The 72089-nt window shown below is 41.3% G+C and overlaps 1 protein-coding gene across 1 annotated transcript; it reads left to right on the top strand.

The window, feature by feature from the left end:
• Nucleotides 1-19012: 19012 nt before the first annotated feature.
• LOC117753426 (NACHT, LRR and PYD domains-containing protein 3-like) lies at nucleotides 19013-71658 on the top strand. Its single transcript, XM_034571503.1, has 15 exons — nucleotides 19013-19132; nucleotides 22911-23048; nucleotides 23149-23268; nucleotides 23457-23690; nucleotides 23867-25669; nucleotides 26602-26775; nucleotides 27872-28045; nucleotides 28426-28599; nucleotides 28979-29152; nucleotides 30643-30816; nucleotides 31197-31370; nucleotides 31677-31809; nucleotides 70693-71087; nucleotides 71359-71484; nucleotides 71520-71658. The coding sequence occupies exons 2-15, from the start codon at nucleotides 22918-22920 to the stop codon at nucleotides 71656-71658; spliced, it is 4125 nt and encodes a 1374-aa protein (XP_034427394.1). The 5' UTR covers nucleotides 19013-19132; nucleotides 22911-22917.
• The last annotated feature ends 431 nt before the right edge of the window (nucleotides 71659-72089 follow it).

Raw genomic sequence — 72089 nt, 5'->3', positions numbered from 1 at the left:
ATTATATTCAGAAAGCTAGGAAGACGACAACTGCAAGAGGGCACCAAGTTTCTTGTAGACAAATAGAGAAGACACAACAATAGTTTATATATATTTGTCAGGTAGAGTAGCTCCACATGATACTCTCTCTCTATATATATATAGATATAACCCTTTTTACAAGGATAGCTTAGATTTCTGTAAAGCTCATCAGCTGGTCTCCCTGATGCATCCAGTATTGAGAATATATACAATAAAACTGAATTCCTTCAACCTGCAAGATTCCCCAGACACCAAGTAGGCTAACTACAAGTGGGATTGTTTTCACAAAACTGTTATGGTAACACAAGAGAGGATAGTGGGGTTGTAACTAAGATAACAAGTAGAGTAAATTCACAATTGCTATGAGGGATAAAATAACATTTTACCAGTGCAATTATTCACCCACTGAAATATTAGGTCCTGATAAAGCAGCAAATTAGCTGATGGATGAAAACAATGTTTATCAATGAGACCCTGCTCACTTTGCATGTTACCACAACACTGAATATGTCCAACATTATCCCATCATCCAGAGTCCAACCACTTCTCCACACTTATGATAAACCCTATTACTATGCCAGACTGTCAATACTTTCAACAGACCAGTAGGTGGCGACTCCACTACATGAACTTAGGTTCAAGACATCAGATTTCATTCCAACCCCCAACCAGGGAGTACTGTCGGTTTCTCAATTTGTACAGCTCTATAAAGAGAAAATGATTAAAGTTTAATATAAACATGTGTCCTTCCATGTGACATGTTTCGAAATAACTAAAAGTTCTTCCTCAAGAATGAAAACAATGACCGAAAATGATTTTCTCTTTTGTATTGTAGGTGAAGATATTAACATTGGGGCAAAGCAGGTTGTGTCTGTGTCACTGTTAAAAGATGCTTTTATAGGTGTTGACATAAATCTTCCTGTGTAGTTAAATAAAAAAAATGCTGCTGGAGAATTACTGGATTACGTAACATCCAATAGTCTTTTAGGGAAAGTGTTTTACTTTAATGAAAGCTGGGATGGTTCTGCTATCTCAGACAGGGAATGAGGTGCAATATAGCTGCCAGCCTCCTTGGAAAGAGATGTATCATATTTATGACACTCATATTACATTTGTACACACAATAGATAGATTTATTTCATATTCCGGCACAACATTAACAGCATTCTGAACTACACTCATATGATTTTTTTGTTGTTTTCATATGAAGGCCTCCAATTTTAATTCTTGTGGGAAAAGACCTGACACCATTGGCCTGTCACTAAACCCATGAGAATGGAAAATACAACATTGTGACAACTATTTTGGAATTTTCCAATGTCAAATTCTTTTTGGTATTTTATTTTGTACAGTTGTTCAATATGTACTATGACCTGCACATATTGTGTGACCTTTGATTTGGTTAGGTGGTATCTAACCCCCTCCCCTGTCACATATTGTACAAAACCCACAGATGATAGCGTCATTCAAAACTGCATTCCTCAACAACTCCACCTTTCAGGCTTTAGCTTAATATTTCCAAAACAGTAGGTATTTCTTTCACAAAAAGAGCGACTTCAACACCAGATCCAGACATCACAGTTTCTGGACAAAAGATACAGACAGTGTCTCAGTCCAAATATCTTGGCATCACTGTTGACTCGAATCTTTCTTTCACTTCTAATGTAAAAACAGTGGTAAGAAGGTCAAAGTCAATCTGGCAAATTTCAAATACATAAGGAACTGCATGTCCACTGATGCAGCCAAAATGTTCATGAATCCAATGATCCTCCCACACATCACATACTGTGTGACAAGGTAGGGGCACATCAGTGAAACTTCACTGAAGCCAATAGAATCCAAACAAACAAACAAACAAACAAACAAACAATACAACTCTAGACAAGAAACGGCAAGCATACCATCACTGCAATATTCTAAAAAGACACAATTTACGAAGCTGGAAAAACATGATCAAATTCAGTAGATTGTGTTTTTTTTTTAAAGTATTAAAGAATATGGTTCCTCCACCACTACGTACCTTTGTAACATTAAAAACAAGCCAAACTACTAGAGCAACAACTAGAGGTGATTGTCTTAAACCTAGAAGACAAAGTAGTTTTGGCCAATCTGCTTTATCTCTCAGAGCGTTACAGTTCAGTTAGCTGACGTCTTTATTCAAAGCGACTTACAATAAGTGCATTCAACCATGAGGGTACAAACCCAGAACAGCAAGAATTAAGTAAGTACAATTAGTCTTCAAAAAGCCAAACTACAAGTGCTACATATAAGTGCAATATATAAGTGGAACTAAACAATATATATTTTTTTTTTATGTAAACACTGGAGTTGACAATGGTTATTAGACATCATCTTCTCAACCAAGGTGTAGTCGGAAGAGATGTTTCTTTAGTCTGCGGCGGAAGATGTGTAGACGTTCTGCTGTCCTGCTGTCAATGGGGAGCTTGTTCCACCATTAAGGAGCCAGGAGAGCAAAGACTGGTGATTTTGTTGAGTGGTTAGCTCGCAGTGAGGGAGCAGCAAGCCGATTGGCAGATGTAGAGCGGAGTGAACGGGCTGGAGTGTAAGGTTTGTAGACTTATGTAGACTGGACCCGATCTGTTCACAGCACGGTACGCAAGGTACTAGTGTCTTGAAACGGATGCAGGCAGCCGCTGGTAACCAGTGAAGGGAGCGGAGTAGTGTGAGTGAATTTAGGTTGGTTAAAGACCAGTCGAGCTGCTGCATTCTGGATGAGCTGCAGAGGTCGGAAGGCACTAGCAGGTAGACCTGCCAGGAGGGAGTTGCAGTAGTCTAGGCGTGAGATGACCAGAGCCTGGACCAGAACCTGCACCGCCTTCTGAGTAAGAAGGGGGCGTATTCTCCTGATGTTGTGCAGCATGTATCTACAGGAGCGGGTTGTTGCAGTAATGTTGGCAGTGAGGGAGAGTTGACTGTCGAGTGTCACACCCAGGTTCCTTGTGCTCTGGGTGGGGGCTAACACGGAGTTGTCGATGGTGATAGTAAGGTCATGGGTGGGAGAGCCTTTCCCTGAAAGGAAAAGTAGCTGGGTCTTCCGGCTGCTACCTGTGTTTCAGATTGGGGAAAAGAGGGAATTAGTTATGTGTCATCTGCGTAGCTGTGGTAGGAAAAGCCATGTGAGTGACTGACAGAGCCGAGAGAGTTGGAATTGGAACAATTTACCGCAACACATAAGAAACTGTGCCAACTACCAATCCTTCTCCCCCACATTAAGGGCCTGGTTTCTTATAAATCAGAACTGTGAACATTAAAATGTTTTTTGTATTTGTGTTATCTGTTGTCTTAGATGTCATTCTTATGCTCAGGTGAGCAGCTGCTCTCTTGTAAATGTATCTGTGCAAAGTGTTCACACCTCACTAGGCAATATATATATATACTGTATATTGATATTGTGATGTCTTGCTATTTTTTTTATTATTGTCATATTGTTTCTTTTGTGTATTTTGCTTTAATGTAAGGCAGGCCCTATTTGTGTCTCTATAGTTTTCACTGCTTTTATGTTGTCTGTATTTTCATTGCTTTAATTCTTAACGTATGCACTTTTATTGCCTGCCCAGGGACTACAGATGAAAATTGGCCTCTCTAGCTAACTCAGGCATATTTTCATAAATGTTATTAGTATGCACTGACCCTGTTAAATAAAGTATTAAAGTAAAGTCAGGTAAAGATGATTTTGGTGATTTTTATATTTCTGTTCTGTGGCACAGAGCATTTTGTCACATTTTGTAACAATGAGATGGTCGCCGGTTTGATCCCCAGCTCCTCAGTCCACATGTTTAAGTGTCCTTTGGCAAAATGCTCAACCCCAGTCCTTGGCTGTGCCGTCAGTGTGTGAATGTGTATGTGTAATAGAGAAAAGCTATATGAAGTGCTACATAAATGCATCACATTCACCTTCCATTTTATCTGTAAAAGCTTTGCTTCAATAACTGCAGCATTACAGTAACAGTTATTTAAAATAAATCATAATAGCCTTGCAACATGACAAATCACCAGTCATTATCTCAACAGCATAATGACTGGTTCAGGGGATAGAGAGGGTCGTCCACTAACCAGAATTTCGATAGTTCGATCCACAGCTCCTCTAATCTACAGTAGAAAAGTGTTCTTGCACAAGATACTGAACCACAAACTGTCCCTGATGGCTGTGCTGATGGTGGATGGTGTGTGGTAGAAAAAGCGCAGTGTATAGAAGTGCTGCATGAATGTGTGTGAATGGGTGAATGTGACTTGTACTGTAAAGCTCTTTGATTGGTTGATAAGACTGGAAATATGCTACATAAATACAGTCAATACCATTTACAGTACAGAAGTAATCAAAATACGCTGATTGCTGTTGTCACTAATGACATTGGTGGGGGGGATTTGTAATTCTCACAAATCTGTCTGATGCCTCAGTGAAGAATGACCTCAGGCCAAGCAGTCGGTGTCGCCTCTGTAGCGTATCAGCTGTTATAATCACTTAAACACTAATTGAAAATTGTCTTAGGTAGCAGTGTGGGCCTTCTTTGTGGGTTTGTGTATTTACAAGAATGAATGAATGATAGAATTAATGAACGTTTATTCAGGCATTTTAGAAAAAGAAAAAAACAACTCATAATAACAATTGAAGTCCACATTTTAAGTCCGGAAGGAGTAGGTATGAAGTGTGAATTTATCGAGTCCCACCACTTGAGTGGGTGTTCAGTGAACGTTCCACATCCGAGGTTCTAATTACAACTCGAGTAAGATGAATAACCAGAGAGAGTGCCAACCATCTGTAACAACCTGCTACCAGTGTAATATCTCTGTGTTTTATTGTCGACACATATGCTGCAAGCTCTTCTTCTGCTTTGTAAGCCATGAGCAGTTTAATTACCTGCAATTAACATACAGTTTGTTAGATGAGGAGCAGGGGCGTGGGGGGGACTCACCAGCTGCTGATAGTTGCGTTTTTACCCTATGGCTTAGATGTGCATGTGTTTATATTATTTAGTTCCTAAATATAAGTTACACCTATTCAAAGATGTTGCTTTATTATTAGAATGGAAAACGTTGTATTTTTACGTGGCTATAAACATGGGGTTTAGTTTGCTGAGTGGGCAGGAGGCGTAAGAGAAGGTGTGTGTGTGTGTGTGTGTAGATGTATATGGTGTGTATGTGTTTGCAGCACTATTGCCTTAGTCTGTGCTGTGGTGACAGTGATGTATGGGTAATTTAAAAAGTTGTTCTTTTCCACAGAGCGGTCTGCAGTCACACCAGCCAACCGCAGCCCATTCCCCAACAGCATTGACAAAACTCATCTACATCCACTCCAGCACACAGAGAGGGAGAGGGAGAGAGGGGGGGGGGGGGGGGGGGGGGGGGGGGGGAGAGAGAGAGAGAGAGAGAGAGAGAGAGAGAGAGAGTCAAGTAAATGGCATGTTGTGAAGTGCAACATGGATATGCCAGTTCCCTCTCTCTCTCTCTCTCTCTCTCTCTCTCTCTCTCTCTCTCTCTCTGACTAAAACTGGCTCCGGATCTGACACCACTCAACGATTATTATTATTATCATTATTAAGGGGGATCGATAATACCTGCAGCCAGCAAATTTACAATGTATTTCATGGACTCATGCTCAGGAGGCTTCCTGAGGTAAAAGGTGCACTTGGTAACAAATCAATAGCTATTATATGGACAGGATGGAGGCAGAGAGAGAGAGCGTGGTCTTTACTAATTACTTCACCCAGGTCAGGATACTCTGCTTGTGTGGTTCTGGGACTGGAAGAGATCTAACAACAGTGCCCTCTATTGGGGGTAGAGGAGACTGATACTTGACTCAACACATTAGTTTACCACTTGGAACTGGATGTGTACAATATGTGTGTACACTTGGCATGTTACACAGGGTCTGTTTTTTAAACCATTTCCTCAGCATGAATGTGTTCTCTCTTACTACCTGGTAAATCCACCCTTATAACAATCAGCAGCTGGCTTATTAAGGGAATGGGAGATAGCAGTCTTAATTATTTTATTACATGTTTTGCCCCAAACACACCCATGATTGATTAAGAGACTTGTGGGTGTATCCCTGGCTCCTCCAGTTTGCATACTGAAGTGTCCTCGGGCAAGATGGCTGTTCTGTCAGTGTGTAAATGGTGCGTGAATAAGTGCAGTGCACCATTTAAGTACTGCCAGTATGTAATTTGAAATTTGTAGACTTCCTACAAATTGATAGGGGATACCATTACATTTAAAACCAAAGTGACCTCTCACCCATTCTGCATCCCCGAGTGTCAGATAGAGATTTTGTGTGTGTAATGAACTTTTGAAAAAGGTCTGAAAGACTGTTTTGGTTCTGGTTATGGACTCATTAGTTTATAATGATGGTTTCCTTGTGTTTCGATTCCTGTTCTGTTTGGTCGTTGTTTCTGAGTTCTCTGGTTCCTGTTTCATTTTGAAATGATGCTCCATTATGCTAACTTAACTTCCTGTCTTTGTCCTGTTTACCGCCATTGTGATTGTCTGTACCTGTTCCTGATGTGTTTTACCTGTGTTCAGTTATCCCTTCTTCCCTTGTGTATATACGTCTTCACTTTATCGTGTCGCCGCCGTTCATCTTGTCACCTTGTCTTCTTGTCGTGTTTCTCTGGTCATCTAATCATCTTGTTCCTAGTGTTCCTATTGTTTCTCCTCTCTAGTATTTTCGTTCTTTGAACCTAATTTTTTGGACAATGCTTTGTTTTTGTTAATTTAAATGGATTTTTAGTTAAATTAAAGGACACATTTTGTTATTCTCCTGGCTCTTGCGTTTGGGTCCTCGTGCTCACCTCAACCTTGAAAGAACAAACCGACCAAGAATGCACCCAGTGGAGCTTAACTTTTTTTCGCCTAAATTATCAGCATACTAGCCTTCTGCCTGCCAACCCGGATTCAACTATAACCATCAACCCGTTCTTTGGCACCCGTCTGGCTTTTGGTGGACCCCGCAGCCTCAACCTAGGTTCAGGTCCTCCTGGCAGGTGACGGGAAGTGCCCTTGGGCCACTTTGCCACCATGGCTGTTCAATCAAGGGGTTTTCCAGCCAATTTGAACCAGTCAGCTTCTTGGCCTGCTCGCACTCGGCTTGCAAGTAGCTGATCAGCTACACCTGCCACGGCCATCTCCAGTCCCGGAAGACACCTCTCCTGTTCCAGTGTTGGGGGTCCCTGCAGACACCTCAATTCTTTGAATCTAGCTTTTTGGACCATGCTTTGCTTTTGTTCATTTATATGGATTTTTGGTTACATTAAAGGACATTTTTTGTTATTCTCCTGACCTGGTGAGCAACCTATATTTATTGCTGCTAACTAAATCTCAGGAGTCCATTCATTTTTTTAAGATGGAATCATAACCACCGAGCAACATTCTGGCAATGGTGTTAATGGGAATCTCCGTATGTTTATACTGATCTTGCACACACACACGCATGCAAGCACGCAAACACACACACACACACACACACACACACACACACACACACACACACACACACACACACACACACACACACACTCTATTGTCTCTGGACAATGACAATAAATCTGACAGTTTTTGGAGAATTGGAACAAACAATGCATCTCTTTGTCCTGATAGTTAATAATTCGATAGAACGATGTTTTCAGTTATAAAAGAGTTAAAAAATTTAGAAATATTTAAATAAAAAAATCACACATTTGTTATTACAACAACACATAGAGCTTTACAAATGCTTTCCTGTATCCACTGGTCTTCTGTTGTGCTCTTTTTAGAAGCTGGTGATTTACCAAAGATATCCGAAATTCGTTTCTGTGCCATTGCGAGATACTTTAAATGATGCAGCACTGCTGGTCAGGTACAGTACGTGACTTCCGTTGACCATGATGCATTGCATTGTTTTAATAATTATTCAGTATTGAATTCTTTCACAAAAATTTCCCAGGCAGTACTTTCTAAAGTAAATAAGATCCGGAAATTATTTTAAAAAGTTTAAATACTATTATCTTTTATACATCTTCTGTGATGTCTGCCTTTTACAACAGCACCCCTACTTCCCACCGTACTGCCTGTGAAGAATACAGCAGCCCACCCACCCTGGTAACTGGCACAATAATTAAAACTCTAGCAATATAATTTCCCGATAGAGATGTTTAAACTGTTAAGTAGTTTATATAGTGTAATGCATAGTGAAGTGTAGATTGTACATCTTTTTGGTACTTGTTCAAAAAATTTAAACATAAATATATTAATAACTTTTCATCACGTCACCTGCAGTGGAGAATATACACAGATACACAGGCAGTGTTGTGCCAGTTCACACTTAAAATGAGCTAGTTCAAAGTTCAGTTCATACAGATGAAAATTAACTAGTTCATGTTCATAGTTAATTTTATTTTTATAAATAGGCTGCTATTCTTTTTTAATAGAACCTCCTTCTACCCATCCATCACCAGCCCCAAATCATTGCCACTTCAAAACAAAACAAATTATTTTATACTACTGAAGAATAACATAAATGTTATATTTTAAAACTAAAAACATTGTTGAGATTGAAAATATATTTTAACACTTAAACAATGTGTCATATTATGCTGAAAGTGAAAAAGGAGGGGCAGTTATGGTATACTGAATATAGAAACTTTATTTTGAAAAAATTAACATTTTGCAGCAGTTCAAAAACACAAAATTGATTCATTCTGATTAATGAAAAAAAAAAAAACAGGCTCTGCATGTAAAAAAACCCCCTCCAGAATATGCTGTATAGTTACTGTGACAAAACATGATAGTATTATATAATGTAAACAAAGGTTGTACGTAGCCTGGTCAAAATGCAATATTCAGCCAACATATCTTAACCTCCTCAAAAGAAAGTAAATATTGAGTAAACAAGTAAATAAGTCGTTCTTATTTGATTTCTTCATTACTTGATGTGTGTCCAGCGAAAAAATACACCTCTGAAATCACACATCACTAGAATTTAACAAACATACATAGCTTTCACATGTTCATTTGAGAAACTGGGCTCCCCTGTATAGAGGGGAGTCAGAGGTAGAGTCCCATTTACACCAGGTATTAAAATGTGATCTGTATCTGGACACAGTATCCAGATAAGGAAAGACGCATATTAAAGCAAGGTGTAAACACTTTGTAATCAGAATGTGATCAGACTCTACCTCTCGGGTTAGAGGTAGAGTCAGAGGCTTCACAGTGCAATATTCAGCAAACATATTTAAACATCCTCTAAAAAGAAGAACATAACTATAAAATAAACATCGTAAAAAAACATAAAAGTTGACTCCTTCTCTGTTGTTCTCATGCAGCTAAAGTTTTTTTTAGACACAAACTTGTGTATGAAGCTGATTTCCGCTGGAGAAAACCGACGAAAGTCCAACTCATCACAGACAGTGTGCAGGAGAAGGTGGTCATACACAGGGTCAGCAGTGTCAGCAGCCTCATTGGTATCTGCCTTGGGAGTTAATGTCACTATGTGAGACAGTCACTGCATAGCGAGATATAGAGAGTTCCATCGTGTATCGTTTGGAAACACAAAGCTGATCCCAAGCGTTTCCTCAACAAAATCCGATGCTTTAGGGCTTCGTTCAACCCTGTTCCACAAAGCAGATGCCTTTGCAAAAACAGCCATGGTCAACAACTGGATCTGGATCATCATCATCACTAGTGGCAAAATCTTCTCCAAAACAGTTGGATGCTTTAACAAAATTTGCAGCATTGTCTGTTACTGTGCATACAACCTTGTTTTGGATTTTGAACTCTTTATGCACCTCTGACTATGCTTTTGCCAGCACATCATGTGTGTGTGCTTCTCTGATTCGCCGGCATACATGTACTGCAGAGCTTCTCTGAGACACATCATTTTTGTTGAGCCAGTGAACCGTGATGCCTATAAACGCCTTGTTCACAGCAGACCAGCGATCTGCGGTTGTGCACACAGTATCGACTTCAGGGAGTTTAGCCTTTAAGTAAGTAACATTCTCCTTGAATTCAATGTTTAACATTTTCTGTACCTGCTTTATTGAGGGCACACGTCTGGATGTCTGCAAACCAGTCACCAGTTTGATGAAAATGTAGTCCAGTACAAGGTTTAGCGTCACTTGTGTGGATGAATTTTGTGGTTGTTGCCTCATAGTCTTACCCTTCAATTTCTTGTGCTCATTAAGTGTAGGTATTGCCCAAGACTGCTCCGGTGCTTCAACTCAATGTGAAGTTTTAAACTTGATGTCGATGTGGCTGACGTCCGTACTTGTAAACCCAATGGGCACAATTCTTCACTGGTTTGTTCATAAAAGTGCTTCAAACTCTCAAACAAACTGGCTTCAGCTAACACCATCCATGATGCTCCGTGTCCATGGAGACGTCATACGGCATGCCCTAAAACAGTGTCGTTCAATAAGCGCAAGAGTGAACGCAGCTGAAGTTCACGTTCATCATTTGTAAACTCTCGTACAGTTCACCGTTCCCAAAAAATATGAGGGTTCATGCACAACACTGTACACAGGTGTCTCTTTGACAGTCTGGAGAGGAGAGGAACATTGACCGTGTGGTCTCTTCATTTCCTACTCAGCCCTGGCATAGGCGGTCTTGGGTTGTACTTCACCTTCAGTGAAAGCATGTCCTTGCAAACTCATGAACAGCAATGAAGACTTTCTTTAGGGAGCAGAGGGGCATGTAAGCTTATCTTTGTGAGGAACGGCAGCCCTTTAAAACAGGGTTCCAGGGCAGAGGCTGTATAAGGGATTCTCCAATCGTGTCTGTCATGTTCTGGAGAAGTTGTGGATTTAGTGGAGCAATGAGACAAACAGTTTGATTGTTCTTATCTGACATCAATGTAGTGGCATCCTTCATGGGCTTTAATGCCTTTACAGCCTCCTCAGCAATTTGATATGTTTCATTGAGAGTGCAGATGTCTGACACTCATCTCCTCACTTCAGTAGACAGCAATGTGGCACAAATTGCAGGTTGTTATTCTAAGAACCTCTCCATCATGTCAAATGCGCTGTTCTACCTTGTGGCACATCAGTTTTCAGTTTGTGACTAGGCAGGCTAAGGAGTTATTAGCAGTGCCAAGAGACTTTACAGGGACAAGGTGGAGTCTCACTACAAGGGCTCCAACACAAGGAACATGTGGGCTGGACTCAAAACCATCTCTGACTACAAAGCAAAGACCAGCAGTGCGGATGTAGTGTCTGCATCTCTCCCAGAGGATCTGAACACCTTTTATGCACGCTTTGAGAGCAACTCCCCTTCTGTGGAGATCCAAGAGGCCCAGGAGGACCACTGCCCCCCAGTAATATCCAGGGCAGATGTGTGGAGATCACTTAACCGGATCAACACACGCAAGGCACCTGGACCTGATGGCATTCCTGGCCAAGCTCTCAAGGTGTGTGCAGATCAGCTGGCAGATGTTTTCACAGACATTTTCAACCTGTCACTGCTCCAGTCTGTAGTCCCCGCATGTTTCAAGGAGACCATCATTGTCCCTGTTCCCAAAAAAACAAAAATCCTCTGCCTGAACGACTACCGCCCAGTAGCACTCACTTCCACCATCATGAAGTGTTTTGAGCGGCTAGTCAAACCCTTCATCACCTCCTCCCTCCCTGACTCTCTGGACCCTCTTCAGTTTGCCTACAGGCCAAATAGGTCGACTAGAGATGCCATCTCCTCTCCCACCTGGACCAGAGGGACACATATGTGAGAATGCTGTTCATTGACTACAGTTCAGCATTCAATACCATCGTGCCCCTGAAGCTCGTCACCAAGCTCAGAGACCTTGGGCTCAACATCGCCCTCCGTGACTGGATTCTGAACTTCCTGACGGGCAGACCACAGGCGGTGCGGATAGGCAGCACCACATCCTCCACCCTGACTCTAAACACCGGTGCCCCCCAGGGCTGTGTGCTCAGTCCTCTCCTGTACTCCCTGTTCACGCATGACTGCGTGGCCACCCACAGCTCCAACACCATCATTAAGTTTGCTGATGACACGACCGTCATAGGCCTGATCACCGGCGACGATGAGAAGGCCTACAGAGAGGAGGTCAGAGCCCTGACATCTTGGTGCCAGGACAACAACCTCCATCTCAACGTCAGCAAAACAAAGGAGCTGATCGTGGACTACAGGAAGAGACAAGGAGTAGAACACGCCCCCCTCTCCATCAACGGGACTACGGTGGAGCGAGTCAGCAGCTTCAGGTTCCTCGGGGTCCACATCAGTGATGACCTGACCTGGACCAACCACACAGACTCCATCAGGAAGACGGCCAGACAGCGGCTCTTCTTCCTCCGCAGGCTGCGGAGGCTCAACATGGATGCCAGGATTCTCTGCAATTTCTACAGGTGCACCATAGAGAGAATCCTGACTGGCTGCATCACCGCCTGGTATGGCAGCTGCACCGCCCTGAACCGTAAGGCTTTACAGAGGGTGGTGAAGTCTGCACAGCACATCACCAGGACGGAGCTACCATCCATGGAGGACCTCTACACCCAGCGGTGTAGGAAGAAGGCCAACAGGATTATCACAGACCCCTATCACCCCAGCCATAAACTGTTCTGCCTGCTGCCGTCTGGCTGACGGTACCGCAGCATCCGGGCCCGCACCACCAGGCTCAGAGACAGTTTCATCCCCCAGGGAGGCTTTTAAACTCCTCCAATCTTTCATAACTCTGCACCTTAGCATATTTGCACTATTGCATATTTGCACTATTGCACACACTTGCACTATTGTTTTTCTTTTTTTCTTTAGGTGTATATATATATTTTAGATATGTATATTTTATTTTAAATTTTGATTGAGCATTGTTATAAGAGAGCCTGTGACCCAAGCATTTCATTGCAAGCGACTGCTTAATGTTATCGTTGTGCATATGACAATAAACTCTTGAATCTTGAATCTTGAATCTTGTCGTTTTATTTTCAGTTGTTGGTTCACAGTATTGCTGTGGTGGAAAAATGTTGATATCTGTCTTGGGACCCTGGAGACCGTGGGTAGTTTAAGCGCCCGCTGTGATACGAGGTTCAATGTGTGGGCGAAGCATTTAATGTGAGCAAATTTTCCCACCTGAGCTGCTACTATCATGTTGGATGCTTTCTTTGTCACCAGCACTACATTTTTGTCTGTTAGCTTCCATTCTTCCACAACATTTAGCGGTAGTTCTGCCAGATGAGAACCTGTGTGACGATGATAAACTGCTCTCGTTTGCAGCACATGTGACAGAACTCTATCGGAGTTGGATGGTAAAGTTAACTGCGCCTCCACAATTTGCGGCTGATTAGCCGGGCTTTCCATTTTCTTCATGGATGCACTTGCAGACATTACCTCAGTGTGAAAATGGCTAATGTATTAGAGTAAGAGATTTTTGCATGGAACATTTTACACACAGTGTGCGTCTTGTCCAGTTTGTTTTTCCCAGCAAGTTCATAAAATCCTGAAGGTTCCTAAATGTCTGCTTTTAAAATACTGAGTGGGTATTTTATCACTCGATTTGGATTTTCGTCTCCCTCTGCCATGTCTGACAGCGTTAAGCTAACGATAGCTGTACGCGAGTGACGTATGACGTTGCTGCGTAAATACATGAGCGACGTATGTGCACCTTTACGACTTTCTTATTGCTCTAACGCTTTACATTGACCTGAATTACAGAGTGTTTATTTTAAAAAGTTGGGAACTTGGGTCTGAAGTTTGAGTCTTGCTCAACAGACCATTGAGTAAGGCTAAAATCCATGGGTGCCAGCACCAATTGCACTGTCAGGCTTCTAAAGGCTTCTAAAAAATGGCCCGCAGACAAACTATCTTGCTGACCCCATCGTAAATTGTTGATCAATTATGTTCTGTCACTACATCCATGCAGAGTTGTCGACCTCTGCATCGCTATGTATCTTAGAATTGAAAAATTCCCAAATCTCTACAAGACAGTAAAGGAGATAAAGGCCCTCCGGTACAATGAGCAGCCCATACAGACACATAGATAATTTTAATTTACCAATAAACAATTAAATACATTAATTCAGGCCATAGTAGAGGAGCAACAGGAGAAATTTACCAATAGCCAAAAGGAATGCGACTGCATGGGTCCTTTGAATAAAAGAAAATAACCACCACCAAAATACAAATCATACTCCAACAATGAAAATTTGCAGTGGAATGCTTTCAATCAATCAATCAATCAATCAATCAATCAATCAAATTTTATTTGTATAGCCCATATTCACAAATCACAATTTGTCTCATAGAGCTTTAACAAGGTGTGACATCCTCTGCCCTTAACCCTCAACATGAGTAAGGAAAAACTACAAAAAAAAACTTTAACAGGGTAAAAAGAAGGTAGAGACCTCAGAGAGAGCCACATGTGAGGGATCCCTCTCCCAGGACGGACAGAAGTGCAATAGATGTCCCGTTACATTATTTAATTCAAACAATAACAGAGGGAGAATTCCACACAAGTTGCTGCTATTTTTAACTCCAGTCTATCAATTAATCCTAAACCTAAACTAAGCTACAACTCATTTGAATGTCTTGTTCTTAGTCTTCCACGCCAATCCAAGAAACACCAACAGCCAATCATATTTGCTGTAGTTTACCGTGCCCCTGGGGCTTATACTGAATTTTTAACAGAATTCCCTGAGTTTTTATCAAACCTAGTCCTAAAGACCGATAAAATTATTATTGTTGGTGACTTTAATATTCATGTTGACAATAATATAGATAGCCTTAGCGTAGCATTTATTTCGATATTAGACTCAATTGGTTTCAGTCAGTGTGTACACCAACCTACTCATTGTTGTAACCACACACTTGACCTTATATTATCATACGGTGTCAAAATTGAACATCTAACGGTACTTCCGCGCAATCCAATTCTATTAGACCATAATTTAATAACCTTCGATTTTTCACTATCAGAATATATGCCACTAATAATAAACTCATTTTCTAGATGTTTACCTGATAGTGCTGTCGCTAAATTTAAGGAAATAATTCCGATTACATTTAAACCCGTATTATCCGTCGATATAAACAACAAATTCATTAAAAACCCTAGCTCCACTGAGATTGACCATCTCGTCGATAGCTCTGTAGACTCATTACGATTAACATTAGACTCAATAGCGCCTCTAAAAAAGAAACATATAAAACATAGTAAATTAGCTCCGTGGTATAATTCCAAGACACATGAGTTAAAACAAGTATCAAGAAAACTAGAAAGGAAGTGGCACTCCAGCAACCGTGTTGAATATCTCCTAGACTGGAAGAGTAGTGTTAAAGCATATAAGAAGGCCCTCCACAAAGCAAGAGCTGCCTACTATTTGAAACTAATAGAAGAGAATAAAAACAACCCCAGGTTTCCCTTCAGCACTGTAGCCAGGCTGACAGAGAGTCACACCTCCACCGGACCCAGTATTCCTCAATCCCTAAATAGCAATATCTTTATGAATTTCTTTAATGATAAAATTCTAACTATTAGAAATCAAATCAAACATCTCCTGCCCTCAATTGGCACTAATACCCCATCAAGAACAGAAATCTCAGAAATGGCCAAGAATCCTACCGATTATTTAGACAGCTTCTCTCTGATCACCCTTGATCAGCTGACCAAATTAATCTCATGTTCTAAACCAACAACTTGTATCTTAGACCCCATTCCTACAAAATTACTTAAAGAAATTCTGCCCCTAATTGATAGTTCATTACTGAACACAATAAATCTGTCATTATCATCAGGATATGTACCACAGTCTTTTAAAATAGCTGTAATCAAACCCCTTCTCAAAAAACCCACCCTAGACCCAGAGGTTTTAGCCAATTACAGACCAATATCTAACCTCCCCTTCCTGTCTAAAATCCTAGAAAAAGTTGTAGCCAATCAGCTGTGTGAGTTTCTCCAGGAAAATAATATATATGAAGACTTTCAGTCGGGGTTTAGAGCGAATCATAGCACAGAGACAGCCTTGGCAAAAGTCACTAATGACCTTCTAAAAGCTTCAGATCAGGGGTTTGTGTCTGTCCTCGTTCTGTTAGATCTTAGTGCAGCATTTGACACAATTGACCATAACATTTTATTACAGAAACTAAAACAGTTAATTAGCATTAAAGGAACCGCCCTAAACTGGTTTAAATCCTATTTTTCTGATCGCTTCCAATTCGTGCAAATTAATGATGAGTCATCTGTGCGCACCAAAGTTAACCATGGTGTTCCACAGGGCTCTGTGCTCGGCCCAATTTTATTCTCATTATATATGCTTCCACTAGGAAACATTATCAGGACACACTCGGTAAATTTCCACTGCTATGCGGATGACACCCAGTTATACTTGTCAATAAAACCTGAACAAAGTAATCAAATAACTAAACTCCAAGCATGTCTCAAGGACATAAAAACCTGGATGACCCGCAATTTTCTCTTATTAAACTCAAATAAAACAGAGGTTCTAAAACTTGGCCCTAAACACCTTAGAGATACATTATCTAATGATATAGCTGCACTAGACGAAATTGACCTTGCTTCCAATGAAACAGTCAGGAACTTTGGCGAAGAAGCCAAAGCTTCGCAAATATGACAAGAGCTATTTGCAGTTTGGTTTCACGTTCACTGGCACGACTGAGCAACGTCCTCAGTGTGTTTTGTGTGCCGAGGTGCTGGCAAATGACAGCATGAAGCCATGCAAATTAAAAAGGCACCTCGACACCAAACACCCTGACTTGAAAGAGAAGCCTGTGGACTTCTTTAAACGTAAACGTGATGGCCTCCAGCAACAACAAACCACCATCTCCAAGCATAGCACTGTCTCCAAGCAGTGTCTGAAGGCATCGTATGTAGTTGCTCATAGAATTGCTAAGCTTGGCAAACCCCATACAATTGCCGAAACACTGATTTTGCCGGCCGCGCAAGACATGTGTAGAATAATGATAGGAGAGAGTGCAGCTGCTAAACTCAGCGCAATACCTATGTCAAATGACACTGTGTCACGCAGAATATCAGAAATGTCTAGTGATATCAAAGAGCAACTAATACACTACATTCAAATCAGTCCTTACTATGCACTGTAGCTGGACGAATCCACTGACATCGCTGGACAGGTCCAGCTTCTCACTTACGTCAGGTATGTGCGGGAAAAGGAAATTGAGGAGGACATCCTGTTTTGCCGGCCTCTTCAGACCCGTACAACAGGGGAGGCAATCTTTAATGTCCTTGACTCGTTCATCCAAGACAGTGGTTTGGGCTGGGGAAAGTGTATTGGCCTCTGCACAGATGGAGCGCGGTCGATGACAGGGCGTGAGCGTGGCCTTGTAGCTCGCGTCCAGCAAGTTGCTCCACTTGTGCAATGGACACACTGCATGGTCCATCGCGAGGCACTTGCTGCCAAGAAAATGCCACCGCTCTTCGAGTCAGTGCTTCACCAGGCCGTGAAAATAATTAACCATATTAAAGCTTGTCCACTTAACTCCCGTTTGTTTGGGGTCCTCTGCCAGGAGATGGGGTCAGGGCATGAACAGCTGTTGCTGCACACTGAAGTTCGCTGGCTCTCCAGGGGGCGGGTGTTACAACGGCTGTATGAGCTGCGAGAGGAGGTAAAGTTGTTTTTGACTGAAAGTCAAACAGATCTGGCGAAGCACCTGGATGATGCCATGTGGCTTGCCTCTCTCTCCTATTTGGTGGATATTTTTGACCGGCTGAATGGCCTTAACCTTTGCAAGTCTTTGCAAGGCCGCGAATCTAACGTTCTGCTCCTCGCTGATAGAGTGAATGCCTTCACGCAAAAAATTGCTCTCTGGCATGGTCGCATCAGTTCTGGAAACTGCGACATGTTTCCCAGCCTTGCAGACTTCATTGCCGATGCACGTGGCACTGATTTCTCCTCTCTCCTCCAATCAGCTGCTGATCACCTTTCAGCGCTGAAGAATCAGTCCTATTTCAAAGAGGACTACCGTTCATTCGCCTGGGTTCGGGATCCATTTCTCTGCTCAGCAGACGAGCTGTCAATAGACATGCAAGAGCAGCTTATTGAGCTGAAGAGTGACAGTAGACTAAAGCATCTGTTTACCACCTCCCCTCTTTCGTCATTCTGGGTAGCAATGATGCCGGAATACCCTCAGCTTTGTGATATAGCCTTAAAAATGATCCTCCTTTTCGCGTCAACTTATTTGTGCGAGGCAGGCTTTTCAAGACTGACTGCGCTCAAAACTAAATATCGCAAGCGCGCACAGATCGAGGATGACCTGAGGATATGTTTGTCAAACATTGCCCCAAGATTTGAGGACCTTTGCAAGGCAAAGCAGGCTCATGTCTCACATTGACAGACCTGCAAGATTTTTTTTTAAAGATCACAAGAGGCCCATAATAATAACAGTATCCTAATGATAGCAATAATAACACTTATTATTATTATGATAATAATAATAATATAATAATAATTGGTCGATTATCATTAATTATAATAATAATAATATAATGATGGTGATAATAATGATGATTATTATAATAAGAAAGCATGCAGGCTCACATAGCCCCTAACCCGCGGGCGGCGGGGGGATTCTGGGTTTGATTCCTCTTTCTGTAACAGTGATGCCAGACAGCAGACGTTTCCTGTCTGCTTTATGTTTTGTTTCCCGTTTATCACATTGTATAAAAACCCTCCTTTTTAACTTTCTCGTGGTTGCACTCTGAGCCATGTTGCTGACTGTGTAACCCTCTGCAGAGCTAATAATTAAACCTCTAAGACAACTCCGGTCTGAGAAACCCATTATTTCAAATCTCATGATAAATTTCCACGACAACATCATGAAAAATGACCAGTCAACATTTAACGGCTCAGTCACAGGAGACGCTCATAGTCAGGACTCAGTGTTAAAGTAAAGATATGGATTCATGATCCGACACCGTCGATTATTAACTAAATACATGATCGTAAGTTTGTAATCTACATCATAACCATCCCAAAAAAACATAAACTGTGAACGTGAACCAGTTCATTTTTATGTGTATGAACTGGACTAGTTGTTTTCAAGAGTGAACTGGTTCAACACGGAGGAGGAGCATGAGAACAGGGAAGTGTCAGACTCCATTTTCACTTGGATGAGCAGAAGGAAGAAAAGTGAGCAGGTGAGTGTGAACACAACTTTCTGAAGGTTTTACTGTCACACTCTCACACCTGCTGTTAACATCCGTCTGCTGAACACACGACTCTAAGTTTGTCAGTTTACACCTGGTGACAGACGTAGTTTCCATGTGATCGGATCCCCAGAGGCAGATGTGAACAGCAGGTCTGGAACAAAGTGCCTTCAAAGGACTAATTAACAGAGTTAACTCACAGTTTCACGTTTTATCTTCATCACATCTGTTCATCAAGTGTTTAATAACAGAACGTGTTTTCAGAATCAAACGTTACAGTAGTGGTCACCAACCTGTCGAGAGTCTTCACTGTCGATCCCCGTAAAGCTCTGGACTCAATGGCTGAGGAGTGAGAAACATCGACCTGCAGAGCCAGGTACACACACACACACACACACACACACACATATATATATATAGCTTCAGCTACAGCTTCATCTCTACATGATATGAACATTATATATACAGTTTTCTTTTTCACTATATACTGATTTTGTGTGAGTTTTAAAGGAAATATAAATTTGAAGAGCTTGTGTTTGACCTTCATTTGGGCACAAAGCCATAGAACTGAGTGGAGATACAGAGTGCTGCTTAAAGCTGCTGACTGATATGCTATCAGTGTGTTTGTCTATAAAGTTTACTTTACTTACTTTATGACGTTAACACGAATGCCATATGTTGAGTTTCCTTCTCTTTGTGGCAGGGTGTTGAAGGACACATGAACTTCATGAGCTTGTTTTGATTCAGTTTAATGTAGTTTATTGGTTTGAGTGTAGGTTCGGAAATGCTTGAGTTGCAAAAGTATTTTATGGCTATGCAGGTATATTGGTGGATTTACAAATGACATAAACCAGTATTATGAAAGGGCACTTTATTATTGTACTTGTTACAATTTAATTTCTACGTACTTAATTAAAATGGCTGCAACTGGCTGAACAAATCGAGGGGTTGACTGAAATTTGCATCCAAAAATAATTGAGGCCTCCTGAGGTCACCTGTCTCACTCCTACAAACAAATAGTTCAGTCCTTGCCACACACAATGGAAGTGAGTGACTGACAGCTGGAGAACTAATGTTCAATATGTACTTATGTTGTGCAATTGATACATTAAATCTGGCACCATTAAATGGTGTGCCTTTCGGCATTCAATAAATTTGGTTATCAGAACAAATATTTAATATTAATATAAAAAATATTAATATTAAATAATAACTTCAATTGATTAAAGTTACCTCGGGGCACCACCCTTCAAAGGAAGGGAAAAGATAGTCAATTTATTGATTAAGTCTCATGAAAGTACTAACTACAAATTTGGACCTCTGATTAACAATTAAATTAATAACTATAACCAAAATTACCATATAGATAGTTAGCTAAGTTGAAGGATATAGAATTCTTGACAGTGTAGAGGTTGGCAAAATTCACACTTATGCAACATTCATTAAAAAAACATTTGTGAAATAAAAACATTTATTATGAAGATAATAAAGTATAAAAACACAAATTACTAAAGGTGTACTAACTATATAAATATGTGTGTGTGTGTGTGTGTGTGTGTGTGTGTGTGTGTGTGTGTGTGTGTGTGTGCTTTCAAAATGGCAGCTGGCCACTACAAATAATTTTTTTTTAGCTCATTTTTTTGGGGATATTTTATCATTTGTTTATACTATCTATTTTGGCTAAGCAAGATTCAAATTAGACAAATAATTCAGATTACAATGACAGTACAATATGAATAACCTGTGCTCTTTACTAGGTAAGTGAGAAAAAAGGAAAAATTAGACATTGTAAATTGTTAGGTTAGATGCAGAGAGAGTGGCACATATAAGGATAAGGTCATTTTTGGAATGTCCAAGAGTTTTGTGTTCACTCATTGGATCCTACTCAATGTAGTAACAATTTTAACCTTCAGGCAGGTGTCATAATTTAAGTCTCAAATCCAAATGACTGTATCATTGTTTCTGTAATAATATGCTAATGTCCTAACATGTGTTGTATGGACTACTACAGTGTTATGGAATGAAAAGTAGTTGGTCCAAACATATTTACAAAGTTACGGTGGTATCTAAGTTAAACCAGAATTTAGGTTTTGGAGTTTGCTGCTGTTGCTAACAAAACAGTTTGCCTATTAACTGCAAGAAACTTAATACCTACTGTCAGTACAGGAGTTAACTGTGTTGGTTATGGCCGTGAGGAGCGAGCTCTGGATCGCCTGTGTCGTGGCTCAGGGCCGTAACGCTCTGGGGAGCCAGAGTCCAGGAGGACTTCAGAGGCGCTGTCACTGTGTGCTCGGTTATAACCAGGTTTTGAACTGTACTCAGAGACGCTGTCGTCATCTTCTGAGTAGTGGTAATTTGTCTGGGCCAGAATGTCAGAGTATGGCTTCCTACAGCTTCTACTGTGGGAATGCCTATCTCTGGGAAGTGGGTGGACCTGGCGGGTACGCTCTGTGTCCCTACGCTGCCTTTTGTCAACCCCCTTTGTTTTATTGTGAGGGTGAAGTTTTGAGATCTAGTTCCCTAAAGTAATTATCAATATTGTTATCACAGTTGTCTGGATCAAATTGTTCAATATCTTTAGCTAGAAACTCAAGCAAATCAAAGCGAGGACACGGTTAAGTCCGGGCACGTGCATCACCTGCTCCAGGTCTCTCTGGTTGAGGGGGAGCTGCTAAACCATCCTGGAATGTGTTAGTCCCCCTTTGGAGAGTTGTGCACTGAAAAATGTGTCATGCATCAGTGGATGTGAAGTATATGAGGCACAATGTGTTCTTGAGGATAAACTACATACATGTATGTCATCAATGTCAGTGTCAGAGAGGTGGGAAGTTAGGAAGCTGTTACCTCTTCCTGTCAGTGGAGGCTCAGGAGGTGACTTAATTCCCAAAGACTTCGGGTCAGATGGGATTCTGTCCCATCTTGGGAGTGAAGGGGGAGTTAACCATACACTATTGGAGGAGTGTGAATCTGAATAACCAGAATCACATTGGCTGAAAAACTGATGTGAGGCAGGGCCTTCTAATCTAAGTTTTAACAATTCCTCCTTCTGTGAAATGAGATCTGAGATTCTAAATAGTGCAGGGCTTTCTTATTAGCCGTTTGAACCCCCTGGAGGAGAAGAGCATTTTGTGCTCTTAGGGCTTTTAACCTCCTGTTCCACGGCTGCTTTGCTCTGTGGACAGAGCAAAGCAGCCGTCCCCGGTCAGTTTTCACACCTCTGTGTGACGTTGAAGCACCCTGGGAGACTGAGTTCTGGAGGCTCTGGTTTGTCTCCAGAACAAAGAACATGTGGTCAGAACTATAGTGAACTGTAGTTCACAAATACCCGGTCCCAACACTTAAATACAAGGTAATATTCATATTTATTACCATATTCAGGTCAAAACCTTTGTAAAAAACATTGTGCTGCAGTAGCAGAACTCTGCAGAACGTTGTTGAACTGAGAAGATAAATATTGAACAGATACTGTAAATATGAATTAATATTAATGTGAATATTGTGCATTGAACAGGTAAAGTTGCATAACTGCATTTCTTTATGAATATTTATGCTCGTGCATTCAGCCTTTACAAAATAAATAAATATGACCCTCCTAAGTGGGTTTTTGGAAGATATCAGGGTGGTAGATCTCTGCTTATGTTTGGATTTAAAAAGTGACCTTAGCTGCCGTGTGTGTGTGTGTGTGTGTGTGTGTGTGTGTGTGTGTGTGTGTGTGTGTGTGTGTGTGTTTCTTGAACATACTTGTTAGTCCTGTTTTTTTTCCTCTCAGACTGAAGATGAGTGGTTATGAGGAGGAAGAGGAGGGCAGAGCAGAGTCTCCAGTGTTAAGCTGTGTGTCTCTGAAGAGTGACTGGTCCAAAGATGAGCCTCCACTCTTCAGTAATGAACCTGGACCCTCACACACAAAGTAAGAGACCTGCTACAAACATGTGAAGCTCCAAACTGAATCCTCAGAGAATGAACCAGTGACTGATGTGTTCAGAATAAAAACATGTTTGTGTTTTCAGAGGTCAGGACCACAGACTGAGAGCAGAGTCTCCAGGGTCCAGCTGTGTGTCTCTGAAGAGTGACCAGTCCATGGAACCTCCTATATGCTTCAGTAATGAACCTGGACCATCACACACAGAGTAAGAGACTGTTTCTACTGGGAACTGATCTGAAGAGGATTTAGTTTCCTCTAGTGTGGCCCCTGTCATTTTTTATAATCCCACCAACGAACCAACCAACACACAAACATACAGGGTGAAAACAAAACCTCCTTGAGAGAAGTAATGACAACCTGTGACATTTGAGTTATCAGGAAATGTCTTCACAGAGAGAGGAAGAGGAGTCATGTTTCTGAGGAGGAGCAGTCGTCCTTCTGTGCTTCGTGTCAGGAGGTCCTGAATGATCCAGTCTCCACCAGCTGTGGACACTGGTTCTGCAGACAGTGCATCACCTCATACTGGGACCAATCTGATTCTTCAGGAGACTCCTCCTGTCCCCAGTGTGGAAAAAGATCCAGAACAGGAGATGGAGCTCAGACAGCCGGTCAGAGCAGCACTGTACATGTGTCTGCAGATGTCTTCACTTCTAACAACAGCACATGTTGTTTTATTTTGTTCCTTTATACAGCATCAACATTTAACATCATTATAAAAGCACAAAGCTTTTATTTTCTGTATCTGATGAAAACGATTAGCAGATTCTCAGATTCTCTGTCTCTGACATTGTTTCTTGTCTTTCAGCAGATCGTGGTCTGCAGGAGGTTTTAGGTGAACATAAGCTCAGTCTGAGGAGGAGATGTGAACATGTGACTGAAGGAACTGATGAAACAAGAAGTAGAACCCTCCTCAACAGGATCTACACTGAGCTCTACATCACAGAGGGTCAGAGTGAAGAGGTTAATACTCAACATGAGGTGAGGCAGCTTGAGACGGCTTCCAAGATGAAGAGCCTCCACGACACTCCCATCAAGTGCCACGACATCTTTAAAGCCTTAACTGACCAGCAGAGCAGCATCAGAGTCGTCCTGACCAACGGCGTCGCTGGCGTTGGAAAAACCTTCTCGGTGCAGAAGTTCACTCTGGACTGGGCAGAGGGTTTAGAAAACCAAGATGTGGGTCTGCTGACTGTGCTTTCGTTCAGGGAGCTGAACCTGGTGAAAGACGAGCAGCACAGTCTCCTCACGCTGCTCCGTGTTTTCCATCCAATGTTACTGAAGCTCACGGCAGAGACGCTCGCTGTCTGTAAACCTTTGTTCATCTTCGACGGCCTGGATGAAAGCAGACTTTCTCTGGACTTCAACCACAGGAAGGTTGTGTCTGATGTCACACAGAGGTCATCAGTCAACGTGCTGCTGACAAACCTCATCGAGGGGAATCTGCTTCCCTCGGCTCTCGTCTGGATAACCTCCAGACCTGCGGCGGCCAATCAGATCCCTCCTACATTTGTTGACAGGGTCACAGAAGTACGAGGCTTCACTGACGCCCAGAAGGAGGAGTACTTCAGGAAGAGATTCAGTGATGAAGAGCTGTGCAGCAACATCATCTCACACATCAAGACGTCCAGGAGCCTCCACATCATGTGTCAAATCCCAGTCTTCTGCTGGATCAGTGCTACAGTTCTGGAGCACATGTTGACCACAGACCAGAGAGGAGAGCTGCCCAAGACCCTGACTGATCTGTACTCACACTTCCTGCTGGTTCAGACAAAGAGGAAGAACAACAAATACGGTGAGGGACATCAGGCGACTCCACAGCAAGTGAAGGAGGCTTACAGGGACGTTCTACTGAAGCTGGGGAGGCTGGCGTTTAAACATCTGAGGGAAGGAAACATCATGTTCTACCAAGAAGACCTAGAGCGGTGTGGTCTTAATGTCACAGAGGCCTCGTTGTACTCAGGAGTTTGTACTGAGATCTTCAGAAGAGAGTGTGTGATCTTCCAGAAATCAGTCTACTGCTTTGTTCATCTGAGCGTTCAGGAGTTTCTGGCTGCAGTCTACATGTTCCACTGTTACACCAAGAGGAACACAGAAGAACTCAACAACTTCTTGGGAACATATGGGGACACACACAGTACCTTCTCCCTGGATGACCTCCTGAAGAGAACCATGGAGAAATCCCTCACCAGTACAAATGGTCATCTGGACCTGTTTGTTCGCTTCCTTCACGGCCTCAATCTGGAGTCCAACCAGAGAGTCTTAGGAGGCTTGCTGGGTCAGACAGGGAACAATCCAAAGATCATGCAGAGAGTCATCAACAACCTGAAGAAGATGGAGAGTGATGACATTTCTCCTGACAGAAGCATCAACATCTTCCACTGTCTGACTGAGATGAATGACCACTCAGTTCATCAGCAGATGCAACAGTTCCTGACGTCAGAGAACAAATCAAAGGAGAAACTCTCTGAGATCCACTGCTCAGCTCTGGCCTACATGCTGCAGATGTCAGAGGAGGTTCTGGATGAGTTAGACCTGAAGAAGTTCAACACATCAGACCAGGGTCGACGGAGACTGATCCCAGCTGTGAGGAACTGCAGGAAGGCTCTGTGAGTCCAGACATGATCAATAACATGTTCAATCAGTGTAGATGAGTCGTTCTTCAAATACACTCAGTGTTAAATGATTCTCATTGTTTTGGGCAGCATGGCGTTGCAGTGGTCAACACTGTTAGTGCAGCCTTTCTGTGAGGAGGATGTTCTCCTTGTGTCTGCAGGGTTTTCTCTGGGTTCTCCAGCTTCTTCCCCAAACCCAAAGACATGCAGATCGGAGTTAGGTTGATTGGAGACTGAAATTCAGTGTCAGCTGAGATTGGCTCCAGGTTAAGTGGCTACTGGCTAGAGTGTGTGTGTGTGTGTGTGTGTGTATGAATGTGTGTGTGTGTGAGTGTGAGTGTGAGTGTGTGTGTGTGTGTGTGTGTGTGTGTGTGTGTGTGTGTGTGTGTGTGTGTGAGTACGTCACTGAATAAGTGTTTAGGGTGAGAATCACTGACTGTTCCTTTAAACTGAAGAAGCAGGAAGTATAGTTTATTCTTCTTTCTTGTCAAACTAGAATTACCACCCTGTGTTTGTACGCCACCACCAACCAGTGCAGTGTCACTCCCTCCAGGTTCCTGACATGTTGCATTGACAATAATATGAGGTCACTGTAACCTTTGACCTTTGACCACTGAAATCTAATCAGTTTATCTTTGAGTCCAACTGGTCAAAATGTGACGAAATCCCCTAGAGACAGACTTGAGACTTCAAGAGGCCATGAACATGTTACCTTAACCTTTGACCTTTGACCACCTGAATCTAATGAGTTCCTCTGTTAGTCTGAATGACCCCTTGTACCAAATTTGAAAGGATTCTCTTGAGGCGTTTTTAACATGTTCATGAGGCAAAAAGGGGATTTACCAGGGTGAGGGTCAAATGATCACGTTTTGTATAAATGTTGTGTTTTCAGATTTTATTCTAACATATATTTTCTTTAATTACAGACTCGGTGGTTGTGTACTTTCAGAGACTCACTGTGAAGTCGTGGCCTCAGCTCTGAAATCAGACCCCTCACATCTGAAAGAACTGGATCTGAGCTTCAACTCGCTGCAGGAATCAGGAGTGAAGCTGCTGTGTTCTGGACTGGAGAGTCCAAACTGTCGACTGGAGTCTCTGAGGTCCTTAAATCCTTGTTCACTTTTCCAACTTTCTTTCCTATTCGGTCATTATTTATTTAAATTGTCACAGTTCTGCTCTGCTCACTGTCCCTCAGTCATCTGTCACTCACCCAGCCTGTCAGTCACGTCCACCTCATCAGGCCAACTCCATTCACCTGCACTCACCTGCTCCTGATCACTAAGAAAGTGTCAGTAAATAACATGTGGACTGAGGCCGAGCACTCGTCCTCCTCAGGTTTTCACTATAAGACACATTGGGCCTCATTTACTAACATGTGCGCAGAAAGGTTCTTACTCTCCGCAGAAAATAAGTGCGTGCGCAACATCCCCGCCGGATTCAAGACACGTGCGCACCATGTTGGACAGTTGATAAGTATAGAAACAAACTGTCAACAAACACTGAAGTGACTGTCAGGAGCCATCCCTACTGTGGTGGAAATTTATCTTGAGATGTGAAATAAAGAGTTTCTCAGACCGGAGTTGCCTTTGAGTTTTTAATAGTAAGCTCTGCAGAGGGTTACACATTCAGCACGGGTGCTCAAAGTGGAACTCCCCAAAGTCAAAACAGCAGGTTCTTATACATAGTGGTATTTCAAGAAACATAGCATGAAAAACAGACAGGAAATCGTCTGCTGTGTCTATCTGCCGTGGCTGCTGGAGGGAACGTGACCGAATAAGCGCATACACATTGTTTGTGGTCACATGTAATCTGGTAGAAAGACAAACATCTGCTGTTGCTTCTGAGAATAGAGGAATTGATTTCAGAAGTCAGGGTCAACTCGAGGAGCATTGCCAAATAAGGGCATGAACTTTGAGGTTACATCCTGTCAGGCAGACAGCATCAAAGTAGTAAGACACTGATCAGTGGAACTTTCCATTACACTTTAAACAGTGTTTAATCACACAAACCTGCTCAGAGACCAAACACACAGAGAAGAAGCTGATAAATTAAACAATGGTCCAACATGTCTGATCTGATATTTATCTTCAGGTCACAGACTGGACTGAGGTCAGCAGCATGTTGAGAGTCTGTTGACATGATGACGATCCACAACAACAGGAGGACACATTCTAATAATCATATTTCTTTATCCAGGTTGATGGACTGCAGTCTGTCAGAGATCAGCTGTTCTTCCCTGGCTTCAGCTCTGAGGTTAAACCCCTCTCATCTGAGAGAACTGGATCTGAGAGGTGACGACCTGCAGGACTCAGGAGTGAAGGAGCTGTGTGGTTTTCTACAGAGTCCAACCTGTCGACTGGAGACTCTGTGGTCAGTTCACTGACTGACCTTTGTAGACCTCATATCTATAATACAGCATTTATACACAATTTATCTCATTTAATTCTAATTTAACATAATTCCTCTTCATACATAACATGAATTCATTCATTAATTAATCTGTGGCATTTTAAATATTCAGCTACTTGTTAAAACACTGAGTTTAGTTCTGGATTTCCTAAACTGATCTGCAGGACAGAGACCGGGTCCAAATAATCTATTTTTTCTGAGTCAGGACTCGTTTTTAGTCCAACATGTCTGATTTCATATTTATCTTCCATGTTATGAGTCTGTGATGACATAAATATGTGTATGTTATTTTCACACATGGACTCAATTTAATTTACAGTTAAGTTTCATTCTTTATTCAGGTTGTGGGGCTGCAGTCTGTCAGAGATCAGCTGTTCTTCTCTGGCTTCAGCTCTGAAGTCAAACCCCTCTCATCTGAGAGAACTGTATCTGTGTGACAACGACCTGCAGGACTCAGGAGTGAAGGAGCTGTGTGGTTTTCTACAGAGTCCAACTTGTCGACTGGAGAATCTGTGGTCAGTTCACTGACTGACTTTTGTAGACCTCGTATCTATAATACAGCATTTATACATAATTTATCATTTAATTCTAAATTATCATAATTGCTCTTCACACATAACATGAATTCAATCATGAATTAATCTGTGACATTTTAAATATTCAGCTACTTGTTAAAACACTGAGATTAGTTCTGGATTTCCTAAACTGATCTGCAGGACAGAGACCGGGTCCAAATAATCTATTTTTTCTGAGTCAGGACTCGTTTTTAGTCCAACATGTCTGATTTTCATATTTATCTTCCATGTTATGAGTCTGTGCTGACATGAATATGTGTATGTTATTTTCACACATGAACTCAGTTTAATTAACAGTTAAGTTTCCTCCTTTATTCAGGTTGAAGAGCTGCAGTCTGTCAGAGATCAGTTGTTCTTCTCTGGCTTCAGCTCTGAGGTCAAACCCCACTAATCTGAGAGAACTGAATCTGAGTAACAACGACCTGCAGGACTCAGGAGTGAAGAAGCTGTGTGGTTTTCTACAGATTCCAACTTGTCGACTGGAGACTCTGTGGTCAGACATCATGTTTTAATGTTTAAGGTTCAGTGTGTAGAATGTAGTGACATCTAGTGGTGAAGTGTCATGTTGCAGCTAAACACATGTGTTCCTAACAGTGAACACTGATACTGAGCTGAGAGATGTTTGTAGAATGAGCGCTGAGGACCGAGTCAGGCTCAATGTGACTGAAGTTTTACTGACAGATAAACAATCCAATGCTGGACAATGTGTACATGTAATGTTTCTGTGGAAGCTAACCAGGATTTGTCCCGGTGGTCCTGTGGACTGACCACATGAAAGTGTGCTGCGTTGGTGTTCTGGGACTGGGCTCAGGGTCCAGAGTCCAAGTCCATTATATTTGATTCCTTTTATTTTTAGGCCCAAGTTCTTCAGCCCTGTTTCTTCCACTTTGGCTTAATTTCAAACATGAAACCCTTCCTATGGTTTCAGGACTTACATGGGGGCGTCCATGCCTTTATCTTTTCACCACTAGATCTCTGTACCGCCCTGTACACATGTGTTACTCAGGCTCCCTGCACCACTTTCAACTGGTCAAACTGCTGCTCAGATCATCACCACTTCAAGAAAACATGATCATAGACCTGCTCGCCCTTTGCACACATCAACTGTGGAACATGTTCTGACAATTGGGTTGGACATTTTCTGGAGCTGAAGCAGCAGCAGGAGATTGTCCGGGTCCAACTCGTTCACAGCAACAGGAACATGTGGGAACATTCAGATGAGGGGTGGAGCCAAAAGACATATCTCCATGATAACCATGGTCGTGTTAAGTTATGTTAAGTTACAGGTTCGCTGTGAAGGATTTAGTGACGTCTCCAGGTGTCGTACATGTGAACGTAGTCCACTTGTTCATGTGTACGACTCCTGAACATGTCCAGCAAGATATTTAGAGACATCTAGTGGTGAAGTTACATATTACAAACAACTGAACCCCGAGGACACAAGGACTTTCAAGCTGTTTTCAGTCATGAACTCTGTACAATAGTGTCTGGACATTTTCTGGACTTTCACATATGAAGAACGGGTGGAGCAGCAGGAGGCCGGACATGACGTATAAATTCTGCTGTGGAAAGATCAGTGTTGTTGTTTACAGCTCATCCACACCGGCGTCGGCCCTCATCACAGAAAGCTCTGGAATCTCCTTGTGTTTCCAAGTTGACGTCTTCGTCTTCTACGTGTACGGCTCATCTTCTTCATCCTGAGATATTTGTGTTCTTCCAGTTTCACGTCCGTCATGTATTAGAAACCTCATCAACACATCCACTCGCTCACTGTGAATCCTCTGGACATTCACCTGCTCTATTCTCACATGGACTCACTCAGAAACTTTATTAGGAGGCTGCAGGAAAAGTTCCAGAAAATGTCCAGAACAACTTGACTCAGACTTCAGGTCTGAAAACAGCGACAGTGGTGTTTAGTCAAAGTCCTTTATTTTCACACATGAACTCAGTTTAATTTACAGTTACGTTTTATTCTTTATTCAGGTTTTGGGGCTGCAGTCTGTCAGAGATCAGCTGTTCTTCTCTGGCTTCAGCTCTGAGGTCAAACCCCTCTCATCTGAGAAAACTGTTTCTGAGTAGCAACAACCTGCAGGACTCAGGAGTGAAGGAGCTGTGTGGTTTTCTACAGAGTCCAACCTGTCGACTGAAGACTCTGTGGTCAGTTCACTGACTGACCTTTGTAGACCTCATATCTATAATACAGCATTTATACACAATTTATCTCATTTAATTCTAATTTAACATAATTCCTCTTCATACATAACATGAATTCATTCATTAATTAATCTGTGGTATTTTAAATATTCAGCTACTTGTTAAAACACTGAGTTTAGTTCTGGATTTCCTAAACTGATCTGCAGGACAGAGACCGGGTCCAAATAATCTATTTTTACTGAATCAGGACTCGTTTTTTGTCCAACATGTCTGATTTCATATTTATCTTCCATGTTATGAGTCTGTGATGACATAAATATGTGTATGTTATTTTCACACATGAACTCAGTTTAATTTACAGTTAAGTTTTATTCTTTATTCAGGTTGGATCACTGCAGACTGTCAGAGATCAGCTGTTCTTCTCTGGTCTCAGCTCTGAGGTCAAACCCCTCTCATCTGAGAGAACTGTATCTGAGTGACAATGACCTGCAGGACTCAGGAGTGAAGGAGCTGTGTGGTTTTCTACAGAGTCCAACTTGTCGACTGGAGAATCTACGGTCAGTTCACTGACTGACCTTTGTAGATCTCATATCTATAATACAGCATTTATACACAATTTATCTCATTTAATTCTAATTTAACATAATTCCTCTTCATACATAACATGAATTCATTCATTTATTAATCTGTTACATTTTAAATATTCAGTTACTTGTTAAAACACATCTGAGTTTAGTTCTGGATTTTCTAAACTGATCTGCAGGACAGAGACCGGGTCCAAATCTATTTTTACTGAATATATGTATGTTATTTTCACACATGAACTCAGTTTAATTTACAGTTAAGTTTTATTCTTTATCCAGGTTGAAGAGCTGCAGTCTGTCAGAGATCAGCTGTTCTTCTCTGGCTTCAGCTCTCAGGTCAAACCCCTCTCATCTGAGAGAACTGGATCTGAGTAACAACGACCTGCAGGACTCAGGAGTGAAGGAGCTGCTTGATCTAAAGCAGAGTTCGGGCTGTCGACTGGAGACTGTGAGGTCAGTACATGGTTGGAGTCAGTCCACGCTGCTTTCTTCAGTATTTTACTAAACACAGTCAGTATCACAGTAAAGATCCAGGGTCTGTGCTACCAAGCAGGATTTGTGGTTATCAGGTTAACTTCAGGTTTAGTTTTTTCAGTCCCATGAAGCTCGTTCACTTCTTAATGAGATAAATCACCACGGTAACTTATGATGAACGGCTAACCTACTCCAGGTTAAGTTGGAGATCAACCCGTATAAAAGCCCACTCATCAAAGTGACTCTACACTGTTGTGTGGTGCACACTCTCCTTAAAGGGAAGGATAAGGGAAGTTTAAATCAACGTCTGGTTGGTTAAGTTGATCTCAGCCACTAACTCACCCAGTACATCTCAATCTCTTCAGACTCATCCTGTCACCAAAACACCAAATGCACTCAGTCAGATTCCTGAAAATAGGTCCATGTGTTTTTATTGAGTCGTGATGTCAGAGGTTTCCACCACATTGTGTGTCCTCAGTGAGACAGTGTGTGTCAAACTAAAGCTCATTATCGAGGCCACATCCTGGGATTCAAACGTTTCTCATCAAGAATCTTCTTCTCTTCCACTCGTCTTGTTAGTAAACAACAGATTCAGATCTCGTGGCCCCGAGTTATTTATCTCGTTCACACACCTTATTACGTCGTGGTCACATAATATATTTTTACAAAATGCCACCAGGGGGCGCTGTAACTTACACATTGACACAATCACAGATGTTTTACCAGCTGTTCTTCCTGCATTTAGCAGCTGTAACTGAGTTTCTTTTATTCTGAATCATGTGTTTGTTCTCCTCTGATTTTTATTATAGAACAGTTTGATCCTCGTTGTGAAATATGAGGGTCTGCTGTCAGTCAAACAGTCCATGTCTGTGATTGGTCATACACAGTAAACCCCGCCCCTTTTATGTGCACACTCAGATCTTGTTGAGGAAAACCTGAGTTAACTTAAGGAGTTGATAACCAGTGTCATGTGACCACTTAGCCTGACTGTGTTTGTTAGGTTAAGTTGAGCTGGATCTCAGAAAGATCTCCTGGATATGTTGAAGTGGCTTCGTAGTTCAGGCCTCAGTGTTTCCTCAGTGAAGCTGTGAGAGGAGAATGATGACAGACGTCAGGATTGGACAGAAACACAGAGAGAGAACAGTCGGCCAATCAGACGAGCCAGAAGCTGCTTGGGATCAAGCATCATTTGATTGAGTTGATGTGAAGACGACAGTTGTTGTTGTTTTCATGTGAACAGGAAATGAAGCTGGACCACAGCTGACAGCCTCACACGATGAACGTCTTCATCTGATCTGAGACAGTTTGTGCTCTCACTTCATCAGTGGAGAACTGATCAGTTGGATCTTTGTCACAACTCTGAGATCAGTGTGACTGAAGCCTCTCATCATCACCATGGTAACCAGGAGCTCTTTATACAGACCAGAACCTCTGCTGAGGTCCATCTGTCTCATCTGTTCACAGTTTGTCAGAAGCAGATGTTCATCAACACACAGTGAAACATGGCTTCACCTGTAACAGCAGTAAATCCACCTCTCAGGTGTCCACTCTGCACTTTGACATGCAGAGGAAACACACTTAGCTCTTAGCGTGTTCATTCCAACACGTGAACATGAAGCAGAGAGGAAGCTGCTCCACCTCTGAACAGGACTGAGGTCCCTGCTGCTCTTTCCACTGGATGTGCTGCATCACTGACTCACAGCTGATGAAGTGAGTCTCTGTAAACACTGATGTCTTCTTCTCTCAACAGATGGAGGAGGGAGTGATCACACAGAGGACAGTGTGTGTGTGGACGGAGGCTGAGCTGTGTCCTGAGGATCCACAGAGGCTGAAGCAGCAGCAGCTTGTGTGTAGAGCGGCTCTGACTGGGCCTTGTTGCTGGGAGGCAGAGTGGAGACAGAGCTCCAGAGGAATCAGAGGAGGTTGTTGTGATATGTAACTTCACCACTAGATGCCCCTCGCTACCGATTGTGTTTATTCACGTGAAGAATGTGTATATTGAAATGACACAACACAAGCAGAATATATAAACCCTCTATAAAGAGTCACATATATGTATTTATGTTTGCCTTTACTCTTTTCCACCTTTGTCCCTCAGTATATCTCCATGTGTGTATAACCACATTCTGTGTTTGTTTATGAGCTGAAAGTTCCTGGATTCACGTCACAAATTGATTGAGTTCAACACAAAGTTAAACACAATCAAATCACTTTGAGTTCAAAATCAGAGTTTTGTCTTTGACACAAAAGATCAAAAAAAAAAAAAAAAAAGGGACGTTTTCATTTCTGCATCAGGTGCAGAGCAGTGGTGGCTTTTCTACTTTTTGACCCACAGGTGGCGTTGTAGTATAACAGCAGAACATCCCAGTCAAAGCCTTTATATTCAGTCTATGAGTCAAACACATGGATCATTTCTGCTGTGACAAACCAGATGTAACGAGAAGAAAAACATCTCAGAAAGAAAAGTTCTGTTTCTACTTATCTCTGCTTTAATGCACAATAAACATCCTTCCACCAACTTCACTGGAATCATTACTCTGGTTTTCTTTCCTCTTGCAAACAAACAGGTGAAAACATCACATCACATTTACAGTATGAAGAAGAGTCGATAAAGAGCAGAGCATTTTTAAGTCTCTTAGGAAACTGTTTAATAAATATTTTACCATATTTAATAGAAAACCTGACCCGAGGACGTTTTATACAAACGTAGATGAAGATTCTTGTTGTACGTTCTCGACCACCAACTCAGAACAACCACAAGGGGGAGACTGTAGCAGGTCTCTGGGAACAGCAGCATGCTGGGAAATAATTGATGATGGGAGGTTCACAGCAGAGAAAAGTGACAGAAAGTGTCTGAGAGATGATGTCCTGACGGAAGTGGACATTTTGGGCCTGTTGTGTTGAACAGTTTGTGTTATTTTGTGGAGACACTTGTCTCAACATGAGGATTTCACTTTATTTCCAAGCCCATCTCAGTTCTTTCTGACTTCAGGATAAGAACTGTTTGACAGAGTCAGTTCCTGACAGGCTCAAGTTCTCACTGTATGGAGAGATCATCATTTGACTTTATGATCATCAACACACGTGTGTCAGTGTAACATGAGACTGTGACGCCATGTTCATGAACACGCTGCTCTACGCAGATGTTGAAGGTCTGAGGTCCAGTCCACTTCGTCTGCACCAGAGTGAGACCATCATCCCTTCATGGAGCTGTGCACGCGGCTGTTGTCACGGTGACAAAACACACGGTGAACAACACGTCGTCCACATTATCCGATTTATGGAATATATACTTTGTACTTATGAAGAAAAGTTGTGCTCGTAATGAAATTCTACATCTGATCAATACATTCATTTTTTATTATTTATCAGTTGATTTCATTCATCCACCAAACAAAACTATTTAAATTCAAACACAAGGAGCAGAAAGAATAATAATCTGATCTAATATGCCGCTCTTTCACAAAACGTTCATTGACTACGCAGTTTCAGGTTTAGTTTAGGTTAGTTTAAGTTTAGGTTAGTTTAAGTTTGTGTTTATCTCAGGTTCAGGTTACGTTTAACCTCTTTCTCTCCCTCAACGCACGTTTGAGGTAAACCGGAGCAGAGTGAGACATCTGTCTAACTTACGACCATTTCTGAAATGAGAATATTTATTTGTGTGTTATTTGATTTTAAAGAGTTTAGAGGCTTCAGTAGCGGAAGAGTGAGAAGAGAAAAGAGTTTTTATCTGATGATTGACAAAGAGAAAACTACAGGATATCACAAGACTTAGTGTGGAAATGGGGACGGGAAAGTGTTTCCTTCTGATTTCTGTCTTTAAGAGACGAGTTGGAGAGTAGGGGTTTCAGGAGGAGTTAAAGATAATAACAGTTTAAAGATGTCTCACGTTGAATCATTGATTTATCCTGAGTCTTATTCATGTTCAGGTGAGTGTAGTTTAGTTGTTGACCTCTGATATAAAAGTTCACGCGACGCAGCTTTTTGTGTCTTTTTGTTTCTCATATCAAATACTTTTGTGTTTTTAACGATGAATAAAAGTTTTCAGGTTGCGTGTAGCTTCTCCTTTAATGCACACCGAGCCCCACTTCGGGAACCACTGCCCTAAGTGACTGTCGTGGAGCATCCCATTCCACACATTTCTATTCATTATGAACCATTTCATAGTAGATGGACCATTTCGCCCATCTCTTTTCAAACAGGTTTAAATTCCCCCTCATTTTGTGAGTTAGATATTCCATTTGATATATTTGTCGAACCGTGTCTCTCCATTTCTTTGTTTGGGGACATATTTTCTGAAGCCAATTTCTTGTTATCTGTTTAAGTGCTGATATGCGCAGTATATCAACAAGTATTTATCATGCTGGTTTTGTATTTTGTCTTCCATTTTGCCCAGCAGCAAAAGGTCTGTGTTAAATTGGATGACCCTTTTTAGAATAATATAGATTTTCTCCTCGATTTTATACCAGAATAATTGTACCAATGGGCAAAACCAAAAAACATGACTAAAATTAGCATTAGCATTAGCATAGGATTCGCCACACTCCTTCCAGCAGCTTGATGCTTAAAAAAAAATTATATTTCGTTTGCTGTGTTGGAATAATAAAGTAGCGTGTTTGTATTCTGCATATTATCTCCATAATCAATCAATCAATCAATCAAATTTTATTTGTATAGCCCATATTCACAAATCACAATTTGTCTCATAGGGCTTTAACAAGGTGTGACATCCTCTGCCCTTAACCCTCAACAAGAGTAAGGAAAAACTACTAAAAACCCTTTTAACAGGGTAAAAAGAAGGTAGAGACCTCAGAGAGAGCCACATGTGAGGGATCCCTCTCCCAGGACGGACAGAAGTGCAATAGATGTCAAGTGTAAAGGTAAGCAGATACTGTAGTTGTATGTACATTAAGATTCATTTCCTTCCAACTTTCCCCAGATATGTATATATTAAGTTCTTCTTCACATTTTATTTTTGCCCTTGTATCTTGTTGTACATGAATGTTTTCTAAAATAACATTGTAACTTTTTTTATAATGCACAGGACAGCCACTGTCGAGATTTGATGTGATACTTTAACATTGTTATAGTTCTTTATTAAAAATCGCACAAGTTCTTCACATCTGCTATTTCAAAGGTCTATTAAGCAGTCAACACAATCTTCAAACCCAAGTACACAACTTTTTAAAATAAAACCTTGATAATCCAGCTCAATATAAAATTTTCTGCAACAGAACGTATGTTGAGCTTTTGCTTTGAAAACAAATTGCTAAAGAGGAAGTGATTCTATGAACATTGTTGCCATGGTGGAGAACAACCAGTCAATGAGAATCCCACCGGCCACATCCATGAACATGTGTCTGTGTGAGTAACTATGTTAGTGAAATAAATAAATTCAAATTTACAAGACGTATAATATCGATTTGGTCCGCTGACTGAAAGCACTTACTGCATTTATATAATTTTGCTGTTAATTTTTAAGGCTGGAAATTAGCTAGCTCCAACATATGTCAGTTACTTGATTCACCCTCACTGTGCTTATAGAAGATAAGAGAATTATCTAATAAACTGCTGCTTTTTATCCAAAACAATTATTTGAGGCATAAAGGTCCAGCTTTGTTTGTGGCTGGACCCAAGTTAGTGAGTACTCTCTCCCCTCAGGTCAATTAAACCCTCCTATCTAATGTTTTCTATCACGGCTGAAAACTCTATTGTATTCTATGGTTTTCTATTTCTTTAAATATTTCTTTTTCATTGTTGTCTGTAATCTTTGTAAATGAATATCTATTAATCTACCAATAGAGATCGATATAAAGCACTTTGACCAACTCAAGTTTTCTTTTTATCTGTGCCTCACTGACTTAAGCAGACAGTTGCAGTCACATTGTTAGATTTTCAAAAACCCCTGTATAAGCGGTCTCTCTCTCTCTCTCTCTCACACACACACATACACACACACAGCTTGGTCTAGTCTTAGTATTGAGTAGAGATGTGAGCCCCATGGCTCCCCTGCAATACTGACATTGATCTGAGATAAAGATCAAACTCTGGCCAGACACTCCCAGGATTCTTGCTCTTCATTATTAGCTGTGTGTGTGTGTGTGTGTGTGTGTGTGTGTGTGTGTGTGTGTGTGTGTGTGTGTGTGTGTGTGTGTGTGTGTGTGTGTGTGTGTGTGTATGTGTATGAATGCTGGAGTGTGTACATGGAATTGGATGACTGTGACAATGTCAAACATATGTAAATAGTTTACAGCGCACAAAATTTGAAAAACTGCTTTCGAAATATTTCTGTGGGGCATCAGAGTGTGACAGCCTTTCTCTTCCTCTGTGTGTGTGTGTGTGCGTGTGTGTCAGTGTTTCAAAGTGTGTGTGCGTGTGTGTATGTGGAGGGGACTGTGCAAGTTGTTCCTGAGTGGCACCAAAAAACCTGATAGTGTATTGGAGCGGAGAGACGGGCAGGCAATCAGACTCCATCCAGACGACCTAAAGCCAGAAGCGTCTCCATGTTTCATCAGTTAAAGGACAGTAGGACAGCTCCATGCAGCACTGGCTTATATGTGCTTTTACTGCGCCACAGATTTATAAATGCCAGGATTATCGGGTAATTTATTCTGTAACATTATGTTAAATAACCATTGAATGTCAGAAATTTTCAAAGTAAAAAAAACATTTGTAAACATTTTTGAAAAAATACATTTAAATGATTTAAAAATATTTCGACACACTGCTTTAAACTAACAACTGACTTATTGCTGTGTTCATTCAGCCAATTTGGAAAAAAACTTGACAGTTGACTGACCTTTAAAACACCAGTCAACGATTTTTAATTAGTAAAATATGTTTTGAGGAAAATGATTGTACCTCAATTTTTATTTCCTTTCCTTAGCCAACTATGATTCTTTGAGTTAATCATTTATTTTTTTCAATTTCTGGGGGGATTTGTGAAGAATGTGAGTGCTCTCTGGGGTAAAATCATTCCACCGCCACAAGTCATCCTGTCCACTTGCTGAAGATGTCTGCCTCTTAAACTGGACCCATGGCGAGTCGGAGTGAGACTGAAAGAGCTGCCCAGAGCAAAAGCTTCAATTCAAACCATATCCGTATAAAGCAGTAATGTCTATATATATAATAAAAATGTTATACAGGCCAAACTAACACACATCAGTACACAGCCCACATAGTGTGTGCTGTGGAACACAAATACATAAAATAACAGAAGACAATAGTGCCAAGCTTACTATCCACCCAAACAACACCATTTATCACCACCCAAGATAAGCCTTATATCACACAGGCTTAAATATATAAGCCGATAATATATAAGCCTATATTTGTCTTGACATGAGTACACACAACTGACTGGCACAACTATGACATTATTAAAATCTGTGAAAAGTCAAATATTTATTAACAGTTAATTATAACAGTTTCACTGTCCATCTGCCTTTAACATTTAGTGGACACAGGAACTGCCTTTGTGTTAAATTCAAAACTATGAAATTACAATTACAAAATTCTCAGTAACAGTACGGTGTGTTGTTACAGTAGACTTGTGAATTGAATATATATATCTGTGTCTTACCAGTGCACCGTACCAGTGCACCGCAAATATGTCCACTATCTTGTCAGGTGATAGGAAAACTTAGTTTCTTCCATCACTAACCCCAGTCAGTTTTGAGTTGTCTTCATTCCAGAAAAACTTAAGCTTGCAGCTCCAACAGGCAGAGACAGTGCCAATAGGGACATCTTGTACAGATTTGGACAGCTTACCTTTTCAACAACCTTTTAAAAATCCTCAAGTGAAACAGCAGTGACAAGCAAAGGCTTTAACAAGCTCCGCCGTGGCCTTTTTTCTTTTCACTGCAAGGGAATTAGGAGTGTGACACTCATATTATACATCCCTAGGTACAAATGCATAGTTGTCCGGGCAGGACTGTTTCACTGATCTCCACACATTACTCAATGTATCCGCCTGTCTCTGAGCTATGACTTGGGCTTTCAGTTTGTCAGTCACTTTGGAGAGTGTGATGTTCTTGACTGTAGGGCCTTGTCAATCAATCAAATTCAATCAAATTTTATTTGTATAGACCATATTCACAAATCACAATTGGTCTCATAGGGCTTAACAGGGTGCGACATCCTCTGCCCTTAGCCGTCAACAAGAGTAAGGAAAAACTACCAGAAAATCCTTTTAACAAGGGGGGGAAAGAGCGTAGAAACCTCAGAGAGCCACATGTGAGGGATCCCTCTTCCAGGACGGACAGAAGTGCAATAGAAGCAGTGTGTAACTGAACACATTAACAAAATAACAGTATTTAAATTCAACATTGGTTATAGGAAACAATTTGTAACATATTGGAAAAGTCAATGTTTTAAGTACTTGTACATTAGAAAATGTCTGATAGAGATGAAGGGAGCAGCAATGACAAATGAACTAAGGAGTTATTGTCACTATTGGAAGAATATGCGAGTAGGCATATTGTTACCTTGTGTGTAACATGAATCATACATTATATGTCTTCAAATAAAAGATAAAGAAACAGGAGATGCCATTCTGGGCATGTCATAAATGCCACTTGCCTCCCTTGTCTACTCAGTTCTGTCCGGCAACCTGTAAATGCAGAGTACTAGTTTTGACTGAATACACAGATTGCCACATGTCTCAGTGGGCCGTGCTATTTCAGCATCTTTCAGTTCTCTCTGGGTTGACTTCACATGGGCCTGAGTCCGGTTCTGCTGGAGGTTTCTTACCACTGTCACCAAGTGCTGCTCATTGTGGGAACTGTTGGGTTTCTCCTTTATATGCTGGTGTACAACAGACACATGACCAAACATTAAAGATGCACGGCCATAATTCTATGCAACAAGTGGAATGATTTTTCAGTTCATGTGACTTCATTTGTGTGTTTATTGCAAAAAACGGACTATGTTTTCTTTAAATCAGAATCATGCTTGGAGAAACCACAAACACCCACAAAAAGGTATTTCAAGTTTAAACCGTAGCCTCACAATATCAATTGATATGTACAAATAAGATCTGTTCTCCAAAACTGCAGTATGCTCTCAAAGTTTTGTGACTATAACTCTCATCAAGCTGATGGTCTCAGACTCAAACCCCTTGCTGGGAGTGTTTCTGAACCCTTTTTTCTTTTAATAGTTGAGTTGAGCTTAAACATTTTCAAAGCGTTGAAAAAGGTTGTTACTATTAAGAAGTGTTAGTTAGCACTGTCAACCCTGTGATATTAGAAGTGTCATTTACTTTTCGAATTGATTTAGTTTTTTATTGGTGTGAAACTAATATTTAAACTTTTTTTTAAATAAGTCATTTTTAACAGATGAAAACACATTATAGGGTTCTGAACATTTTCTGCAACTCTACATTTAATGTTAATTACTGTGGGTTCTGCACACAGGGAATTACACGTCAGTATAGACTACTGTTAAACCAAAAACCCACAAATGTAAAACCCACCACTTCAAACTTTCATGTACTTACTTAACTTGAGTGAACGCAAGAGGAAATCGCTGAATGAGATACTACTTGTCACACTTGAAACGATGTGGGTAAAAAGTAGGGTGCTCCAGCATTCTCATTCTTTCCCTGGTTGTTCCTTCACACACGCTTTTTCTGCCTCTGTCTTACAGATGAGAGGCGAGATGATTTTCAAGGTGGTAGGGGGAGGAAGCGAGACGTGAAGCTCAGCCCTCTGTCTAACTTTCATATTAGAGAAAAAATGAAACGATTGATTTTCTGTCTGTTTCTCTCTCTGCTGGGAATATTAAAACAGACGGTTTCACACGTACCCTCACAACAACCATCCTCCTCCCCCTCTTCTCCTCACTCCCTACCCTCCTCTGTTCTGCAGACTCTGCATTACTCCTGTCTCTCCCACATCTTTAATCCACTGTTTTACCTTCCCCCTAGACCATAACTCCATCCATGTAACCCATACACACATCTCCATGGTCTCCTTTGATTGGTTTTCCTCCTATGTCCTCTCCACTAAGGGATCCATCCAGAAGGTTGCTGTGTAAATGGACAGCAGGCCTCCTTCTCCTATTTATGAAGGTGGAGGGCAGACTTTGATACAGGGAGTGAGGGTAAAGCGGTATAGAGTTAAGAATTTGGAGATGCGAGGGCGGGAGCGAGGAAAAAAAGGTTAGGGAGGAGGATGCTGAGTTGTTCATAGCCCCAGGCAGTAGTGGTGTTCCATTGCACCATTTCAGCATTTGGCTTCACATCCATGCTGATGGGTGTGTGTGTGTGTGTGTGTGTGTGTGTGTGTGTGTGTGTGTGTGGTATATGAGGGTATTCCTTTTTGCTATCCTTTTGAGTAGAAAAGACATTTGAGGCTTGTTCAAATGTGTGGACCACACCTATGTTCATGTGCTACCTTCAGCGGTTGTGAGAGTTTGTGGACCGATGTGGTGTGATGTCTATTAGAAATCATACACCACCCTGTCTCCTTGGAATAATATTCATACATGGCTGTTATGCATAAACAATTTATGTTCAGAACATTCATTTCAAATTTAGGAAGAAGATTTTACATTTGATAACCAAATTGAAATGAAAAAATAATAGTATATATTTTTTAAACATATCACTCAAACCAGCAATGAATCGATTCTGTGAGTAACATCTGCTTATACAGTGTTATTGTAGAGTAGAGTTGTCAATAGGTTTTACAATAAGACACGTCAAAAAAGGGCTGCATATGCAAACATGGTCTCACTCCCAATTCCATCATACACAGATGCCTGGTCAGCAACCTTTGCAGTTGCTTTTTAACGTTTGTAATTCATATTTTGGAATTGTAATATATTTACAAATTCCAATTTGTAAATGGGTTATATAGATTTACGTCTGTGGACATGTTGTGCATCTGTGAACAAATCCCTGCCTTTACAGGGGAAGGAAGGCATCCTGAATGGAGACAGCCCTAAAAAGTGCCCGTGAAGATGCCAGACACCTCACACAATGTGCCCACAGACCTGCTGGGGGGTGTAACCTTCTAATTTAAGCCAGTGCTTGGAAAGCCATTGCTTGGAGGCTTTTCCTTCATGACTTTTGCCCAAGACACAAACATCTGATCAGTTCTTAACACCACTGTTTTGTCTGACAACCCGTTCTACCTCCTGAGCCATAGCATAATTATAGAGAAACCCAACAGTTCCCACAATGAGCAGCACTTTGGCGACTGGGGAGAGAAAAAACTCCCACATTAACTGGAAGAAACCTCTAGCAGAACCAGATGGGCGGCCATCTGCCTCGACCGGTTGGGGTGAGAAAAAAGGGGAAGAGAGGAGAGATGGGTGAAAAAGAGGGGAGAGAAGAGAGAGAGAGACCAAGAACAGTTGTGTACCATCATGTTTCAGCTCTGACAGACTAGTTGTTATAATGAAAACAATAAGAGTGATAATTTTGGATGTCAAAAGGTTAACCATGACCATGTCATAGATGACCTTCTGCTCGGTTTGAATTTACATCTCTCTCCAATTTCTGCAACTCCAACTTCAATTTTTGGTCTTTGACATCACGGACAAGATGCCTTTTGTAAAATAATAATAATAATAATAATAGCTGTTGTTGTTGTTGTTGTCTGAATCCTGCAGCTTTGGAGTCAGAGATACCTGCAGAGAGAGAGAGAGAGAGAGAGAGAGAAGGATACAGAGGGAGAGAGAGAGAGAGAGATGCTGAGGATATTAAGCTGGATAATATCAGATATGATTTAAATGATGGTGTAGGGATCTAACATCACTACTATTCATTTACTGTAATAAGCCTGAGAAGACATTTCTGTAAACAATTTCTAACACTGAAAACTGTCAGATCATCAAAATATTCACACTCTGCAATCAAGTTCAATAAAGTTTCCAATAAGAAAATAATAGGAACTTCCAGTAAACAATCTGCAATAATATATAACACAATTAACCAATATCCAGAATTTAGCTTATAAGAAAGCTGTGATTTAATATAGTAATCAAAAAATAGGAATATAAATATTACACAAAATATCAAAATATTGCATATTCAACTAACTAGATTTATTTTTAGATTTATTAATAATTAACCAGCATTTGGCTTTTTAATTTGTTTTCTCCACAAAGGCTGCCACTATAGGATAAAGTGCAGCAGTAAAATGTTGAGATCACTCAAGACAACAGAAGCCTTACACATTGCTTGTTTCCCTGACATCTCTACTTCTTCTCAACACTCACTGCAGTCGAGAAAACCAGCATGTCAACCTTTGCTGGTTTAAACATGAACGTTGACACTTTGGCATTTTCTGGCAAGAAAAGATTAGCCAAAACATTCATTGTGAAATTTACAGTGTTGCTTTTGTCAGACTGAAACTACAATAACATTAATATCAATTATAATGATGATAAACTTGACTTATATAGCACTTGAAGCCTGTGGCCAAAACATTGAAGCCTGAGGCCCATCGATTTATTTCCATAGCTTGACATTTGATTTCATTGTCAGTGGTTGATGTGGCATTATACTCCACATTTTTCAGTTCTTCTCAACTTTTTACCAACATCCCACGTAGAGTTATAAGAGGGCAACCTGGCTCAAGTCCGTTCAGGAGCCGTTGAAGACGTCTTTGGTCACGGTGTTAATGTCTTAAGCAAGGTAGTATGATGTAGTATTCATTACCTCATGGTGCCTTCATGAGCCCTTTTCATACGGAGTTAGAGCCGCACAGGACAAGTTTGTGGTGTTACCTTGTGATGTGGTGTTGCACTGTACACTTTTCTCTTCCACAACTGCCCCCTCGAAGCCACAATACTTCCATGTCACTGAAGTGCCACTTTTCCTTTGGACTAAATTGTCCAAGGTGGCTTTTGGTTAAGAGGATGCAGTTTCTCTGCACCAGGAAAAGACCAAGAGTTGTTGTTGGTAGGCGTATACGCAGTCACCTTGGGCCATGTCTGATTGGTGAGCCTGACTTAACACTATGACGGCATGAATATGTAAAGCTATTGACATGACAATAAATAACGTTTTACAGCCACAAATAAAATATAGAGAGCAACTTTACAAATTAAACATAATGAACTTGAAGGAATTTGTCAGTAACAGAAATACATTGTTAAGTTTACTAAGCCCCTATAAATTCTTTGTTCCCTTTATTTCAAAATCATAGTAAGCTAAAGAATTACAAGTTTTCATTTTTACAGTGTATGCAAGGAGATAAACAGGGGAGAGCCTGCAGTGAAACGCAGTGTCAGGGAAATCAAGTCAGGGGTAGTGGGTGAGTTGCTTATTTTAGAGTTGGACACATGCTCCAAATTGATTACACTCTGACCTAGGAGAAATATTACAATATCGTGCGGCATGAAAATAAGCCCATACACACCTTAAAGCTTTGTACATTTACAAAACTAATATACTAACGATCTGGAGATGTAGTTGTAATTCCACTTTCTGACTCACTGAGAATGTGGGGATGATATGGCAATGCACAGTTTTACTAATTTTGGAATACCAATTACTGGAACAATGATGGGAGGGGAAAGCTTTTGTGTTTTCCCTTTTTGCTCTGTGAAAGTTTATGTAGTTTCTAAACCATCACACACTTCTGCCAATGTCAACCACAAGGGCTTCAGTACTCGCCTGTCAGAACCACAAAGAATCCTCTTATTCTCTACCTGCCAGTCTCACTCTTCAAAACTCCAGCTAGCCTTAGCCCCTCCACTCAAGGTTGTCCGAAGTCATTCCAGACAAAATGGGACTGTAAGTAACTTTCAGCACCGTAAACACTTGAATAACTTTTCTTCTTTCTTCTTTAATTCTCTTTTATTCCCTGCTCTTTCTATGGTTCCTTGGGAGCGTGAATTGTTTTTTGTCTTTGAGCATGGCATCTCCTTGAGCTTGTCATTCGTTTTCCAATTAAAGTTGTCTTATGATAAAGTTTGGTCCATGTAGAGAGGTCAGCCAGCACAAGCCTGCTAGTTTGATTGTCTTAGATTGCGTTTGCGTGTCTGTGTGTGTCTGTGTGTGTCTGCTGAATGGGACAGCATGGTTAGTCCCCCTTACATGCCCTGAAGTTTTCAGAGTTTTGTGATCATTTGAAATAAGATCTTCCTCTGTGTATCAATTATATTTTCTGTTAGTAGTCAGAATACTTGCAGTCCAAAGCGATTCCAGGCATATGATGCCATCGCATGAGGTAAGGCAATTGTATTTGTCTAGCACATTTCACACACAAAAAGCAACTGAGTGTGCTTTGTATAGAACAGTTAAAAAGACCAGAGAATAGACAAAGGCATATTTAGTCAGAGTAAAATATTAGCAGCAATAAGTCAACATATTTTTAATAATAGCCAGATGATGGTGATCAAAAGCTCTGTACAAGGGATATTCACCATCTCGTCCGATATTCTTAAAAAAGGCCTGTTGAGGCTACAATAAAGGTCTATGTGTGTATGAATGCTGGTGTGTTTTGATGAGACAGACAACGTACCAAAGATGTTGAACTTTCCACAGATCTTTGTGCAGAGACTTCCGTTGCTATCTCCAGACACTCCTGACCCATATTTTTTTTCAACTTCAATCACTGTTCACCTTAGAAAACCCTCAGGAACTTTCATCATTACGTGGATTGTCCACGTAGGAGAGACAAGATACTGGCCGCTGAGAGATGTGTGTGCATTGTGGAGCGTCTTGGTTTTCATTTGGGCGCTCATGTTATCAAGTCAGAGCGGCCACACTGCTTCAGTGATTTGCGCGTCTCGGGTGCTGCGTTGCTCTGAGAGTCTCACCAATTTATTTGAGGCCTACTTTTATACGAGGAAATACAGTAGTCATACCAGAAACCTCACGTAGGCTGTAATAATACATAATATATGAAAGAAATATTAAGTTTACATAAAGGTGATCCCACTCGCTTTCTTTCTCTATCTCTCTCTGCAAAATCTACGTGACTGATGCGGAAGAGATAAAAGAAACCTTCTCATTGTGGACCTCTCATCAAGGATGGATGACACACAACTTATTGCGGAGAATGAAAAAAACCCAGAGCTCTGTGACCCACAGAATACTGCCACGGACTGGGCTTACTGTTGTGATGTGTTTAGGTTCACTGTTTTTTTAAATAAAAAATTTGTTTAAGATAAGGGCTGTTATTGCTGTTAGTTTAGGAGGTACGTGAACGTGACACAAGGTTATAAGCTGTGAAGCATGGCAGTCAGGTCAGCTACCAATGAGAGGGATCTGAGTCAAAGAGAGGATCAGGGATTTGCTAAGGGAGAGGAAATGTTCTTTGGTGACATGTTTGCCATCAATGGCAGGATCTGTCGAATTCGACTCGAAACTGCTTCATTTACACCATGTTGTTAGCCTAAATGTCCCCTGATATCCTCCTCTGCGGAGCAGCGATTGCACGTGGGTCACAGAGGATATTTCGGGTAAAAACACGGTGTAAATGACCTCGTTTCAGGTCGAATTTGAATGTCAGGGCTTATGGGTCCATTTGCTCTGCACTTATTCTGAAATACTTCAGCAACAAGATGGTGAAAGGTTCAGAGGTGCTGCCTTCTATGGTTTATTGGAGGAACACACATTTTTCCGCCAGATATTTGGAGCAAAAAATAGTGCAATGGCTTTCGTTCCGTCTCAAACTCGCACTAAAAAAACGAAGACAACAACAAATAATGACTTAACCACGGTAAATAACTGCACACATGCTGCAGCACGTGTCCTGACAAGAATCAAGAAAAGAGACCACATTTCTCCAGTATTAGCTTCACTACAATGGCTTCTGGTTAAATCTATAATAGATTTTAAAACTCTCCTCCTCACCTTCAAGGCCCTTAATAATATGTCACCATCATACCTCAAAGAGCTGATAGTACCTTATCAACCCACTAGAGCACTGCGCTCCCAGAATTCAGGCTTACTTGTCGTCCCTAAAGTCTCTAAAAGTAGAGTAGGAGCCAGAGCTTTCAGCTATCAAGCTCCTCTCCTATGGAATCATCTCCCACTTTCAGTTCAGGAGGCAGACACCATCTGTACGTTTAAGAGTAGGCTTAAAACCTTCCTTTACGATAAAGCTTATAGTTAGAGCCGGTCCAGGCTTGTCTTAGACCTGCTCTTAGTTATGCTGCTATAGGTCTAGAAGGTCTGGGGACACATGACACACGGAGCTTCTCTTCTCAGCTTCTCCTTCCTCTTCTCCCTCCTTATCACATCAAAGAAATTAATATATAATCAATACATGTTACTGACTTGACTTCTTCCCCGGAGTCCCGATGCCTTATCGTTCGCAGATCCAGGGCCGCGGCTGCGGCCACATCGTGGATTATGATGGTGGATCGCGTATCAGAGATCGTGATCGTAATGGTGGATCCTGTATCGTGTTGGCATCTGATAAATGGTGGTGGACCATGATCGAGGTGGCAGCTGATGGTGGATCCTGATGGTGGCAGTGGACAATGATTGTGGACTATGGTGGAATACGATCGTGATGGTGGATCCTGATCGAGGTGGCTGCTGACCATAGACTATGATTACAACAAGACTGCTTGATCAACAATATTTCTCCTCAGATACTCGACCATTACTGACAATAATCCATCAATTCATTGACCTTCCATTATGCTACAAAGTGTTTATTCTAATCAAAGTGTAAATACTCTTATCTTTCTGATGTTCTCCATTACACGGGACATCTATTGCACTTCTGTCCGTCCTGGGAGAGGGATCCCTCACATGTGGCTCTCTCTGAGGTTTCTACCTTCTTTTTACCCTGTTAAAAGGGTTTTTTTGTACTTTTTCCTTACTCTTGTTGAGGGTTAAGGGCAGAGGATGTCACACCATGTTAAAGCCCTATGAGACAAATTGTGATTTGTGAATATGGGCTATACAAATAAAATTTGATTGATTGATTGATTGAAATAAAGAAAGGTGCCATGTTTGTGCAGATTTGACCCATGAAGCAGGCACAGACATCACAAGTTAAACTTTTAAGTCAATAATAATGTGTGTGGCTACTTTTAACTTCTTGAGATGAGTAGTTCATCTTGGCAATGCATGTGCATGAGTGTGGGTGCAAGGCTTCTGAAGGTGCAGTGAAGGGAGGAGTGTTTTTGCTTTCAAATAACAATTGACTTATCCCATCTTTAATATACAGAGTTTTAGAAGTGAAAGGATGTTGTGATCAGTACAGACACTGGACCCTAACACACGACTCAGACAACACCAGGATGTATATTTATAGAGGCTTTAAATATTTAATTCTGTGTGTGTGGTGGACCCCAGGAAGAATAGCTAATACTTATGCTGGTGGTAATGGGGATCCTAAGACAAAAAGAGAGAATGAAGAGTTCAATAGTTATAACATGTACTGGTTCAATCACACTTACACATCCCAAGCATGCCAAACCAATCAGTGCTTATCCATACACATTCACTTATACACAGACAGGCGGAAGGGGGCACCAGGGTGCAGACCATGACAAAAAAATAATCTGCTGAATCAAAGCCATATTCTACCATAACTGACAATAACTCTTCCATTACGTTTGGCATTGCTGCTCCCTTCATCTCTATCAGACATTTTCTTATGTATAAAGACGTTGAAAATTGACACACTTCTCAATTATGTGAAAAACTTTTCTTCTAATCAATGTTGTAAATATTCTAATCTATTGCATTTTTTTCCGTCCTGGGAGATGGATCCCTCACATGTGCCTCTCTCTGAGGTTTCTACTTTTTTTCCCCCTGTTGATAGTTTTTTTTTTATTTCTTTTAAAGTTTTTCCTCCATCTCTTGTTGAGCTTAAGGGCAGAGGATGTTGCACCTTGTTAAGCCCTATGAGACAAATTGTGATTTGTGAATATGGGCTGTACAAATATAAATACATATTTTATTATTTTGTTTGTAAATCTAGCACAAGTGCTGACCATGATATATTTGTAATCAAATATTCATCCATTTTGTAGGACAAGACATAAACAGCAACATGTATCTCTTTGATGGTCTTTCTAGGATGCACTTAACCTTTTTATAAACAGACCTTGTAATTCTTTGCAATCGGCCAGATGGTGGTGCTACAATTAAAACACAAACAAAAACACACTATCAGAAAGTTCACTCCCTGCACTGTAAGTCTGATTGAGTTGTACTTCGACAGCGTCTTTGAAAATAAAAGGTAACCATGATGGGTTTTCAACCATTCAGTACTTTTTGAAAACACATTTTCGACATCTCCTTCAGTTGTAGGTCCAATTGTTACCAAATTGACTGTAGATCATCATTGGACCAAGACTTCTCCTTGGCGCATCACCTTGGGAGAATCCCCTCTGCCATCATAAGTGGTGCTCTGTTACTCAGACTATCAAGAAAACCTGAACGAGACCGACCTTGTGAAGGCTGAGAGAGAGAAACAGAAGTATCTCAAGGGCCATATCTTGCTTAGAATGCATTGTTGTCTTTCATCATTTCCTGGCAGAAGGCACAGCGGAAAAAAGTGGAGTTTAGACCAAGCCTTCACCTTTCTGAGTAGTTGAAGTTATCATTTATGAATTTTGTCACATAACAAGCTTCTCCAAGGAAAGTGTATTAAATTTAAAAGCCTTCTCTACTTTTGGAACAGTGTTTAAAACCCATTTTCATATTTGTGAAACTTATATTTTGTATGTTTATACAGTAAAGAGTGATTGGATCACCTTTTCCCCATCCAGACAACATCAGACAGGTCTAGTTTAAAAAAGCAATGTACTTAGACAAATCAAACATGGACTACATCAACAATCAGACTCCCATAGAGCAGGAATTGGTTAAATCTGTCATTATGTCTGTGGTCTCCCACGTTTTAAAAATCGGTCAAGAGTTGAAAATCCTCTAGTGTGCAGCAGCCGTAAGCAGACAGGCAGACAATACTACTGTCTAGTCAGACTATAATCTGGTGACGAGTTAAAGCAGTGTGCCAGGGAACTGCAGGGAGAAACCCTGCCCAGCCCAAACCTGTCATAGCAATCATACACATGCCACACCAATCAGAACTCATTCATCTGAACATCCACTCACACAGAGGAGGGAGGGGCGGCCAGGGTGCAGACCATGACTCTGGGATAGATAGGGTAAAACACTAAAGCTGCTTTTTGTTCTTTTTTATTAAAAACAATGTTTCATAAAACTGACATGGTTGTTTGGTAACTTTTAAATAACTTTAAGTTTTAGGAATAACAGTAAAGATCTGGCAAAGAAATATTATTCCTTAACTTTCCAACAGTTGGAAGTTGCATATTGGAGGCTAACTTCAATAATGTGGCCAGTTGGAGAAAGTAACATTAAAATGACAGAGTGCTGTGGCCTGGCTAAACCAAACACATGTCTGGGTGATGTGCTGCTAAGATAGCAGTTAACATTAATCATCATTATCTTTTGTACTGAAACGTTTTGTCCGTACCACATTGGAAAATTGTGAAAATCTTTTGGAACTTAGTGACATCTTCAAATTGCCACAGTCCAGAAGCCAATGGTATTAAGTTTACAGAGAAACAATTTAGGACCTTACAAAGGCTAGAAACTCTGGATGCACTGATTAGAAATAGTTCAGCTCCTTGTTATTTCAATCTTCTCATATCACCATAAATACACAAAAAAGGTAGTAGAACTACTTTTACTTTAGATACTACAGTTGACTTTGGAACACCTGGAGCAGAATTCGTGAACTAAAAAGTTGAGGATCTGTCATGTCTTGCCTCCTCTTCTGGTTCTTCATCCACAGCTCTACCCTCCATTGTTTTATAATGTGATTGGCTGAGATGGTACCTCACAATATCCTGAACTTCTTTTGGAAACATTAAAACAGAGACAATTAGCTCACTAGTGAATTTTAAAAGTCATAACCCCTATAAGTGGTGAGTCAGTGGCACATGATCTATCGGAGCTCTTGTTGTGGCATCGGGTAAGTGTGAAAGTGAAAGTGAAAACCATGAAAGACCTCACAGAAGTGTGGAGTGAGTGGAATTTGTACGTGTGTATGTGTGTGTGTATATATGTGTGTGTGTGCGTGTGTGTGTATGTGCGTGCGTGTGTGTGTGTGTATGTGTGCTAGTTTTTCAGATTTGGCATGAGCTTGGTGCAGTCAGCTGGAGAATTGGGTTTTAATTTTGTGCCAGCACCAGATTTAATTGTTGTTATGGAAACAGCAACTGAGGCTAGGCTTAAGTGAGCGTATTCTTTCTTCTTTTTTTGTGTATGTGTTTGTGTGTGTTTTACCTAATTTTCTCTTTCAGTGGGTGTGTATTCATCTTGCTGTCCATCCCCATTTCCTTAACATTGGTTGTTTTGCAAGACAAACAGTTATTGTGCAGCTGCCCATAGTGAATTGGGAACCTCCTGGTGGAACCTTGTGGTGGCATCATAATGTTCCTTGATGACAGCTCACATAGACACTCTGCTTTTCCTCTTCTTTCAAGCTGCACAGAGGAAATTCATCACAATACATTGTAAATGAGGGTTTGTGTGTAGTCCCCTTTTATTACCTCTGCCAAGGTGGTTATGTTTCTCAGTCTGTCTGTAGTTGGTTCGATTTGTTTGTTTGTGAGCAAGATTACACAAAAACACCTGAACAAATGTCCACGAAACTTGGTGGAATGATATTGTATCGCTCAAGGGCGGTATTTTGGTGTGATTCTCGATCAGGGTTTTTCTTTCACTTCATTGCTACATAGGGCACTTTTCAAAATTGTCACCATTTTATCAGGGAATCATTTATGGATCTTGATGAAAAATCCAGGCACCTTTTAGAAAACTTATATTTATGAGTGTGTGAAATTTGGTGCAGCCTGATTGAATTGTGTGTGTGATTTCAGACAGCATGCTGAGGTTCAGCGGTGTGACGTGTACCCCACCAGCATCTGTGTGTGTCCCAAACACAGCGAATCTGAACTGAATCTTGGAAGAGCAGTGTACATAGTAACCCAATTCCACCGTCAAGATGGTTCAGTGTGCTGTCCAGCAGCTTTGCGACGGTGTTGGTCCTTGGCCAACCTCTCGTAGCACTTCATCACTACAGATGCCAGAGCCATGGAGAAGGAGTCACTGAGGCAGTTGGGGGAGCTGGTTGCTACAGAGACAATGATATACTTTTCAAAGCAAGTCTGGACTGTGGATTGTGAAATGTTATTGAACACCGAGGTAAATACTGGTATTGGTTGGTCTGCACAGGCTCTCAATAACTATCTGAGACCATCTGGTCCTTCTGCCTTCTTGCCAACATTTAAGCCCAGCTTGTGCTGTGCCTCAGCTCATTGTGATCGGACGCATGAGCTATCAAAATATCGGCGTGCACGTTTACAGATGTCAGGCACAACAGGACTGTAACAAAAATCTAAATGTAAAAAGTTTAAGGGTGACAGGTGTACATCAGATGCCTTTGAAGAAATATATAAATCTGTTTTTCTTAACTTGTCTGCATACACACAAATGTTTTAAGATAAATTTGCAAATAACTTTACTACAAAACCGGGACACAATAGGAATGGTATATTATAATCATTATTTATCTTTTCAGTAGTTATTTCAACATTGGACACAACATGAAATTGGAGCAGGGTGTCCATCATTGATGTTAATAATTGGGTTTCGTAAGTGTAAAGGTAAAACATCTGGTTTAACTTTGCTGTTGCTATGGACTAGCAGTCATCCCAAGCCACTCCTCACATTCCACAAATCACATTAGCCAGGAACCCCTCTTCAGGTGTGTGCCGGCCCTGAGCAGGACACTGGGGACGCATTTACTAGTGACACACAACCCCTTAGATCACAGAGGTCAGACACCCTTCACTTGTTCTCGGCCACTTTGTCCTCATAATGGACACGGGAGTATTTGCAAGGCGTGTGGGTGAGAAGGCTCGAGGCTTTGTGCCACCCTGAAAACTCGTCAATTTGCAGTGGAGCATTCCAAAGGCAGCGCAGGAGCTGTCTGAGATCTGATTGGAGGATGACCTTGAAGGGGTTGTTGGTGTTTTGAGGAGGAAAGTAAGATTAATACAAAGCTGTTGATGTTTGGGGCTTCCATAGATCTCAGTCTCTGCCTCTCTCTCATCTCACTGGTCGGTTCCCTCTCTTTTTCACTTTACTTCACCGCCTGCAAACCAGCAGCCCACCTGCTCGAAGCTAAAAGCCTGCAAACACAAACCCCACATCATTTAGAAGTGTTCCAGTTGAGCATTTCAGAGTTTTCTCATTTTGTGCAAGTTAACTAACTCACCTAATGAGCCTCACAGCGTAGGTGGATAGCCGCGGCCTGTTGCAGTGATTTATGAATGGCTAGTGAGAGATCCGGCAGTGATCCATCATAGCTGGGGATGGGATCATTGAGACGAATGGATCTGCACGAGATTCACTCGTTATCTCAGTGCCAAGATTTATGCTCGACCCTTTGTCTTCAATTACAGCAGCACTTCAACGCTATCAACGTTTGCATGGTTCGTGATGAATAATCATCAGTGGAGGGATTTCTAATTGCTCTTCTCAGAGTTTATTGAAGATTATTGATGAGAGGAAGTTTTCATGGGGGCATATTGACACCGGATACATTTTTGGAGTGTTTGTTTTTATTATTCTTTATGACTATACACTAGTGGCTTGAGATTTATTGGCTGTTGTCAAGCTCAGATTTAAGCATGCGTCCCAGCCAAAATATTTTTTCCAAGCAGAAAATACAGTCTAAATGTACATCAGTGATGGGATAATTTAAATACTAAATTGTATGAAAACCAACCCATCTCAAACTAATGTCACACAGAGTGTGAGGTCCTTTTTCTGTTTTACTAGTGCCAAAAGTTAATTCCACTGTTAAATAATTAAGCACCGCGGGACCGCGGCACCTTAAAAATATTATTTAAACCCAATAAAATACCACAGAATAAAAACAAAAGGTGCTTAGCTAAAACAAATAAAAGACATCCACTTGATGATAAAAATGATTAAAAAAAATGATAAAACAAGATAGATAAAAGATAAGGTTTAAAAAAATAGGTATTAAATGTGAAAGGATTCCTTGATGGCATTCCAGAGATATCACCTTCACAAGGCAAAAAAAATGCTTTTTGAGGTCACTATGAGCTTGACCTTTGACCAACAAAATCTAATCAGTTCTTCCTTGAGTGATTATTTGTACCAAATTTGAGGAAAATCTGTCAAGTATATGTATGTACGGACGGACGGACGGACGGACGGACAACCTGAAAACAGGTTTCCTCTGGCAACCGGCTATCGCTGGAGTGGAGGCATAAAAAAGCTGTCATCAAACAGTACTGCCCATGTTACTTAAACAACGCCTCCTACATCATGCCATATGCATCAGTTTTTCTGATAAAAATAGAATAGACCAATTGCATCATAGTAACAGACTCACATAACAACTATAAAAACAGATCACTTGTAAATCGAATTTGGACCTGTCCTCACAAGCGAACAGCCCAAGCAAGCGATTCCTTGATTCTTACCTTAAATCAGAAGTGACCACAGGGGCCTGGCATCTTTTGTCTTTGCTTTCCATCCGGTAGCCCAGGATGATGAATGATGAGGGTCAGTAGCTGGCTTTAATCCAAGATGAAACAAAAGGAAGTGGGTCAAATAGCTCCAGATAGTTCATTGAGATCCACAAAGAGAGGCAAGGAGAGGCTTTCCTCACGCAGCTTGTTGCCAGCACTGTTGACCTTACTTGTTGTCTGTGTTTGTTTGGTGAATCCAAATAGTCCAAGGTTGGTCTTTTACATTTTGAAATTCTGACTACTTATCCAAAGATTGTAAAAAAATCCTAATTAAGACTACAGTTTATTTCCTATTTGACTTTCAAATACTGTGGCCACGCCATAAAAAACATAGGTGATTTGAGGGCAGCACTGCCACACACGGATACACAGCATTGTGTTAATTAGTGGAGACATATGTTCGAAATTAGTATTTTAATGAATCATTTTAAATTAAAATTTTTTACAGACAACCTGTAACCAAATGGACAAGGTTCCCCAGCTCCTATCTAACAGTGGGTTTTGCTACTGGCAGTAGCAGCTCTGCATCAGACTCGCTCCCCGTGTGAACAACAGACGGGTGCAAGACGCAGCAGATCAGCGATGCAGCCGCCGCACGCCGCACACACAGTCAGTGCTGCCTGGCTGTAAGAGTGGCGCATAGAGAAAAGGCAGCTCAGCAGTACAGGAGACAAGTATATCAGGTTGACACCCAGCCAGTAGATGTAGTATTAGTGTCAATACAGTGATAAATACTGTATTTGAACACTGACTTTGAGTACCGAGGGGGACACCAAAAAGCCAAACCGGATAAATAGATCAAGGTGATCATATCATCACATAAAAATTGTATTACCTCTGTCCTTTTGTTTGTCTATTGGTTGATTTTTTTGTTTGTTAGCAGGGTTACTCAAAAACGAACAAATGTCCATGGATCTTTTTGGATGGATGAGGAATGGGACGGATGGTTTGTTCAACGTTGTGAAATGGATTAGGGTTAGAGGAAAGATGTTTTTCACATTTTCACAGATTTCCCAGCGAATAGTTCATGGATTTGTTGAAATAAAGTTAGGCATATTAATGGGCCTAATATCTATTATTGTGTGGAATTTTGTGTGGATCCGAATCTAGAGGATGTAAATGAAATTTCATAGATGTATTTCATTAGTGTGGTTTTTCTGTTTTTTATGTAATTTGGTTTGACTTTCTATCAACCCATCATTCTCCTGAAATGAAAATGATCCCTTCATGATATGCATTGTTTTGTTGATTTAGCTAAAAGGCTTGATTGAATGTAAGGGGGCTGTTGCGTTCTGCTGAGTACCATTCTCCAGTCAAGTAAAAGATGCTAGCAGCCTGGTAAAATATAAGGTTGAGCACATTGTTTAAATCTACAGTACTGAGTTGCAATGGGCTAATGTTCACTTTGGATCTGTATTTTTCACAGAACCTTAATGAAAAGCCTGATCTGTTGAAGTCTGTATGTTTGATAATGCACGTTGTACAATGCAGCAGTACTCTGTATCTTATGGACCAGTTGCTCCTATTCAAGAGCGTCCACAGTGGAAGATGAATCATCTTCACATACACTGTATCACACACGTTCAGGTGCACACACACAGATGCTTGCTTACACATGCATACTCATTTATTTGGACCGTCCACTGTCCCAGAGGGTCAGGGTCTGTTATGTAAGGTTAAGCAGACATTAGTACTCTTGTCTGCCTGCAGCCTCTTCTGAAGGCCTGTGGAGCAACACATCTACATAGTATGAATACGAATGACTACAACTCGATGCTTAGAGCTATTAGAGCCAAGGCCATCAGTGTGGTGACCTAGGTCACCACATGGTTCAGCTGTGGAAGTGGGTTCAGAGTGATGACAAACTCATACACATCGAGATGTGTGGTGTTTGTAGTTCTGTAATAAAAGCATATACACATTGACCCATGTCAGGTGAGTGTCCACAACACATTTCCTCCCAATGGAATCCAAGAGTGTCTGGTATAATTAACTCCCCAAGACAGATTTCAGGATTGGTTCTCTGGAAAGTGCAACGCCTACAACACTCCCCTGATTTAGATGCAACACCTGTTCTTTCAATTCCAGGACCTATCCAGAGTCCTTCAGTTATAGTGAGCTTTAAAACAAAATGAGAGTAGTTTATCGTCTAGGAAGAAATGCTGGTGTCACTGCAAATCATTCAGCTGAGAGCTCTGACAGTGGTTAACACAATGGCTGTGAGTCATTGGAGAGGCAGTAGTTTCCATTTGAGAGAGGCCTGTCCAATACAGTTACACTTCACTGTCATTCTGCCTGTCAGTCCACTGTGGAATTCTGACACTCACATGAAGGAGCTGCTGGTATTTCCTGCTAATATTCAATTTGACTGGTTGTATGACAAAGTCTAATAATACATTTTCTATTGCTTTGAAGTAGTTCACAGTGTGACAATCGTGATGTACCTGACCGGGGCACAACCTGCTCCATTCAACCTGCAAAAAGCAATAATTGACCATCTGCAAACCTCCAACTTTGACCTCTCTCCTTCTGTCTCTCTTTCACAGCTATATTTATAAAGAACTTATTCCTCATTCATTATTATGAGAGAGAGAGAGAGGGAGAGAGAGAGCATTTTCTAATTCTTCCTCCTGTGTGGAATAACTAGCCTACAACTTACTTGAGTGCAATGGTTCATATACTAGTTAAATATTTTGTTTTACAAAGGCAAGGAGTTACTGTCATCTGCCTCAAATAGAGCTCAATATATATTTTAATCAAGCCAACTTGGAGTAAAGACAGGAAAATTAAAAAGTACTGTACAAATTCATACCCATGTATTGTGAGCACAATGTATATGGGGTTTGTAATCCGAGTCCACAGTCCACACAATGCCTCTTTTCTGTGGAGGTTTGTAGACCTGTTATACCTTGGTATTCCTGTCCCTTTCACAGGGACTTTGGTTCTGCATGAATAACTGCCTGCGACATTAAGAGGGCATTCAGCTGATGTTTCAAACTAGGTATAAAGTGTTTAGTGTTTGTTTGGGTTTCATTGGAAAATATGAAAACAGACTTAGAAAGTCTTAACTTGTTTACAAAGCCAAGTTGAGCAGAACTAAAATGTACCATGTCGATAGAATATGTAAATCTTGAGGAACATTTCACTCATGTGGTGCTGGTATTAACTACATTACACAGCATTTACACTATATGTAAATCCTGAGATGCTACTTTTGCAAACAAAAAAACAATTAAATGATGTTTTCAATTACATGATCATTTGGGATTTCTTTTAACATATACATTATGACAGTGAACATTGGGCAAAGAGAAAATAATCCCTTAAAAAGTCTGTTTAGTTAGTTGTCATATTTAGTTTTTTGTTATGACATTATAGATTACTGCTGTGTATGGATACATTTCAAACTAGGACAATTGTTTGATTCTGTGTGTGTCACTAAACTTACATGAATATGAATATTACTTGGGAGGGTTTCTCTTCTGATGAACTTTTGGATTTGATCAGTCAGGGCCAGTGATGTGGGGGACGACACCCATGCAGCAGAGAACTGGATGCTTGGTGCGTAACCGTGCACTCTCCCGAGTTTAAGAAGAACCCTGCCAGGCTGCCAAAAATAGTCAAATCTTTATGGATGGCCACTGACCAACGGCCACTGACGTGTGTAGGATTTCTCCCGGTGCTGCTGATGGTTAATTTGACTGTGACAGATGGTCAGTGTTTTTGTGTGGGAGAAGGAGAGAGGGAGAGCAAGGCAAAGAGCACTGGCCTCCTGGATGGTTTTTGGGTCATTTTGGTTAAAGGGAATGGCATCCCTCCTCATCCTCCGACAAATCGCCTACTGAATATGAATGTTAAAGGCTTGTGTTTGCAGAGGGTTGCATGGTTGTACTGCAGCCTGGTGTCATTTTCATGTGATTTAATGGGGGCAAGCAGTGAGTGAACAGCCGTGTGTGACTGCACTGCGCTCTGATGTGGCTCCTGTCAGAGGCTGCTGGTTTAACAACATATCAGTCCTTTTGCCTGCAGATACTGCAAACTTAATGAACTGCAGAGGCTTTCATACAATGTAAAGCAGCTTTGTACAGCAGATACAGATAAGAATAACCCACATTCATTCATAGATCAATGCCAACTTATTTACTGACTCTCCTGCTTTGAACACATTAAACCTTGTTTCCTGTGCCGATATTGATTGGAGAGTGTTACATTGAAATGAATTATTTATAATTTAAGCATCAATCTGTTGCTGTAGCACAGGGGTCAGCAACCTTTTTGACAATAAGTGCCAATGTGAAATTTCCTTGTTAATTAGTGTGCCATATCAACATTTTTTTATATTAAGTTTTATTATTGAACCACATTAATATTTCCAACAGACATGCCATTTTATTCCATCCATATTGGCTATAGAACAACACTTTAAAGAAACGTGTTTATCTCATTATGATTGCAATAATAAGTTGTCATTAAGGTTTTTGGCAGTGGCAAAGACTTTGAGAGAGTTGGCTTCTCATACCTGGACACTGCACGTTTGATTGATTCTCCCTTGTCTGCCTGATCTTTGAAACGTCTTTCGTGCCTTGTTTCAAAGTGGCGCTTCACACTGGACGTTCGGCACGCAACATTTTCAAAACATAACGTGCACACAGCACGGTCCTTATGAAAAACAAAGCCACAGTCTTCTGCAGATGAGGGTTGAAATGCCTGTGCCTTCAGTTTTTTTAGCTAGCAGGCATGCCATCACCAATACACGTGAACGGCTGCACTTCACGGAGATTCATGTGGGAAAATGCGAGCAGCGCCGGCTGGGAGGCTTCTTCTTCTTATTATTTAATGGCGATTGGCATCCAGCCTATGGCGCATTACTGGCACCTAGTGGCTGGGAGGTGTTAACATCAAGCTAAATAATACAGGCTGCGTGACGGCAAAACCTTTGAACATTTCTTTAATAAGAAATCGCCTGTGTGCCAATGATTATGGCGCCGCGGGCCATCATTGGCACGCGTGCCTTAGGTTGCTGACCCCTGCTGTAGCACTTCTGCAGCAACTACTTAGTTATTCAGTAGCTGTAGTGCATCATTCGCTCAGCTGACAAGATCATCGGCTCCAGGCTGCCCCCCATTGATCAATTGCGTTCCACCAGGGCCAAGTAGTGTGCAGGCAAGATAATCTCCGACCCATCCCACCCTGGACATGGACTCTTTGAACTTTGTCCCTCAGGCAAAAGAAAGAGATCCATAAAAACCTCCATGAGCAGACTCAAGAACTTCTCTCAGAAGCTGTCATCCTGCGGTCAAACAACGGCTCTACTCTGTGTGTCACAATCCCAACTCCACCACAATATTATTGACCTATTGGTCACATGAATGTAGAGAGGCATACACACTCTATGTTGAAGGGTCGACTCAAAAAAGTTCCTCTTTGATAAAGCTTGTTGTTAGAACTGGATCAGGTGAGTCCTGAACCATCCCTTAGTAATGCTGCTTTAGGCCTAGACTTCTGGGAGAACTCCCATCTTGCACTGAGCACTTCTCTCCCTTTCCTGCCCCCCCCCCCCCCCATGTACACTTATCACATTACTACATGTCCTTTCCACCCACCTCTCTTCTCTCCCCCTTTACTCTCACTCCAACTGGTCGAGGCAGATGGCAGAGTCTGGTTCTGGTGGCATCTTCCTGTTAAAAGGGAGTTTTTTCTCTCCACAGTGGCCAAGTACTTACTCATTGTGTGAATGTTGGGGTTCTCCATGGGGGTTGCCTTGCTCGGGCATCCGGGGCTGTAGCCCCGAATAATTTTACCAGTTGCTACTTTCACTGGTATGTCACATTAAGCTCTATGACATCATTAGATAATATATACTGAAGCAGTTGTGTAAGCAGCAAGTGAAGCTACAGTAAAATACACTATAAACAGTTGTATATAAGGGATGTTAGATATATTGTGAGAGCTTGTTTCTCTCTGGATCATTAAAGCATTTGAGATCTTAAGAGGGAAAAAGCTTTTAACAACATTTTCAATAAATAAATGTTTTTTCATAAGCAAAACATTTTCAAAACCACTGGTTGAGTCTTTAACAGTCTTTTAGAGTGTTTTAACAGCTTATTATATGATCTATTGTTTAATCAGTTCAGGTAAAAAAAGGGGAAAATAGGAAAAGGTAAAACCAGAGTTAGTTGTGGGTTAAGGTCAGTAGGGTTAAGCATAACACAACAATTTGATTAAATTATGGAATGGTGATTAGCCTGACTGATCACATGTGCAGTGACAGGGTGTACTCACAGATGCACATCAACAACCATGTTAGAAGTCTGAGTCATACTAATCACACACACACACACACACACACACACACACACACACACACACACATTAACACGGAGAGTATGTTAGTTTGATCAGCACTTAATTTGTTTTCTTCAACGGTGTAAAAAGTTCCCATCCCCCCACTCAAAACTTTAATCATTAGCAATAATATGATGATGATAAAAAAATAAAGGTCACCATGATATCTTCAGCTGTCTCTTGTTTATTTATCCATACCCCCCCCCCCCCCCCCCCCTGCTGTGGGTCTATGCTGCCCCCAAGTTTGAGAGCCACTGCTTTATTACAGGACACTGGTATATGTGTGTAGTGCCCCGCCCCAGTTATCAATAACCTGTTAAGACTTTTAGTAGAGATGAAAACAACATGATCTGGGGAAATATTGAATAATCAATAAAAGGTAATTCTCCCTGATTACCTGGGTTCGTGTGCGGAGCACCTAACTGGGAGTTGGGCCTTGTAAACACCCCCACCCCTCCCGACCCCCATTGTGCTTTTGCTCGAGCTGCTTTCACGGGCAAAAATCTATAACCAGCAAGTACAATCTAATTTCTCTCTGCCCTGCCAGTTTAAATAGCCTGCATTGAATTAAGTCGGTAAAAACAGAAATCGATCTTCCCGTTGGCCATCTCACTGCGGCACCTTGCACCAATGGGCCCATAATCACTGCTGAGCCCTGGGAGATATTAACCAACAGAGAGGGGACAGGAGTGGAGAGTATATGTTGGTGTTTGTGTGTGTGGAAGAGAGAGATACACACTTATCTGAGAGAAAAATAAATATTGCTCAATTGGTTTTCAATATGTTTAATCAGCTGTCACAACAGTCTTTCAGAGGCATTAAAGATATTAAAACCCTGATTTATATAAAGCACAATATTCCTTTGAAGTTAATATGAGCAGATCAATTCCACTTATTCAGTTAGAATGAATACTTCATTCAGTCGAGTCATCTTTGGTTCTCATTCGCTTTCCTCATGCACTGATGGACACACACACACACACAGACACGCTCACACTTTGTCTCTCTTTTGCCTCTCCCTCCCATTCAAACACTCATTAACGGTCTACTCTATCTCTTCTCACCAACAGTGTAGGAACATGGATCAATACAAGTTTGTGTTGTGATTCTCCACTTTGAGTGCCTCGCTCTCTGTGTGCCTCCCCCCTCCCCCTCCATTTCATACCCCTCCTTCTCTCCTTCCAGACCTGGAGCACTTCAACAAAAACATGAGCAGAGTGATGTGCATTTGTTGTGTAAATCTACACGTTGGACCTGGAATTAACATCCACTGATTGATCGGATTCCAAGTGAACAGCAGTAAATACACGTGTGAACGCATCCAAATGCGTCCTCAGTGCGTCTTGAGGTCCGATCACTCAGACCACATTCAGAGTTGGTCTGGGACACATTACTACATTATTTGAGCTCTGTGAACACTGGTCCTTCATATGTATGACTTTTAATAATAAATAATAATAATAATATCTTGCATTTATATAGCGCCTTTCAAGAGACCCAAGGACGTTTACTCAGCTGATGTCCTCTGACCCACTACTGTTTCACAATGAATCAATGAATTTGTTTGTGGCCACAGCCACAATATCCACTTTGACCACCACATAATTTCTATATTTTTTCAAATGGGTAAATTCTTATGCCGAGCTGTGCACAGCACATTCAGGAGACATTTTAATGTCAAATGCGAACAGATGAACTTAGAGCTGTCCTCTTGTGAAACACAATTTCCCCCTGGGATCAATAAAGTATTTCTGATTCTGATGAACTTAGAGCTGTCCACTTGTGATTGGCTGTCTCAAGACAGATGTTAAACTGCCTGTATACATTTTTCTGTGTGTTGAGGGATTGCAACCCAAATTTTTGATGTGATGACTACCAATATAATGTATCCTATATTTTGTTAAGAGGATGTATTTTTCTTAATTGTCAGTAATAATCAGTGAAACACCTTTAAAAAATAATCATGTAACAGACATTAATGCCCTTGTCCTTCAAGCATCTGTGTTATAGCCTTGTAACATAGTCCTGTCTTGGGGAATAAGACCAATAAGTGTTGAATAAGACCTCTGTAGATTCTGCTGCGTGTGACACTGTGTAAGAAAAAGGGAAAGTGATGGTGAGTAATGCTCGGCCAATGGTTGCTTGCCTCAATAACACGTACTGTATAATCATCGATGTTGGCAGTTGATGCTTGAGGCCCATTCAGCGTGGGAGACGCTGACACGCACACACAGTTGATTCAAAGCACACTGAACAAATTGAAAGGTGGATGACAGTATTTGTTATTCATAGTTTGGGCCTGTGTGTGATGTTTTTGCAAGTGCCTCCATTTGCATGACTGTCAAATAATGCACATGTAACTGGTAATCACCACAGCTTTTAAGTTGCCAATTGTTGAATAGAGGTGTAGAGAAGTTTATTTTTATGTTTTAACAAACATTTAGGCTACATATCACATGGGATGGATGAAACTGATACGGTGGTGGTTTTCCTTCTTTTTTTTTTTTCAGTTGCATTTTAGTATCACAAAGTTCCCTCAATGCTATGTAGATGTATTCAATTTGGCTCGTGCTGTATGTATTCTGTTTATGATTAAAAGTTATAGGCTTTAGGGCAGACTGAAACAAATAATGAGTGTCTGATGTGCACTTTATGCAGAGGAAGTATGGAGACTCATTTTTACACAAACTCTCTGCTGAGACATTTACTCAGCTATTGTGAGACCCAGACTTTGAATTAGTGTCGACTTGAGGAGGATCTAATGACAAGATCCCTGGCAGAACCTTCTCTTCGAGCAGATTTTCCCCACAACAAACCAGCTCTTATTATCAACACTCACTTTCATTTACAAGCCGTCAGCTCTCCCTCTTTTTAAAAATGTATTTATTGCTTTGCGGTGGCAGAGAATTGCCTAAACTTGATGAGATCGCACACACACGCTCAATCTTTCGTGTGTCCGTCATTCGGGAGCTATCAAAGCGATGTCATTTAGGTGGAATGTGACTCGAAGGCATCATTTATAATCGAAGAAATAATCACAAAACATTCAGGCCTCGAGGGATCCCCAACACAATTTGGTTGTGCCACAGATCCTTCATCCTGCCGCCTGCCTGTCATTCTCAACGCCTGTTCCCACTCACATCTGGGAGCTATCGGGGGCTAATTAGCAGCTAATCAATGTTTAATTAAAATGGGGTTGTTAATTAAAATGACTGGTGGAGGGCTTTGGGACCTTCTTTCTCTGTCTGACACCTCAGGTGCTGTAAGAATATGGGGCTGCGCTCAGGGAACACAGGGAGATCTGCCAAACTGTAACTTTGCTAACTTCAGAAAGAGAGTTTGAAAAGCCATTAAAAGAAAATTGAATTGAAACTCTCACATCGAGTTGATAAGTGAGAAATTGTACAGCCAGTGTTTTCAAAAAACCCTGAGGTATCATTGCCTCTGTTGTATTCACGGATGAGGGAGCGGACCTTGGTCTTAGTTATGATATGTGTGCTCTATGTGAGACTGAGAATGGAGCGTAGGCCTATAACCCAGAGTAAGAGAATGTACTATAAATGACCTCATGGTGGAGATATTTTCCTCTGGGTGCAGGTAATCCATACTTGTAGAGGATGACGGATAGCCTTTTGACTTGTTTTTAGTGGCTTTGATTGAATATCAGTCTCCACTGTCTTGTTTCCAGTAGAACAAATGAGTTTCAGTGTGAGTAGCCACCAGCGCTGGGCCTGCTTCTTTAAAATGAGGTGTTTTTATCTGGTGCCTCTGCTGGGAGTGAATGGAAGTTTGGTGAGGGACAGAAGAGGTTTTGAAATGACACGAACAGAGCAGCACGTGAGTTTGTTTGTGTGTGTGTGTGTGTGTGTGTGTGTGTGTGTGTGTGTGCGCGCCCGCGTGGGCTCTCCGGGCATGCCAAGAAGCTGTATTTTTAAGCCATGGCAAATTGGAAACAAAGTACAACAGGACTCTCATAATAAAAATATCCCTTTTATTGTAGCCAGTGATTAACACTGACCTTTAACTGAGAAAGAGACGTGGTTAAGTTAGGAGGAAGGCAGTGAGAGAGAGAGAGAAACGGAAGATAGAAGAGAGAAAATGACACAGGGAGGTGCGACAGATCACAGTAATTAATGTCTATCGGAGACATAAAGGTGTTATGCAAATTAAAGATGAAATCCAAAGCTCAACTCACCCTTGAGACTAAATCTGCAGCCAGATATGTGGGAACACACACACACACACACACACACACACACACACACACACACACACACACACACACACATTTGTACAGCTATCTTAGTGAGGACATTCGTTGACATAATGCATTCCCTAGCCCCTTACCCTAACAATAACCATCCAAACTAAATGCCTAACCCTAACCTTTAACCTAACCTAAACCTGATTCCAACCCTAAAACCAAGTGTTACCCCCCAAATAGTCCATTAAAGAGGGGACACAAAGTGAGGACCGGCCAAAATGTCCTCACTTTCCCAAAATGTCCTCACTCCGTTGGCTATATGATCAAACCGGTCCTCACAAAGAAGCTGTGCAAACACACACACACACACACACACACACACACACACACACACACACACACACACACACACACACACACTCACAAGCATACACTTATTGTACATTGGTGTTTCACTAGCATTTTGTTCTTTGTAACAGCATATTGAAAACACATTACAATGCACAGTGTGAAGAACCCACACTGTCTCCTACAGATTACACTCCCACTGCATTCTCAGTTACATTCTGTAAGGAACCTATTTTCTCTCAGGTTTAAGGACATATTATGTCAAACAGTAGCAATATTTTCCTGACACAATGAACTTGTATCACATTAAATGCTAAATATTAAATGGAGAATCTTAAACAGTGTGCTTTCACAAAATAATTGCAACATTTACACAAAATTCATTATATCTCACTTTCACTACCCAATTTGACTGTTATAAGGCCATGGGATGGGTGTTATTAATCCACATGTCCCATACATGTGGACCAGTAGGACCCTATTCAACCTACTAGTAGGTTCAGGAGGCTGTTATCACCCTTTTATCTCAAAGATCCAGTTCATGGAGCCCAGTAGATACAGAGAGTCTTTTATCAGACACTTTGAAATGTATCAGTATATTTAGTGTTATTATGATGAAAGTCAGAAATAAGTGAGATTTAAAACATAGACATGGTTTGTGAACTTTACCTAAACGCAATATCACAAGTCAAATGGCTGTGGGATTAATATTTACACAGTGTGATTGCTATAGGATATCAGACAGAATAAGTTAATTGGCTCTAACGCATATGGTAATCAGACTACAGTCATTACAAGTCAGTAATGAGTGAATTCACACTATGACCATAGTTTGTTAACTTGTATGTTGGTTAAGTCACAATGATTTTATTTTCACAGTTCATGGACACAGCCTTGGCCCTGGATTAATTGCAGAGAGCTATTTGGAGGCCCAGTAAATCAAAGTTCTTTTGTTGTATGTCTGTATATGAAGTGGAAATAGTGGAATTACTACATTTACATCATTGGAAAGGTGTGGACCAGGAGAATAACATTATGTCAGTCTGTAGATTGTAAATGAGTCCAGCTTTAAAATATTGACCTATGAACCTTGATTTCAGTGAATTTTTGAAGGCAACAGAAGGGGCTACTGATAACTGTTATAGAGACCTCTTGAGTTTTTAGCCTGAATGTCAGCTGTGGTCCATGCGCTAACATGGCTCCAGAGGAGGATATCAGAGGACATTTAGGCTAAACCCATGGTGTGAACGATGCCGTTTTGAGTTGAATTTGAATGTTGAGGCTAATGGCACTTGGATGACACCACAGGAGCAGTATTTATGTTTTTTTCTGTTTGAAGAATTGGTCACCATTGGACTTAATTGTATAGATTTGGCTACAAAGCTCCAAAAGGGTTTTGTGGACTGAAACACTTAAGTTAATCACCAAACTTGAGTGAAATTCTGCACACTCTGATAAATCATTGTTCAAGAGCAGCATTGATGACATTAGGACTTTTTACCATGCTTTGTAGTTTCGATCCTAAAGCTTTGGAAGCCAAAGCTGCTTTCAGACATGCACTGAAATCTGGAGATCCTCCGCAGTGTATGAGTGAACACAAACGTCAGTGTGAGAGCCTCTGAGGTTTCTCCGGACTCTCTCCGTCTCCTGGCCCCCGAGTATAATGTCCACAGAAAATCCAGAGGAGCAGATGTGTGACACACAAAAAAAGACACCAAAAACACTGGACCCAATTCTCCAGCGATCCTCAGCAGGACATGTCTGAAAATGGGCTTAATACTTTAAACAGCTCTGTCTTTAAAGGCTGTGACTTTTTTTTTTTTTTGCATGCCCTGCTTTTATGTGCTCATAACAGTTTATTCAAGGATGTCTTTACTGTTCAAGTCCTGTGTAAAATGAAGTGTGTTAAATAAAATTTGGATGATGAGAATGTCATTACATCCTTGAATAATTAGATGAATTGAAAGAAAAAGACTGAAAATGAGATATAATTAAAAATGTAATACTGTGACCTCAAATGGTGAAACAGTCGGCCTTCTTGTGAAAAATCTTTTTCACCCAAAGATGTGTGTATGTCACATGTGTGTATGAGCTAGTGTAGAATCTGCATGTATATTGTTGTGAACTATACTGGTACTAATTCAGTTCTTCCCCTGGTGACAGCTTAGTAGTAAGTATAAGTTCAACCCATAGATTGGGAAACAAAAAGGAGGGAGAGGGAACCAGGAAGAAGACAGCCAGAAGAAGAGAGGAGATGAAGGGTAAACCAGAGTACTTCAAACAGCTCTCAGCTCGTTCCATGTGCAGTAATAATAAATGCAGCTTCATTATTTAGCTGTGTATGTCTGTAGTGTTGCTGCTGCTGCCAGTTACACTGCAAACCCCCTGCCTACTTATCACTCTGTTATTCTCCTATTTACTAATCCAGGAGAGAGAGAAAACCTGTTTGTGTATGTGTGGGCATACACAATCCTGCCTGGTGCATGTGAGGAAATGTGCATGTGTGCGTGCGTTTCTGTGTTTGTGTGAGTGTGTATCTATTTTGCCAAGTGAGATGATTATCTATTTACAGATGCAACCCACAAACTCCCATGACCCTGTATTTTGGAAACTGGATGAGAGAGCGATAGAGACAGAGAAACACAGAGTGAAAGTAAGACACAGGCAGACATGTTAGGGTTTTACTGTCGTTCCCTGTGCTAGTACTTCATCAAGCCCTCTCCTTCATCATGTCACGTTCCTCTGCAAACTCTGACGGGTGTAGTGTAGACAGGAAACCAAAACAAGGGATGACGCTCTTCAAATCAAACTGCTTTCAACCAAAGGAAAGTGAGGTTAACCTTTTCTTGTAATTGCTTTAAGGTAATTAGATAAAACTCCTCACTGCACAAAAAATAATGAAAGCTACATTGAGAAGTCATAACATTAATATAATATAATTATACATCTACCATATAACATGTGACCATATAACTACACTGCAACTAGTAAAGTTGTTTTATATTTTATTTTCTTGGTGATATAGATCCATGCCATTATGTAATATTGGAAAAAGTTCAGAAGAATAGTGCATTAAATGCTTGTTTTTGTTTCTTCTTTTAAACTTAGCAACTTAGGTATTGTACCTGTGGGAACAGGGGCGGCTCCTGGCATCGCAAAATGCCGAGACGGCGGCACAGGAGGCTGATTTATCATGAGGTGATACATGCAATGTTAACCAATGCAAGAAGACCATCATCGTCTGGCGGCTGCTCGCACAAGAATTGGTGCTTCCGCCTCCGGTGTGTCCCCGACGTTCACGCTGCGGGGTTAGACTGCGGTTACAGTCAAAGATGAGTCAAAAAAGGATAAAATTATTGGGTGCACAATTCAGAAAGCGCCGCAAAGTAGAGGAGGAGAAGAAAGAACAATATAGAGGTAAGAATCACCACGATTGTGCACATCTTTAATGTTTATTTTTGTCGACATGAATAGCTAGCTAGCTGTCAGTACAGCGGATTTCAGACTCTTTTTCTATATTTTATTATATGTTTATATTATTTTTTATGGCCTACAATTTTGTCTGCCTTGGTGTGCATCTGTACACAGTCCAAAAGTTCTTCGGGGCTGCCTGACAATTTGCGTGTGTATGTTGGGGGGCGCCAATCTGAAATCTCGCCAAGGGCTCCAACATTGCCAGGGCCGGCCCTGTGTGGGAAGGTGTTAACACCAGCTGCTCACAGCTGTTAACCTCCTGGGTGCTGAGGGTGAGAGGTGAGTTTGGTAGCCTGGAGGAGTGTTCAGACGGTCAGCAGAGTGTCTCAACTCCGCCTGCGTGGACTCCACAGAAGAAATAGAACAAGAGTGCACAGTGACCCTCTGAGGAAAACAAACACATTTCTGTATGTGTGTGTGTCTTTGAGTATTCGTTGTATGCCCAAAGTGGCCTGATGCTCACACCTAATGACCGTTTTGTTGTCAGTCCATTATTCAATCTGACTTTGCCTTTCTGTCCTTCCTCAGTAGTTGTATCATAAATGACCATTCGCATGCTAGATTTGACAAAATGCTGCACTACATTCTAGGAATTTAAGCTGACATTTCTCATTGCACTGGGGAACATGTTCCTTCATTGATGTGAACACAGCCAAGGTAGTTTTCATGAACGGGGAAATTGCATGAATTCATTACATCCACCCATAGTCCATTTAATAAAACACATCTGGTTTCTTTTGGTAAGAGGGATGTCAGATATGTTCTCTCTCAATTGGACATTTGCAACACATACATCTCCTCTGGAGATAATGCGGAGGATCTCTGGAGTTCAGTGCAAGTCTGACAGTGGCTTAACATAGCAGGTTTAAGAATGTTCATGCACCAGGTTTTCCTCCAATTGTTCTTTTGCTGAACTGGGGCGGACAGTATGATGTGAGGCGTGTGCTCAGAGCCGCGAACCCACGGAAAGCTGCCGGCCCTGATGGCGTGATAGGAAGGGTCCTGAAGGAATGTGCAGACCAGCTCTCCAAGGTCTTCACAAAAATCTTCAACCTGTCCCTGACCAAATCCATAATCCCACCTTGCCTGAAGTCTTCCATAATCATCCCAGTACCAAAGAGGAACGCCATCGGTGGCCTCAACGACTACCGTCCGGTTGCACTTGCTCCGGTCATCATGAAGAGCCTGCAACACATTAAAACCAGCCTCCCACAGACCTTGGATCCACACCAGTTTGCCTACAGAGTTAACAGGTCTACTGAAGACGCCATCACCACTGCTCTTCACACTGCAGTGACTCACCTCGAACACCAGTGGGCTATGTGAGGATGCTCTTCATAGACTTCGGCTCTTCATTTAACACTGTCATCCCGGGCAGTCTGGTCACAAAACTGACAGACCTCTGGCTCCCACCAACCACCTGCTACTGGAAGCGACTGAGTCCTGAACTCCACAAAAACCAAAGAAATCATAATAGACTTCCGCAGAGACTGAGCAGACCCTGATCCACTTTACATCAACGAGGACTTCGTGGAAAGGGTCCCTGTCTTCAGGTTCCTGGGCACCCTGATCGCTGAGGACCTCTCCTGGCAGACAACACCACCGCAGCAGTGAAGAAGGCACAGCAGCTGCTCTACTTCCTGAGGAACCTCAGGAAAAACAACCTGCCAAGAAGCTGCTGGTGTCCTTCTATCGCGGCTCCATCGAGAGCGTGCTGACGTACTGCATCTCTGTGTGGTACAATGCATGCTCAGCAGCGAAGAGAGGGTCATCAACACCGCCCAGAGGATCATCGACTGCCCACTGCCCTCCCTGGAGGACTTATTCAGGTCTCGCTGCCGCAGTAGAGCAGCCAACACCATGAAGGACCCTCGAGATCATCTGTTGATGTGACCTGACCTGCTGACCTCTGGCAGAAGCTTCAGGTCAATCAAATCACAGACAAACAGACTGAAAAGCAGCTTCTACCCCACGGCCATAAGAGAACTGACCTCTGCTTGATACCTGACACACTGACAGTTTGGGACCTGAAACATTCACAATGTTTACAGATGTTTACATCCATTGCAATGCACCTTCTGAACATACATGTACACAAATGATCTGCTGTACTGTTTTTATATTTACATTTGTTCTACCTCATATATACACTTTTTTTATAGCACCTTTTTATGCTGTTTTTTATTTATATTATGCACCTTGAGGATTGCTGCTAAATTGCGTTGTACACTGTGCAATGACAATAAAAGGATTCTATTCTATGTTGAAATGTCTTCTTACCCACTTATGCAGCTTTTAGAAAGAGTTTAACTTTAATGAGGGGG

The sequence above is a fragment of the Hippoglossus hippoglossus genome, chromosome 19 (assembly GCF_009819705.1).
Source record: "Hippoglossus hippoglossus isolate fHipHip1 chromosome 19, fHipHip1.pri, whole genome shotgun sequence".
Taxonomy (NCBI): Eukaryota; Metazoa; Chordata; class Actinopteri; order Pleuronectiformes; family Pleuronectidae; genus Hippoglossus; species Hippoglossus hippoglossus.
This window is presented reverse-complemented; position numbering and strand designations above follow the sequence as displayed.

Coding starts and splice junctions, on each gene's coding strand:
- LOC117753426 (XM_034571503.1), top strand. CDS start 22,918: ATGAGTGGTTATGAGGAGGAAGAGGAGGGCAGAGCAGAGTCTCCAGTG. Junction 30,817..31,196: donor TGTCGACTGAAGACTCTGTG/GTCAGTTCACTG, acceptor TTCTTTATTCAG/GTTGGATCACTGCAGACTGT. Junction 71,088..71,358: donor CTCGAACACCAGTGGGCTAT/GTGAGGATGCTC, acceptor CTCTCCTGGCAG/ACAACACCACCGCAGCAGTG.